General features: G+C 41.7%; 1 protein-coding gene across 3 annotated transcripts; it reads left to right on the top strand.

Moving 5' to 3' along the window:
• The first annotated feature begins 17,276 nt into the window (after nt 1-17,276).
• LOC148032736 (Galactose oxidase/kelch repeat superfamily protein) lies at nt 17,277-63,824 on the top strand. 3 transcript variants are annotated; one of them, XM_087683388.1, is made up of 7 exons: nt 17,277-17,553; nt 18,375-18,518; nt 32,817-33,046; nt 33,292-33,462; nt 33,807-33,912; nt 34,011-34,220; nt 62,811-63,361. In XM_087683388.1, exons 1-7 carry the CDS (start codon nt 17,356-17,358, stop codon nt 62,886-62,888), a joined length of 1,137 nt encoding a protein of 378 aa, XP_087539514.1. In that variant the 5' UTR covers nt 17,277-17,355; the 3' UTR covers nt 62,889-63,361. The 3 variants fall into 3 exon arrangements, with proteins under 3 accessions (XP_087539514.1, XP_087539515.1, XP_087539513.1); XM_087683387.1 differs by lacking the exon at nt 62,811-63,361 and adding an exon at nt 63,398-63,824 and having other exon boundaries at nt 17,279-17,553; XM_087683389.1 differs by lacking the exons at nt 18,375-18,518; nt 62,811-63,361 and adding an exon at nt 63,398-63,824.
• Nucleotides 63,825-72,089: the final 8,265 nt, after the last annotated feature.

Below are 72,089 nucleotides of genomic sequence, written 5' to 3'. Positions count from 1 at the left end.
TGGTATGGCTGAGCACATGAACAGGACGATTTAGGAAAGGGTACGTAGCATGCTTAGCCAGGCTAGCTTACCGCAACACTTTTGGGCTAAGGCAATTACTCTTGCAGTGCATCTAATTAACCGATCGCCTAGCAGTGGCATTGACTTTCAGGTTGCAGAGGAGTGTGGGCAAGCAAGCCCCCCTCTTATGATCATTTGCGTGTCTTTAGATGTGAGGCATTCTGCCATGTACCCAAGGACAAACGCAATAAGCTGGATCCTAAAAGTGTCAAATGCATTTTCATTGGCTATGGAGATGTAGGAGAGATGGGATACCGTCTATGGGATCCACAAGCACGGAAAGTAATCCGCAGCCATGATGTCATCTTTCATGAGGACAAATTGCATATGTAGCCTAAGAAAGTGGTTGAGGTACGCAAAGTTATCTTTCAAGAGAAGTCACCTGCTCTCGTTCAGCCCGCTCCACGGCCAGCTAGATAGCGTGCAGCATCACCTAATGCTCATGGCCCAGATACTAGACATGCTGATGTTAGACATGATGTCGGTCAAGCAGCAAAGCCTAGATTGAGGCGTTCTACTAGAGATACATGACCTCCTAACTATTTTGCGCCCTATATGGATTATGTATTGGTTACAGATGTAGGAGAGCCTCTTACTTATGATGAGGCTATGCGTAGATTGTCACTCTTGGGAGAGGGCTATGTAGTCTGAGCTTGACTCATTGCATAAGAATCTGACTTGGAATTTGGTTTCCTTACCTCACGGTAAGAAGGCTTTGCCATGCAAGTGGGTGTACAAGCTGAAAAGTAGCCCTAGACTCCCCAAGTTGGCATACAAGGCTCGATTGGTTGCTAAGGGTTTTAAGTAGGAGCATGGTGTTGACTTTGATGAAGTCTTTTCTCCTGTGGTCAAGATGACCACCCTATGCTTAGTCTTGGCCTTGGTTGCACAGCTTGACTTGGACTTGTACCAGATAGGTATCAAGATGGCTTTTTTACAGGGGGACTTGCATGATGAGATTTACAAGGAGTAGCCTCAAGGCTTTGTAGACCCTGGCAGGGAACACCTAGTGTGCAAACTAAAGAAGAGTCTATATGCCTTGAAGTAGGCACCTAGGGAATGGTCCCTTAAGTTTGATGCATTCACACCTAGTGTGCAAACTAAAGAAGAGTCTATATGGCTTGAAGCAGGCACCTAAGGAATGGTACCTTAAGTTTGATGCATTCATCCAGTCACAAGGCTACAGCTGCAGTGCTATGGATCCGTGCTTGTACATGAGGAAAGCCCGTGATGGTTCTTTACTGATTTTGGTACTCTAAGTGGATGACATGCTTCTAGCATGTACAACTCATAAGGAGCTAGATGCTCTTAAGGCTCAGCTCAGGAAGAGCTTTGAGATGAAATATTTGGGACAAGCCTCTCATATACTTGGTATGCGCGTTACATGTGATAGATCTCAGGGATTATTCTATCTGTCACACAGAGGGAGTACATTCATAAAGTCCTTGAGCGCTTCTGCATGCAAGATGTTAAGCCCATTGGCTATCCATTACCTTCTCATGTGAAGGTTTCACAGGCCGATTGTCTGAGCCACAGACAGATGAGCAAAGGGCTGAAATGACCAAGATTCCCTATGCATCAGCTGTGGGCAGTCTTATGTATGCCATGATAGCCACCCGTCCAGATATTGCTTTTGCAGTTAGGGTTGTGGCATGTTATATGGCTACACCTGGCAAGAAACATTGGGATGCCGTGAAGGGTATCATGAGGTACCTAAAGGGCACAACAGATATTTGTCTTTGTTATGGCATCTAGGATACAGGAGTCATGGGGTACACTGACTCTGATTATGCAGGACATGCGGATAGTAGAAATTCCACTTCTGGCTATGTGTTCACTTATGCTGGAGGGTCTATCTCTTGGATATCTTGGGCGCAGAAGTGTATGGCTCTTTCTACTACAGAGGCTGAGTATATTATAGCCATAGAGGCTTGTAAGGAGGCTATCTAGTTAGGCTGTTTATTTGCAGACCTTGGTATGACAGATGCTATGCCTACACTACATTCAGATTCTATGACTGCCATTCAGTTGGCCAAGAATCCAGTCTTCTATGCAAAGATGAAACATATTGAGGTGAGGTATCACTTCATTCGTGAGGTCGTTGAGAATAGGTCTGTTGACCTTGTCAAGATTCCAACTAAGCGGAATCTTGCAGACTTGCTCATGAAAAGCCTCACTACGGAGTGCTTTGCCTTCCTTAGGAGATTGATGGGCATTGGATGAGATGATATCTTTTTCCTCATCCCGTTGTACATGTGTACATGTTGTATTGTCTTTTATTTTTTCTCTCTCGCACTAGGGTAGATTCAAAGTGGGAGGTTGTTGGGGGAAAAGGCACCTCTGCCTAACAGCCCGTGTATTAGTACACTGACAGTACCCGCCACACTGCACACTTCAAGTGCCGGGTGCCCGCCACAGTCACTTATTCTTTATTCTTTTAGTGATAGTTTAAATAAAGGAAGGCCCGGCCACACATTGTGGTTGTTGGAGTTCCCACTTTTGAGTCTCTCTCTCTCTCTCTCTCTCTCTCTCTCTCTCTCTCTCTCTCTCTCTCTCTCTACTCTTGCTCTCCATCCGTCATAGCTCTCACTGCTAAGCTTCTTCCTCATGGGTTCTACTTCCCTTTCAGATTTGCCATCATGGTGATGCAATCAAGGAGATAAATCAATAATCTTGAGTGGGATTATAAGATGCTTTTGGAGGGTCATTCAAGGTGTTCTCATTATCTTGAGAAGGTTACTTAAATCTAAAATCTCTATGTCAACTACATGCGTGTCACCTCAAGGGGCATTGAATTAGTCAATGTGATCGATCACCTTGATCAAAGTGATTAGATGTTATCAAGGCAATGGATCTCCTTGAATGTAGATGCCATCAAGGAGATGGATCTCGTTAAGTGTAGGTGTAGTCAAGAGGATGGATCCCCTTGAGTACAGATGTCACCAAGTAGATGGATCTCCTCGGGTGCAAATTATCGTCAAGGAGATGGATCTTCTCAAGTGTACATGTCAACAAGGAGAATAATCTCCTTGAGTGTGGATGCTACTAACCTGCTGCCAACAAGGAGATGGATCTCCTTTAGTATAGAAGCTAGCAAGGAGAAGGATCTCCTTGAGTATGAATGCTATTAAGAAGAAGGATCATCTTGAGTATAGTATGCAATATGCAGCTAGTCTAAGGCATAATATCACTCAAGTTGATGAAAAATCCAAGTGATCTAGAAAAGTAGACAAGGTGATCCATTTCAAGGCTAGACATGTCTATTTTGCCTTGGAATGATCTAGATTATATTTGCAATGGTTAGTGGAAGTTGTTAAGATTAAACTACAATGAGTGTCGATCAAGCACAAAAAATGCAAGATTTTGGCCTCAAAACAGTAATCAAAATGATCATCCACGTAGTCAAGGAGATCAAATCCACCTCTTTTAGATATGGATAATTCACATAAGTGGATGATTTGTGGTGTGTTTGATGACTAGAATATACAATTGAGATGGTTCAATGCAATAGCAATCAAAGCCACAGTCAATACACATGACCATTAGGCCAATTTGCAATTGTGGAGGTGATGCAATTGAGGAGATGTAGACACCACCTTTTGGTTGGCACAAAAACAATGTTGTAGAGTCTTTATGCTAAAGTGTTTTCTAGTGAGTTTCCAAGTAGTGCAATTAGTCATTCTAGTCCATGTTGTGATGTTAACATTAATATTTAATCTCCAAAAAATGTGCAATTTAGGTGTTGCAAGTAGTTATCGAGGACATGAAGTTGGAGACCTCATAGATGATAACCAAAATAATGTTTAGCATACCCATGCCACCTTGTACAATTATGGATGATGTCGACCATGAAAACTAATGTGTCTCAAGTGTTATTGATACAAAAATGAAAATTTTGGCACAAAAAATCAGCAATCAAGATAGTAATGTTGAAGTGATTATGGCTACTACTTGGTTCAAGTGCATACAGCATTCCAATCACATTGATACTCAACTAGTTGTTTATACTAGCTATCCAAGCTGAATATAGGTGATTTACATATATTGTAGACAATGAGAGTGATGTCTAAGCACAAATGTACCAATCAAGGAGATGGAATATTAAATTGAGAAGATCATGGTAAACAAGCTTATACAAGGTGCCATTGAACCCTAATTAGTCCAATGAAATATCCAATGATTGTGTATGATACCTCGAAGAAAGATGAGCAATTTTCAAGTGAAAGATGATTTTAAAAGAAATATTTTAGGGCACAAAACTATTCAAGTGAGGCCACATGCAATCGAGGTGATGGAATTAACACTTTTTTGTGTTACTTAGGTTATCTAATATGCATCCAAAAGCACTCGAGCATTATGAATGGGCATCCTACTACATGTAAGAAGTTGATAGTTTCCAACCACAAACAAATCAACAAGTATAAAAATTTGATTAAGCAATATGCTTATAGTATCAATGTTTTGTATGCTTTTGATTCAAGCTCTATAAGCAAGATATACATGAAGGTATCACAATCTGGTGCAAGTACGCAATAGAATGTAAGTGTTAGAGAATACAAGCACTAGATTGCAAAATGATAATTTTTATAAATTTTTATGGCTTTCTTAAAGAGTGAAAATATGAAAACTTGTAATCTACTCTACTTCCTATTGCATGTGCAATTACTCAACTATATACTAGCTTGGCCTTCCTACCTAGCAATGTACATTTTGGGAGGAGCATATATTTGATTAGCAAGAGGTAAAACATTTTGGCTAGCTTAACTTCTTAATCCACCACTATAGGTTTTCCTAATGTAGCTATAGTTACATTCTTCACTTTGAGAGTGAAGCTCAACCCTTTTGAGCAATTATTGCCTCTTATTCCTACTTACGGTGAGAATATGCATTCTCTCACAAAGAGGATCCCATCCTTGTCCCAATTATAAAACCAAAAATGTTAGGCTCATGAGCTCAAAAATGGGGGACTTTGGATAGATATATATTCTTTCACATGTTTCCTCTATACTTCAGATCAAACTACCTCTCACTTAGTTGACTCATACTCTAGCTCTAAGCCACCAAGCTACTCTTTCTCTCAACGCCATGAAAGCAAATAAACAAGAAAGAGCTCAAGGTTTGTAATAGGCTCACCTATTATAGAAGATAAGTAGAATGTAAGAAAGAGTGTCGCTCTCCAAGTCTCTTACACACACACACACACACACACACTCTCTCTCTCTCTCTCTCTCTCTCTCTCTCCAAGCTATGTTGGAAGCAAGGAGGAGAAAAAACTTAAACTCATAATTTTCACACATAAGAATGAGCTTCTCTATTCATGTTGAACATAATATAGATAGGCTCTCTCAAGTAGTTAGTCTCAAGCTTTGTCCTACTCAAGTCCGATCTCTCATGTTTGGTCTTTTCTCTTTTACATGCCTTTGGCTCTATGATGTAGATGGATGAGCTTGCCCATGAATCCATTCCTTTTGTGGGTCTTACATACATATATAAATGGAATTTAAAAATACACTTGTGACTCTATGAGATATTATAATTTGTAGAGGAGTGAGCTTGATTGTCACATTCATAATAAGTGTTCTTATTATATTGCAAGAATTTCTCAACTGACACTACCTTGCAGTGGGCTAGTTTCATATGTGGTAAATGAATAGAGATGAAATTGGAATAGATGTCGACGCCTTAAATATCTTTAAATATAACTCTCTTATTTTTGTAGGCCTCCCTTAAATATGATGAACGCTAAAATATTCTCATGTGTTTAATGTTTGCACTTTTTTTTCACACTATGAATGTACAATAGATACAATAACTTAGTATTCATGACTTGTATATCAATAAATTCATGTGTTGTTGATCTTTTTACCTATTTGATCTACTAAAACTAGTATTAAAAATGCAACAAACAAATATCCATGTATGGTACATGAACGTTCCACTTTCAATTATTAACTATGGTACCAACAACTTGTCTTAGCACATATTTTCAATGTGCATCTTAGACACTTGTGCTAGGCTATGCAATTACAAATGTCGACTTTCACTTACTACTTTTAGCAATTACTATTTATGTGGTAAAGCTACTAATTATGGCAGCTTGTGAAAACAATACTTTCAATACTCCTAATTATGGTAGCTTTCTTCACATTCGACTCTAGAAACTCGTATTTTAGCAATTTACTATTTTTTGTTAGTGAATGACATATGTGACTCATCACCTAAGCTTTCACTAGGTTTGAAGCTAAGTTGATTTAATAATCATTTGCAAAGATGGTAGGAGAGAAGGCTCAAAAGGAGGATAAAATTATCATGGTACGCCTTAATTTGAAAATACTTGCTCATTCTTGCACATCTATTTATCATTGGCATTAATTTGTGGACTGATTTACCTCAGTCCAGGACTGTTTTCCTCAATCCACAAGTAGCCATAAATAGTGTTACATCAGCACTTAATGTTTATACTTGGATAGCATTTACATTTAATGCCCGATTGGACCTGAATGGTCCTCGAATGTTAGGGCAATGCATGCCTATTGAGTGGCCATCATTTGGAGGTGATTTACTAGCCTGAAATACTCAATTTGAGCCTTGTTTGAGCTCTGTATTGGTTGGCATTTACTTGACATTGGTCTACACTGGCATGCTTTGTGACAGAGGTTATACCTATGGTCTATGTATGACCCGTTGGTACATGCTTGATGCTTATGTTACCTACACATGTTAGTTACATTGTTTGGACTTGAATGCTACTGGAGCTTCATTTGGGCTTGACTTAATCTTGGATACTCCATCACTAGTACTCTTACATGCTTTGTTTGAACTTATTTGCTTGACACTTACGGCTTTTGTGCCAGTGGGAGCATCTTTGTACGCTTATCAGACATGGAGCAGTGCAGGTTATGCATATTGAGCTTTTGGATACTTGAGACCGAGATCTCCTTATGGATGATGTATGGTTGATATGCCTTGGTTCGTGTAGATGTACTTGGGCTAATTTGGCTTTGTATTTACTAAGCAGACACCGACTTGTGTCAAGTCTTGGCACTGGTATGTACATTTTGCCTTGTTGATTGAGGGATGTACCGACTTTACTGATGGACTTTGTGTGACATGCTTGGGTGTTGGCTCATGTTAATTTGACTGTTACATGCTTGTTTATGCCCACTTGATGTTGGTTTTGCATTGACAATCAGTGATTGACTTTGAATATTGGGTTTTGCTTACTGTTAGCTCTCACTGTACACTGCTGCAATTTATTACAGCAAGCATATATCTCCAGACTGTGATGTATTTTTCATGCTGAATCATCCTAATTTGAAGTAATTTTGATGGTACTTGGTGGGTAGCATCATTAAATACTCGTTTCTTGCCATTTTGCCTTGGTTTTGGTGGTTTTTTGGTCATTTTTTGCAATTTACAACTAGTAGTTTTGAACTGTCTTCATTGTTTCAGCTTGCAGTATAGCATCTTCTTCCACTAGTAGTGCTATCTTCAACATCCCTAAGCTTGATGGTACGAATTATGCCTATTGGAAGAGCCAAGTTTGGCAGGTATTGGTGCATAAATCATAGATAAAGCCACTAAGATTGAGTGGAGAGCAGCCTGAAACTATGACTAATGACGAATGGATGGAGCTTGATGAGTTATACAAGTCCACCCTCATCTTGTCTCTCACTGAACAAGTGCATTACAATGTGATTGAGGAAGCACAGAGTGCTTGGCAGCTTTGGGATAAGATCAAGAACCTCTATGACAAGCGATGTCTTGCAAATCAAATGTATTGGTGGCTGAAAGAGCTTATGGATTTCCGCATGAAAGAGAATGTGACCATGTCAAATCATCTAAGCCAGTTTCATGCTATTCTTAAGAACTTGGTTTCTCAGGTCATTGATTTCAAAGAGATATGGGCTTATTCCATAAAGCAAAAGTCCGATGTCATGACAGTTTTTCAAAGATGGCTTGCTTTGGTAGAAAACCAATCTGGGCTTTGGCTAAAATGCCTAATGACAGATAATGGGGGTGAGTATGTCTCACGTGCTTTTGAACAGTTATGTGATGAGAGGGGTATTAAGCGTCAGTTGACCGCCCCCTACATTCCTCCTCAGAATGGTAAGGTTGAGCATATGAATAGGACTATCTAGGAGAGGGTTCGCAGTATGCTCAACCATGCATTCCTACCCCAACATTTTTGGATTGAGGGAGTTATGACTAATGTGCATATCATTAATAGATCACCTTGTAGTGCCAACGATTTCTAGGTTGTAGAGGAGGTATGGACAGGAAAGCCTCCCTTTTATGCGCATTTACATGTCATTGGATGTGAGGCATTCTGCCATGTGCCCAAGGACAAGTATAACAAGTTGTATCCTAAGAGTGTTAAATGCATATTCCTTGGTTATGGAGATGCAAGAGAGATGGGTCATCGTCTATGGGATCCACATGTGTGGAAAGTCGCCCACATCCACCATGATGTAGTCTTCTATAAAGAAAATATGCATAGGCAACCTGAGAGAGTCGTAGAGATACGTAGGGTTATATTTCAGGAGGAGCCACAAGCTCCCATATAGCCAGCTGGATAGCCTACAACATCAGCAAATGCTCATGGTTAGGGTGTTGGACAGAATGTTGGGCAAGTAGTAGAGCCTGCAGTGTGGCATTGTACTAGAGGTAGACGCCCACCTAACAGATTTGAGCCCTCCATGCACTTCGTCTTGGTTACAGATGCAGGAGAGCCTCTTACCTATGATGAGGCTATGCACAGGGGTGATAGTCACTCCTGGGAGAGGGCTATGCAGTTTGAGATAGACTCCTTGCATAAGAATATGACTTGGGATTTGGTTTCCTTGCCTGGCAAGAAGGCTCTGCCATGCAAGTGGATGTACAAGCTAAAAAGTACCCTTGGACACCCCAAGCCAACATACAAGGCTAGATTGGTAGCAAAGGATTTTAAGCAGAGCATGGTGATAACTTTGATGAGGTGGCTAAGATAACCACCCTGCGCTTAGTCTTGGCTTTGGTTACACAGCTTGACTTGGACTTGCACCAAAGGGATGTCAAGATGGCTTTCTTACATGGGGATTTGCATGACGAGATTTACATGGAGCAGCCTAAGGGCTTTGCAAAGCGCTTGGCAGGAAGCACCTAGTGTGCAAGTTGAAGAAAAGTCTTTATGGCTTGAAGCAGGCACCTAGGAAATGGTATCATAAGTTCGATGCCTTTATGTAGTCACAGGGCTACATCCGTAGTGCTATGGATCCATGCTTGTACATGAAGAAAGTTCGTGATGGAACTTTGCTTATTTTGGTACTCTAAGTGGATGACATGCTATTAGCAGGGAAAGCTCATGATGAGCTAGATGCTCTTAAGGCTCAGCTCAAGAAGACCTTTGAGATAAAGGACTAGGACAGGCGTCTCACATACTTGCTATGCACATTAGACGTGACAAGCATCAGGGACTCCTCTACTTGTCACATAGAGAGTACATTCATAAAGTCCTTGAGAGCTTCCACATGTAGGATGCGAAGCCTATTGGCTAGCCATTCCCTTCTTATGTGAAGGTATCACAAGCCGAATTTCCACAAATAGATGAGCAGAGGGCCGAGATGGCCAATATTCTCTATGCATCCACAGTGGGCAGTCTTATGTATGCCATGATAGCCACTCATCCTGATATTGCCTTTGCAGTTGGTGTTGTGGCACACTATATGGCTATACTTGGCAAGAAGCATTGGGATGCCATGAAGGGTATCATGAGGTACCTGAAGGGCACTGCAGTTTGTGCATATGCTATGGTAGCCAGGATATAGAAGTCGTGGGATATACTGACTTTGATTATGCAGGACGTGCAAATAATAGGAAGTCCACTTCTAGCTATGTATTCACTTATGTTGGAGGTGCTATTTCATGGATATCAAGGGTACAGAAATGCAGGACCCTTGCTACTACAGAGGCCAAGTATGTTGCAGCCCCCACTGAGGCTTGCAAGGAGGCCATTTGGTTGGGTCATTTGGTTCATGACCTTAATATTGATGATATCCCTACCTTGCATTGGAATTCTATGAGTGCTATTTAGTTAGCCAAGAATCAAATCTTCCATGCAAAGACGAAACACATTGAGGTGAGGTATCATGTCATACATGGGGTCATTGAGGACAAGTCTGTTGACCTTGTCAAGATCTTGACTGACTAGAATCCTGTAGATCTGATCACCAAAAGCCTCTCTACGGAGTGCTTTGCATCCTTGGGAGATTGATGGATGTGGGATGAGATGACGTCTTTCCTCATCTTATTGTACATGTGTACATGTTGTATCGTCTTTTCTTTTTCTTTTTCACTCCTCACTGGGGTAGATTCACCTTTAAGTGGGAGGTTGTTGAGGGGTAAAGGTGCCTCTGCCTAGCCGCTCATGTATTACTACACTGACAGTACCCACACCTACACACTGTAGGTAGCGGGCGCCTATCACCGTCACTTTATTCTTTATTCTTTTAGTAACAGGTGAATAAACGGAAGGCCAGTCACACATTGTGACCGTTGGAGTTCCCACATTGTGAGTTTCTCTCTCTCTTGCTCTTACTCTCCCACCATAGCTCTCTCGTGCAAGCTTTGATCCTTCTCACCTTTCACTTTGCATTGGGGTTAACACCTGGGTCCATGGTGTCACCAAATTTGTAAATGGGGGTAATTTTGTGTGTATCCCATGTGTGGAGAAATCCCTCTTCTAGGACCCTATTAAATAGATGTGCTAGAATGGAGCCAAATGGTGTAGGTGTTAAGGAAATGCTCCCCTCTAGTCCCTACTTGGTCCATAAATATCCAATATTGTAGCTTTCTAATAGCAATATGTACCATGCCAAGATTAACACTGTCAAAGTGGTGGGTCAAGGATCAAGTGGTTGGGACGATAAGGTTTGATTTTGGGACCTAGTAGGAAGATTGCATAGCTATACCAATGGTGGGATTGACGATAAGGGTAGGTGATCATGGTCCATAGATTGGCCTCCAAGCCTCCTCTAAATTGATGCTTTAAAGTATTATTACAAGCTCTTGTCTCGTGGTGTCATTTTTATGGTGAGTTAGAACTAGGCTCAATCACCTAGCTTTGTGCTCAAATATATACTCTGATTCCCACTATCTTGCGAGACACACATTAGTCTTGTAACACTCACCATCACACCAACTATTTCAAGGACATCATCACTACTTTGGCTTTAGAGGAATATTAGATTGTGCAAAAGAATCCCATATGCATGGCTCCACTCTATTGAGATAGCAAGCTCAATACATGCAAACATTGATCATGAACCACTTGGTTAGATGGGTCTGCACATCTACACTTAGCACATCAATGGTCATCATGATACTCACGTGGCCATTGACTTATCACTTACTATATTTGCTTAGTCATATCTACCTATAATTGTCATAGTTATAGTGCCAGTAGATTAGTATAGTTAACGATATAATGTTTGACTTAATAGGCCACTTTTCTTTATGTCCTATCTTATATCTACTTTATGTATATTGTATAATGCGAGAAAGAAGGAAGAAAAGCTAGCAAGAAAATGTTTTGGTCTCCACCTCTCTTCTATTCTTGAATAAGTTTCTTCTTATGTGTATTGTGTGTGTTTGGTGTAGTAACTTAAGCCAGCCCCCCTCCCCCCATCATGTAATTCATGATACGGTATTCGAGTGTTGCCACTAAGAGAGAATGGTTTTGAATACTCAAGTGAAGGATAAGGAGCAATGATTCAAGCAAGCAATCAACCGGTAAGAAGCTTTCCCATTCTCTTTCTCTTTCCCTTGGATAGTGCCTATGGAGGCACTAGGCTTTTTACTACATTTTTGGCCATATGAGGCCGCTTTGGGCCCCATTTCAGATTCTAAGGTTGTGAATAGTAGTTTCAGAGTATACCTTGATTCCAATTGTGTTGTTATTCTCAAATGCGCATGTTACGAATTTCCAATATGTAAGTTCTGAGGTGTTTGTCAAGAAGCAAACACAATTTTTACCTACAAAAATATTGTAGATTATATATATTATTGAGCAACTGGTGAAAAAGGATGCCTGGTTTATTATTGTGCACATCTTGTAAAAGGTTGTAGAAGACTTACTTGCTATTTGATACTTAATTTCATCATAATGGCTTAGAGCTATGTAAATGAATATGTTCTAAAGGTGAGGAGCATTACAGATGCCATAACAACTATTGATGCAATGCTAAATGATGATGATTTGGTTTCATCTACTTTGGGTGGATTTAATAATAAAAAGGTATGTAAATATTTTGTTACTTGTATATGTACAAAAGCCATTTCCAAAATCTAATAAGTTGGTCTCTATGACAATTCCTAAAGAGATCAATATGCAAGGTGAATTATTTGAAAGAAATAGTAAATAGCTCCAAGCATTTTACTAAAATTCAGGAAGGGGATGTAGCAAATACTCTCTAAGAGATAGTGATTTGGGTCATGCTGTTGGTAAGTAGCAAAATAGGTTAAATTAACAATCTAATGACATATAGATTTTAGGAGGCGATGGTAATTCCAAAGGTAAGGAGAGCTCTAGTAGAAGAGATGGACGACTGAATAGAGATTCTAGCAATGTCATTATTATGGAAGAAAATGTCATATTATAGACCATCATAATGATAAGAAGAATGACATTCATAGTAATAAATTATAATAAGAGAACTATGCATCATCTTCAAGACAGAATGATGATAAAATGAGGTGTTTTTATGTTATGCAACATATGATGAATGATGTTACAACAAAATTGAGGTGCATCTAATCATGTAACTAGCCATGCTGAATGGTTTAGAAAGACACATGATTTGCGTAGTCCATGATATGTAGAGACGGATGATGATTCACGCCATTGATCTCACATATCGAAAAAGTTCCTTTATCCTTACATGATGGTTAGATATAACATTTGTTAGATGTATTACATGTGATGTCCATCACAAATAAATTGCAAAGTATTTGCTAGATGTATTACATGAGATGTCCATCACAAATAATTTGGTATTTGTTGTTTAAATGATAGAGCAAAGGCTACGGGTTAGATCTAATACAAAGGGTTGTCCTGTTGAAGAATCTAACAATAAGTGTAGGTTGATTACAAAAGGAAGTAGAGTTGGCTGCATATTTACTTTGGATGTTGGAATTCCTATGTATGTATACTAAAGGCAAAGGTGTGTTTACAAACATTGAAATATGGTAGAAAAAATAATGATTATAGATTTAACTACATTTAGAGTTATAGAATTGCATAAGGTTTGTGAAGCATGTCCGTTTGGAAAGCAAGTAAGACAACCTTTTTCAGATGATAGAGATGTGTGTAGGAATATACTTGATGTTATACATATTAATGTTTGAGCGCTTATAGCGAATGTATCTCTTGGTGGCAATAAGTATTTTGTTACATTTATTAATAATTGTTCTAAAGAGATGTAGGTATATTTCACTAACTAAAAGAGTGAAGTGTTTGAACACTTCAAAACTTTCAAGGTTATTGTTGAAACAAAAATGGGCTTGAAAGTTGAATGCTTGAGGTTGGATGGAGGGGGAGAATAAATTTCTAATGAGTTTAGTGATTTTTTTAAGTCTTATGGAATAAAGTAACAATTTACATACATGTATACCCCATAACAAAATGGGATTGTAGAAACAAAAAACATGTATATTGTAGAAGTTGCACATGTATCAATTACTAAAAAAAAACCCCAAGTATTTTTTGTTTGAGGCTATTCATATTGTTGTCTATATTATGAATAAAACTTCCATGGTTGCAATTCATGGTATGACCCTTGAAGACTATTTTATAGGCAAGAAACACGATGTATCATGCTTGAAATTTTTTATTGTATTGCGTATGTTCATGTGCCCAATGAGTTAGGACCCAAAGGTTGAAAGATAAATCTCCTTTGGATTCTACGAAGCAAAAAATATATCATTGTTATAACCCTACCAATGTTGAGTTTAGAGTGAGTAGGAATATATTTATGAGATGAGCTATTGATATGCATCTAGTGGAGATGCATTGGATGATGTCGATGACATGATAGTCATGGGCTGCCAAAAAAATAAGAATCATGGATTCTCAATGAACCAAAGACATCGTCTAGTAGCAAATCTACATTTAGTCCTTGTAGACTAAGGAGCAGTCCCATATCTTCAGGTGCATCTACTATTGTTACAAATAATGACAAAAGGGAAGAAGAAAGTGTCAAATGGTAATGATGCATCTATAGTCATTTAGTTATTGATGGAGACTCTAGTGGGTCAAAGAGTTTGGACAATGAGCTTGGTATTTCTTTAGTCAAAACACGAAGTATATAAAGAGCATGTGGTAATATAAAGGCTCCATTGAGTAATCCAGTGGTACATGCGTATATCAAGGTGAGTACCTTGTTAGAAGATTTGGTTTGAAGGATTATGTAGCTCATGATTATGCTTATATGGTAAAGGTGGTAGAGGATGTCAAGCCCACTTGTTTTAAGGAAGCTATTGATCATGCTCGTTGTTTTGGGATGTAAAAAATGGATGAGGAGATGGTTGTATTAGAGACCAATACCACAGGATCTAGTACTGTTGCCCAAGGGCAATAAAGCTATTATTTGTAAGTGAGTCTATAAAATAAAGCATAATGTAGATAGTTCTGTTAGCAGGTGTAAGGGCATGTTGGTTGGAAAATGCTATGTATAGATATATGACATAGACTATGAAGAGATATTCAGTACAATTACTAGAATGGCAACTATCCAAGATGTGATTGCTTTGGTAGTGCCCAAAGGTTATATAATAGATTGATGTGAATAATGCCTTCTTGCATGGTGATTTGCAAGAGGAGGTGTATATGGAGCAACCAATAGGTTAGAGGATTTATAGTATCTCACATCTGCATGCAAGTTAAATAAGCCACTTTATGGGTTGAAGCAAGTATATCTAGAGCATCCCAAGTCTATATGCATGTTAAAGAACGTGCTTTATGGGCTCAAGTAAGCACCTAGAGTATATTTAGATCGAAGAGTATCTTGTCAACATTGGCTTTTGTATTTTTAATGTAGATCATTTTCTTTATGTGAGGAAGGGCAATGCAAGTTTGGTTGTTATAGTCACCTAGAGTATGGTTTGACAAGATTGGAGAGTATATTGTCAACATTAGTTTTCGTGTTTCTAATGCAAATAATTGATTTGATGTAAGGAAGGGCGATGCAAGTTTAGTTGTCATAGTTATTTATGTGGATGGCTTGGTTATTACATGTGATAGTGACAATTGCTTTTATGTTTTTGATATATATCACTCACTTTATGTGAGGAAGGTGACACAAGTTTGATCGTTGTAGTCATCTATGTAGACGACTTGATTATTACAGGTGATAGTAATAGTGGGATTGCTAATGCAGGGCCTTTTACAGCAAATATTTGAGATGAAGGACTTAGGTAAGTTGAGTACTTTCTTGGTATTAAGGTGATAAGATATTTGTGTTAATGGTTTATGGCCATCCCAAAGGTAGTATGGCTTAGATATGTTATCTAAGTATAGTAAGACGACATATAAGCCTATTTCATTGTCATTGGAGAAAAATGTGAAGTTAAATGTTGATGTTGGGGATGAGATAGAAGATCCTACCATGTTTGGGAGGATACTAGGGAGTTTGATCTATATGATTATCATAAGGTCAAAATTGAGCTATGTCATTGGAGCAAAATGTAAAGTTAAATGTTGATGTTGGGGATGAGATAGAAGATCTTGCCATGTTTAGGAGGATACTAGGGAGTTCAATCTATATGACTATCACAAGGCCAAAATTGAGCTATGTTATTGGACTTGTGAGTTAGTTTATGCAAGTATCTAGGAAGCCTCATTAGATGCAACTGGATGCATACTAAGGTATGTAAAGTCCACCTTGCGTTATAGACTTTGCTATGAGGGAAGTAAGGATGTATAGGTATTTGGATATACATATATAGATTGGGTTGGTAGCATATCCAATAGAAGATGTACTAGTAGATTCATGCAATTTCTCTTAGTAGTGCAACAGTAAAAAGCAACCAATGGTTGTTCTTTCGAGTATAGAGGTTAAAGTATAGAGGTGTTGTTATGGCAAGATACGAGGTGGTATGGTTGCAAAAATTATTGGGTGATTTGGATGTGTAGGAAGATGGTTTGGTTGTCATCCACTATGACAACATGATCAGTATACGATTGGCTAGGAACCTTGTGTTCAATGCTTAGACAAAACACATGGAAGTACATTCCCATTTTGTGGAGAAGATACTTGTGCAAGTGAGATCAACTTAGTACATTTTAGCACACATGATCATATAGTTAACATTTTCACAAAGGCATTGGGCGTAGAGAAGATTTAAGCATTTTAAAGCTTGCTTGGAGTTATAGAGATGTAGTTTCAAGCTTGAGGGAAAGTGTTGAGATTGTAAGCTTAATACGTGTGGACACTGATGATGGACTCCTCTATCATATGAAGCTTGAAGGGATCCCTCTCGAAATCAAATGTAGTGCATTGATTGCTTGCTATCCTTACATCGAAGTTTCCTGTCAAGAGAATTTCTCCAAGTTTCATATAGCTGGTGATCTCATCATAGACAGAGCTATATGGTGATGTAATTCATCTTGCTTCCTATCGAGCCCTCTTTACCTCAGCTATAGCTATGGTGTATCTAGAGGTATTTGGTGGGATGTAGCGCATGACAATACATATGACCCTCCTCTCTATCACTTAGAAGCTCAATCACATGAATGGGCATCTAGGTGTTTGCTAAAACTCAACATGACATGGCTAATTGCACTTGCACAACTACTTTGTTAGGATTGCCCATTAGGGCATACGCTATTACAATGGTAGAATGACAAGGTGTTTTTTCTTTGAAAAATTACCCCTAGTTATCTTAAGTTAAATGGCATGTGTTTATACTTGTTGAACTAAGAGTTGATTTAGTTAAGCTTAAGTTCATTTATTTTTTAACAAACTTTATCTTTCTTTTTGGAACAGCAAAATCTTGAGAAAATCTTTGTTTTTTGGAATTAAAAGTAGTGCTAGGAGCTCTTCTTGCGAACGAAAGGGGCACGCTAATGCGCGTGAATGCACTCTTCTTCTACTAGGAGCGGGAAATGTCGGATGCGGGGCCCGTGGTTTCCGGTTGGGCACCCAGCAATAACATTCATTAATTACAAAAGAACAATACACAGAGAAAAGCTTTTCCTTCGGAGTGGTTCAGTAAGAAGCTCAGTTAGTTGGCTTGTGGAAGAAGAAGAAGAAGAAGAAGATGCTGCAGAAGAAACTGGCAAATCGGCCTCCTCCTGGGAAGCTGGCATGGATCAAGTATGCGGTTTTTGCGACTTGTTTGGGTCTCGTGGTAGCTGCCACCTTCAGCAACCTGCTGTGGGCTTCGTCCTATCGATCCCTGCTCTCCAATCGGTCTACTACCTCTGTCCCATCCACAGTCCATCGGATCAACAATCAGGTGCGTCTCCTCACCCTTTGCTCTGCTCGTTCGAAAGTGTTAATTTGTCAATGCCAACAATGAGCCATATACCGAGCTCTTCCTGGTCATAACCATAATCACAGAGAGTGCATTTCCTCTTGTTTTTTTCTTTTCCCTTCACTGTTTCTCAAGCATTTCTGGTTGTCATTTGGCCTTGCCTTTTCTTCTTCGTAAGATTTCTTCTGAGTAATATAATTAGCCACACATTTTTTCCGAAAAAATAAATCATATTGCCTTGATATACTCTAGCTTTTTCAACACCCATTGTGCAAAATCCCTTCAAATCGATGTGCCTCACATCGCATTTGAGTAATCTGGTAATTTTTCAAAATCTTGGCTCGAGAATCCCTTCAAATCTACACGCCCCACATTACATTTTTGAGTAATCCGGTAAGTTTTGAAAATCTCTGCTTGAGTTTGGGAACAAGCAATGCAGGGAAGATCCCCTTCCAACAACAAGGGCATGATTGAGAAATAATTGAATTCCACACGTGCATATCGTTTGTGTCTGCCTCCAGGCAGCAGGTTTCTTTGACAGACTGAATCTAGAAGTCATTTTCTTGATGTTAATACACTTTAACTCTAGAGCTTGATGGACTGATTATTCAGTTATGCGGATGACATGTTAGTTCATGGTAGCCCAACTGGATGATGCTCTCAATATCACACTGTCACACTGCAAGACCAACTTGCCTTGAAATGATTCTCTGTGACAGTTCTATTCATGTAATGTGACTTAAATCTGGAGTTCTCTTGCTGTACAACAAACTTATTAAACCTTGGAGTGTTCATGCTTGCAGACCCTTTTTGTAATTAGGGAGGAGGATGCCCCTGTTTTAGATTGGCAAGAAATGGCAACAGCACCGGTTGATCGTCTTGATGGTGCAGGCATTCAAATTGGCAATTTATTCTATGTTTTTGCTGGGTACCAAACCATTGACCAGGTGAGGCCTCTTTGTTCATTGTTCTAAAAGGGGTTTCTCTTGAAGAATTGTTAATACCCATAATCAGCAATGTGTTTTTTGGATTTGTCAAGTCTGAGAATCGGAGGCTGTCTCAACCTATGTAATACAGGAGGGATCTTTGGTATTGTAGAGGGTCTTATAAAAGGTCTATAGTTGAGGTCAGCTGATAGTCCTTTGCAGCAGCAAAATGCAGCCTGCCAGGTGGAAAGTGCAGGCAGCAGCAGTTTGGGCAGATGGTCTCTAGGGGCCGGTGATGTCCTCCAGTGCAGGGTGGCAGCAACGAGCAGGTTGCCGATGAGTTGGGCAGCAAGGTGACACCATTAGGCAGCAGGGCCACACCTCTGGTGCTAGGTGCAGCTTCTCCAAAGGGTGTGGGCAGCAAGGGAGTGTGGAGGGGGGAGAGAATACCCAAAAGAGGAGCTGGCAGAAACCTAGCTCCATCAGTCGGTAGACGAGGGAGAAATGACATCAGCCAATGGTTCTTTGCAGCAGCTAAATGCAGCCAGCTAGGTTGAAAATGCAAGCAGCTATAGTTTGGGCAGATGGTCCCCAAGGGATGGGCCTGTCCTCTAGGGTCAGGAAGAAGCAACCAGCAAGCTGGCAACAGGCTAGTGTAGTAGGTGACACCAACGGACAACAGTGTGACACCTCCAATGTTTTGGGTGGTAGGTCCTCCGAGGGGTGTAGGTAGTAGGAGAGATTGATAGGGGAGAGAGATTACTCAAAGAGGAGTAGAATGGATAATAATGACAAGAAATAGAGAAGATGGGTGTCCACCCGCAACGTGCCCTTATATAGGGGATTTTAAGGCATTTGTCTTACCAAATAAAATGACTGCCTTTTTCATGTTATAGTGACTCAACTGAAACACCCCATCCTTATTGGGGTACATGTAGGTCACATGAGGATATGGGCTCTATGTCTTGTAGACACAATAGGTGCTCATCAGCTGAGGTTGAGGTCTTCTTAGAGGACTTTACACCTTCAATATCTTCTTTATTAGATGATGCTTTACTCTTAGGTGTCACTTCTAAGGATACACAATCATTTTCTTTTAGGTACTACTTTTCTTACTCTAATTGCTTCGCTTGCTTCCTACCCTATCAAAAACCATCATCCACCAACCACCCTCATCTTTTAAGCACCTTTACAACATGTAACAACAATAGGTATACAAGAGCCAAAGCGGAATTGGTGTGGCCAAAAGATAGAGAGCGGAGTATCATGATGCAAGTTATTTGCCTAGCGGCCCCTAGCCAAGCCAATTGCCTTGTGATATTGGATATCCAATACTTATGCAAGACTAAGAATTTCACCCTCTTATTTAGCCTAGACTGAATGGCTTGAGGTCTCATTGAACATCATTAGGGACAATGTGTTGGCACACGTAGTGTAAGCAATGCCCTTAGACATAAGATTATTGGAGGACAATGAGGCTACTCCATGGGACCTTGCATAAATAACCATAGGCTTGTTGCAAGAGATTTGTAGAAAGTTTGAGTTGGTCTATGAAAATATATTTTTTGCTGATTTGGTGGATACCGACCATTAGTATGGTCATTGCCTTGGTTGCTTATCACTAGTGGTCCATTTACCAAGTTGATGTGAAGTCAGCCAGCCTTCCACAATGGGTTCTTTAGGATGAGATGTATTTGGAGCAGCCAGGAAGATTACTGAAGCAGGCACCCCCAAGCTTGATATCAACAATATACGATTAATTGTACAAAGTGTCACATGGCTCACAAAAAGGAGTTACTGAGTGAGGATTTCGAGATTATAGATTTGGGTTGTGTTCTCAAAAATTTCCTTGCCTACATACCTTTTAAGTATACATGACATTTTATCTCACATCATATTCACACTTAAAAGCTACCATTAGCTCTAGCACGATTGAGCACACCACCATTTCATGCCTTCATGCTAGTTCATGGACCTAATGCTCAAGTTGTCCTAGTAGGTACGTAGTGAGTTGGCAGCTGCTTGTTGGTATTAGCAATCATGTTTGTCATGCCTTGTCATCTCTTGCCTATGAGCCTCATCAATCAGAGTCAGACGAAGACTTTAGGAGCTCTAACATGTTTGTCACTTGTTTTGACGGAGGAGGTAGCTCATTCTAGAGCACTCAGTGTATTGCCTTTTAATGCATTTTCTCCTCCAGTTAGGATTTTGTGTGCATTTCTCGGGTTGTTTTTGCATAAATGCTGGTCGGCCATATTTTGGTCTTAGATTGTAGTCGGCCAGATTTGGGGTCAATTGGTCATATATAGCCTACCCCTCCCACATTCATTCATCATCTTCCTCCTTCCGTGGCTGGTGCACACTTCGATTCCGTCATCTTCCTCCGTCTTCAATGTTGTCGTTATCATTAGCTTGATCTGGTGCCTGCACTAACACTATGGTTGTGTGTAGTGAACTGATGAGTCTCCTTCCACTTTCTTGTTTGTATCAGCATTCTTTCTTGTTCGGTGCAGATTTTATTCTTCTTTTCTTGTAGTCTCTCTGTTCCTTTGTCTCTATGTTCTCGTTCCTTTCCATTGTGTACTCTCATATGGTATTAGAGCATGGTATCATCACCTAAGAGAGATACAAAGCTAATTTCTCGCAGAGGAGACCACCCTAGATTGCGAGATGGTCTTGCCACATCAGTGTTTTGCTGAAAACACAGCTCTCTTCTTGAAGGTGACAGTATTTCTCCCCTAAGTGGACCCTCTACATCGACTTGTAATCTTGTAGCCCTTTCCTCCTGTTTTGGGGCTATTTACCGCCAAAACACAAATTTCTTGTGTGTGTCTTGCAGGATTTTGGTCTTACCCATAGTTACTGGAACGGGGAAGGAGAACGGGAACCGGACCCCTTGGAATGGGGGGAATGTCTAAGGTTGGGGAACGGGAATGAGAGGAATGGCACATGTCTTAAGTGCCTCAAATATGCTGTGCATGCCTCAAAGAATGTCCCTCTAATTGCCCCCTCAATGCTCCAAATTGACCCAAATGTCCCTAAATTAACTCAATTACCCCCATAGCTCCAAACTGCCCTGAATTGCCCCAATTATCCCAATTTTCCTCGAAATTAGACAATATAAATGGATGAAAACCTTGAAATTGAGGATAGATTGAAATTTGATTGTGATTTGCAAGAGTTGATAATGCATCAAATTTGAACTTTGCATGGACTCGTGATTGGCTTGTGGGTTGTCTTGACACTTTGAATCTTCAACCCGAGAGAGAGAGAGAGAGAGAGAGAGAGAGAGAGAGAGAGAGAGAGAGAGAGAGAGAGAGAGATTAGTGTGTGCACGTTAGGCAATGGAGATGGGTGAACATGTGGTAGGAGTGTGACACAAGCAAAAAGAAAAAACTAGGAAAAACGTCAATTTTTGGTCAACAGGCCTGCAACGGCCATTCCAAACAAGGAACAGTAGGGGGAACGACAAGAAACGGAAGGGAACGGTAGGGAATGGCCTTGGGAACGTTCCCTAGCCGTCTCACTTCCTCGAAGGGTTTGGAACGCTTTAGGCCGTTCCTACAGGCCGGAACGGCCGTTTCCTATTTCTATGGTCTTACCACTAGTTTTGCGGCTTTGATGATACAGATGGGGAACTTTCTCAGCACTCCTACGAATGGCGGCGAGATTATTGCACGGATCGTGAAGAATGGAGGTTACCTAGCCTGTTCTTTTGGGATCCCTCTCCTTTCGGTTCTCTCGATGTCTCACAGAAGGCCCGTTGTGCTAGCCTTCATATGCCATTCACGTACCCTCTATATAGGTGTTGGTAATCCTTTCTTTATCCAAAGAGGACCGGCTTGATGGTTCAAACTACTCGCTCTAGTCGTGTAAGGTGGAGCGTATCCTTGATACCTTCAATCTTTGGGAGTTTGTTACTCATCCTATTCTCCGTCTAGTGGAGGATCCCACCATTGGATCATTGATGGATCGTGCGGCCTTATGGGATCGGCTCATCCCTAGAGCCCGAGCTTTTCTCTTTATGAGCTTACAATATTATGTCCTAGTGCATGTGCGTAGGTTGTGGAAAGCAACGAGAGTGTGGACAAAGCTTGTTTCTTTGTACTATCAAAAGACATTTCCCCACCAGATTACTCTTGAGAAGAAATTACGGATGCTCGCTATTGATGATTCTCCTTCCATGAAGGATCATATTAACAGTGTGGAGGATATATGAGATGAGCTTGCGTCCCTTGGTAGGATGATCTCTTTGGAGGATGTGGATATGATTCTTTTGACTTAGTTGCCATCTCCTCGGTTTGATGTATTCTACACTAGCTTTCTTACATCGAGGATTTGTGAGAAGCTTCTATGGGAGGAGCTTGCTCTTTTTGTTTTGGAGCATGACGAATGCTCCAAAGAGGTTGCTAGTATATCCACCTTCACCAAAGCTTTTGTTGCAAGTTCGGGAGGGGGGGGGGGGGAGAAGAAGAAAGGGATGTCAAAGGCTAAAAGATGAGAGTTCTTCAAGCTCTAACTTTGACTCGGAGAACCTTAAATGCCCATACTGTGGAAAGGGTACACATCCAGAGGAGAAATGTTGGAAGAAGTATCCTCACCTTGGTTCAGAGCGAAGCATGAAGCTAAAACATTGGAGCCTTCTACCTCTACTCTAGTGGTTACCCATGAGTTAGTGTTTCTTTTGGAGGAGCCTTCTCTAGCGGTTGCGTTGTCTTTTGAGAGGCCTTGGCTGGTTGATAGTGGAGCTTCTAGTTATATGACTCCATGAGGTGATTTGTTGCAGGATCTATACCCTCAGTCATTGTTGGTGACATTGTATCGATGCCTATTTGTGGTGTTGGCACTTTGCATTTGTTCCCTGATCGTGCATCGAGCTCCCTTTCACAGGCCCTTTATGTTTTGGACTTGGGCTTTCCACTCCTCTCAGTTGATGGCCTTACTAGACTTGGTACCTAGGTTATCTTCACCGAGCAGGACATTTGTATTGAGGATTCTTCTAAAGGGGTTGTTATCGCAACTGGTTGGCAGGAGAGCAGGCTTCACATGCTCCATTCCCCTTCTTTTTTGTGGGGTCCTCCGAGGTAGCTGTCTATTGCTCCACCTGCTTTTGCTTGTGCATCACCTATTATGTACGTTCCTTCCCATCCCCCATCCCCTTTGTTGGTTTCCTCATACCCCCCCATGCCTTTTAGAGGGGGTTGCAAGCCCCTAGTGTTTCAGAGGGGGTTTCCTAGGATTGTAAGGAGCTTCTTCATCGGCAGTCTACATTGATGGACTTCATTGACATTGACATTTCTCTTGCCACCCCATGATTCGTTTCTTCCTTGGCTTTCCACCACATCTAGGATTTGAGAGGGGTGTTAGCAGTCATGTTTGTCATGCCTTGTCATCTCTTGCTTGTGAGCCTCAATTTGAGTCAGATGACGACTTTAGGAGCTATAACATGTCTATCACTTGTTTTGACGGAAGAGGTAGCTCATTCTAGAGTACTCAGTTTATTGCCTTTTAATGCATTTTCTCCTCTAGTCAGGATTTTGTGTCCATTTCTTGGGCAATTTTTGCATAGAGTAGTTTGTCTCACCTGTTGGACATTGTCCACTATTTTTGGAAATTTTTTGAGCATTTTTGGTATTTTTACTGGCATTAAATGTTGGTCGGCCGTATTTTGGCCCTAGATTGCAGTTGGCCAGATTTGGGGTCAATTGTTCATATAGCCTACCCCTCCCACATTCATTCATCATCTTTCTCCTTTCTTGGCTGGTGCACACTCTGATTCTGTCATCTTCCTTTGTCTCCAGTGCTATTGTCATCATTAACCTGATTTGGTGCCCTCACTGAAGCTGTGGGCTGCTTGTAGGGATTGATTGGTCTCTTGCTTTCCCATTTGTATCAGCATTCTTTCTTGTTCAGTGCAAATTTCATTCTTCTTTTTTTGCAATCTCTCTCGGTTCCTTTGTCTTTGTATTTCCATTTCTTTCTGTTGCACACTCTCACAGTAGGGTCATTAATTTGATTCTTTATACCTAACTAGACTTTCCACATTAGTTGCTATTTTCAGATCCTTCATTGCATAAACCACTTATTGTGATTGATTAGTAGCATCATACACATAGTGGAACACCCTAGGCTCCCTACACTCTCAAATAGCATCAAAGACAATGTTGAGAATGAAATTGAAAAAAGGAACCAATAGGATGAATAGATGCACAAGAACAAGATACAGGGCAGTAGGTGTAAGGACTCATGATTAATCTAGATGATACAAGGCCCTCAAGGGCTCGATATAATTGTCAAATGGCATATGAAATTATGTATGCAAATAACACAAGTTACACAAAATGGAATTAATTATTGAAACATAAGTAGAATATTTTTTTCCCAAAGGGCAAAATACAATATTCATCCCATAGTGAAGAGGGAGCAACAACTCATCCACTCCAAGGTGAACAGGTCTCATGCTCAAGCCCTCCCAAATGAGATGCTAAAGCACAAGTGTAAAAGTGTGGTGCAGCACAAGAAACTGCCATAGCACCCAACCAAAGCTGCACGAATAAGGTCAGATGCAAAAAGAATATGATGGATCCATTGGTAAAGTAGCATAATAATGAATAGGACTACGCTCACAACAAAAGCCTTGATTAAGTCCTCAAGCATTTCATCTCTGCAGTTGACTTTTTATGGCTATTGGATGCGGGCCTAAGTTGGTTTTGTGTAGGTGTTAGGATATTGTGCTATCGGGCACATGTTAGTGATGTACATACCATGGGTTTGCTTGACCTTGCCGGCTAGTGGTGGCTGGTCGTTGGTCCTTGGCAGACCTGATTTATAGGGTCTAAAGTCCTCGTCTCACTCAGACTGAGGCTCACAGGCAGGAGATGACAAGGCATGACAAACACAATCAGTTTTGGCCGACTTGCCCAAGCAATTGCAGTCAGATTGTTTCTTCTCTCATTGGCATTCTATATCTATCTCCTCTTTGTGTTCACTTTCCTTTCCATTGGGCACTTTCACATGGTATTAGAGCCTCATGTGGGAGCTGGAGTCTATGAAAACGAGCAACCTATCTAAAGTCATCAGCCCGCTGGGCGTCGTCTTAGGAGTGCTGTAGACTTCCTTCTACTTAGGTGGCACCTTTCAGCAGGCTGGGTGGCCTGTTTTCAGGATTCTCTGTTCTTGCTGTGTTTACTGGAGAGGCCTCTATTTTGCTGTGTTCCAAGCTGGGCAGGCTTCTAAAAACATGGAGAACATAAAATCTAGGCTAGGCAGCCTGTTTTTCAGGATGATAGCAGGGCAGATCTGCGTTTACAGCAGTCATCTCTGGATAGGAAAGGTGGTGTCCACACATCAGAGGTGCTCTATGTGTTGGGTCTAGGGTATCATCTCCTTTTAGTGCACAAGATCGGTGCTCTTGGTTTGACAATCAAGTTTGATAAGGACTCCTTCTGAGTTCTTGATGGTGTTTCGTGACAGGTTCTTTGTTTAGGACATGAGGAGAATGGAGTCTACAAGATGGAGTTATTTTCTGCCTTTTCTTCTCTTCTTGTTTCTTCGTAGTCTTGAAGTGAGTTTTTGCATGCTCAGTTTGGCCACCTCAACTTCGAGTACCTTCGGAAGGCAGTTTGTGGCCAGCTGGTACGTGGATTGCTAGAGATTGAGGTGAGCCACCTGCCATGTGTATCTTATATTCGTGGCAAGTAACTTAGGGATGCTATTCCTAATAATGCTTCACGATGGGCTAAGGAGCCCTTGGAGCTTGTTTCAATGGACTTATGTGGATCCATGAGGACGGAGTCCCTTAGGGGGAGTTTGTATTTCATGCTAATTGTTGATGATTTTAGCAAGATGACATGGGCGTACTTCTTGGCTTTAAAGTCTAAAGCATTCTCACATTTTAAGAATTGGTTGATCTTTGAAGAGAATAGGTATGATAGGAAACTCAAGACCCTGTGTTTTGACAAGGGCGGGGAGTTTGTCTCCCATGAGCTAACTCGTTTTTGTGTAGATTGTGGCATTTACCAGGAGTTTGCTAACACGAATACCCCTAAGGAGAATGGCATATTGGAGTGAAAGAATTGCAGTGTGATCAAGATGGGATGGACTATGATGAAGCATCGGCAAACACCTCAGATTCTTTGGGCCAAAGCAGTGGCCACTGCTCTTTACATTCTTAATTGATCCCCTACTTTGACCATGGTTGGTATGAACCCTTTTGAGGCTTATTTTGGATAGAAGTAGGATGTCTCTTATTTCAGGGTGTTCAGGTGTGATGCCTATGTTCACATCACAAAGAAGAAGAGAGATAAGTTTGGGCCGGCTTCCAAGAGATAGGTGTTTGTGGGATATAGCTTGCAATCCTAAGGATACATGCTTTATGATTCCGTTTTTTGGGAGGTGTATACAAGTCGAAATGTTCGGTTTGTGGAGTTTCTAGTTGTAGAGTTTGGTGTTGAGCATTCCGTTCTTGGAGATCCAAGTGACAGTCGGGCACTTGCTCCAGTGCCCTTGGAGCCTTTGCCTATTGAGGCTCCATGCTTAGTGGAGGAGGAGATTGTTTCACCACTAGATTCATCTGTTGACTCGGACCCAATGGACATTCTAAAGACTTTGACAAATGGTGAGCAGGGGGAGGGAGTATTGGCCTCCACCTCGTTGGGCTCGAGACACATTTTGATTCAGGGATTGAGGGAGTCCTCGAAGAGTGGCAAGTCCATGATGCTCTGGGAGGAACCAAGCATATACCATCGAGCTTGTTTGTACTAACTATTGTTTGATGACCTGTGCCATATAGGATAGGGAGTCCATCTTTGTGAAGGAGGCTCTGCAACCATAGCATTGGAAGAAGGCTATGGAACAGGAGTTGGATGATATTGAGCAGAATGACACTTGGAATCTTATGTCTTGGCCTGTTTATAGGAAGGTGATTGGTGTAAAATGGGTCTTGAAGACCAAATATCACAGTGATGGTACTTTGGATAAGCACAAGGCGCGGCTCATTGTAAAGGGCTTTGCACAATGGGTACGGGTGGATTTCCATGAATCCTTTGTACCTACGGCTCCGATGGCTACCATTAGGGTCGTTCTTGTCTTAGCTAGCCATAGGAGATGGCTAGTTTATTAGCTTGATGTGAAGTTTGCCTTCCTTAATGGTGATTTGAAAAGGAGATCTATGTTTAGTAGCCTCTTGGCTTTTCTTCATTAGATGGACAAGTGTATAGGTTGAAGAAGGCTCTTCACGGCCTCAAACAAGTTGCACATGCTTGGAATGAGAAGATAGATTCATTCCTTCAGGGAAAGTTGGGGTATCACCATTTCTCTTCTGATCCCTAGTTGTATGGCCACACCTTAGCTGGAGGGCATGCATTGTTTGTGCTTTATGTGGATGATCTCATTTTGACAGGTGACCATGCCCAAAAGGTCAAAGAGACTAAGGCTGCACTAGGCAAGGTGTTCGAGATGACGGATATGGGCCTTCTCGATTTCTTTTTAGGCCATGAGATTTACTAGACTCCAAGGGGGATTTTCCTCTCCTAGCAACAATATGTGCAGGAGCTTCTTGCCACATTTGAGATGGAGGGATATAAGCTAATTTCTACTCCTATGGATCAGAATTGGAAGGCTACGACCCATGTAGATTCTCCGGTGGCAGATGCTACTTGCTATAGGCAATTGATTGGATCCTTGATTTGGCTTCTTAACACTCGGGTTGATTTGTGCTTTCTTGTAGGTTTGTTGGCTGGGTTCATGAGTGAACCCAAGTTGGTACATTGGAAGGCTATTGTGAGGATTTTGCGGCTCTTGAGGCCCCCCCCCCCCCCGATCTTGGTATTCATTATATAGGAGGTATTGAAGATTCGCCTTTGTTTCTAACTTCTTATTACAAGCTAGACGGATTTAGATTAGGCCGGAGATGTTGATCATCGGAGGTTAACTATAGGATATTGCTTTACTTTGGGTGTAGGTGTCATCTTGTGGAGTAGCAAGCAGCCCACTATTGCCCTTTATTCCACAGAGGCGAAGTATAGAGTGGTGTCTTCTGTGAGAGTGTGCAACAGAAGAAGGAACACAAACACAGAGACAAAGGAATAGAGAGAGATTGCAAGAAAAAAGATAAAGAAATCTACACTGAATAAGGAAAGAATGTTGAATATAGGAGGATTGATCAGTTCTTGCATGTAGCCCACAGCATTAGTGGGAGCACAAGATTCGGTTGATGACGATGGCAACATTGCAGACAGAGGAAGATGACGGATTTTGAGTGTGCACTTGCCAAGGAAGAAGGAAGATATGGGAGAATGTGTCTGCTAAGTGGGAGGAGTACCAAATATATAGGCACACCCATAAAAAATTGGCCGATTGCAATCTAGGGCCAAAAATATGGCCAATCAGCATTTAATGTTGGTAAAAATGCTAGAAGTGCTCAGAAAAATCCCAATAAGAGTGGACAATGTTTGACAAGTGAGGCAGACTGATGTATGCAGAAACTGCTTGGGAAATGCATACAAAATCCCAACTGGAGGAGAAAATGCAATGAAAGGTAATAAATTGAGTGCTCTAGAATGAGCTACCTTCTCTGTCAAAATAAGTGATAGACAAGTCAAAGCTCCTAAAGTCCTTGTTTGACTCAGATTGAGGCTCACAGGTAGGAGATGACAAGGCATGACAAACATGATTGCAAACACTCCCTCTCAGATCTTAGATGGGATGGAAGGCCAAAGAAGAAACAGATATTGGGTTTGCAAGAGGAATGCAACGTCGATGAAGTTCATTGAAGAAGACTACCCATGAAGAAGCTCCTCATGACCCTAGGAAACCCCCTCTGAAACGATAGGGGTAAGAAATCCACAGTCACATCACGGAGATTGTTCCCCTTTGATAGGGATGGGGGGGAAGCGTAACCACCAGAGGAGAAGGTGGGGGATGGGAAGGAACTTGTGGAATAGATGGTGCACAAGTGGGAATGGGTGTAGCAATAGACAATTGCCTTGGACGACCTTGCATAAGAGAAGGGAAATGGAGTCTCCAAAGTCGGCTCTCTTATCAACTTGTTGTGATAACAGTTCGTGTAGAAGAATCCTCAATACAAATGGCCTAACAAGGAAAGAATGCTGAATACAAGAGGATTGATTAGTTCTTGCACGCAGCCCACAGTGTTAGTGAGGGCACTAGATCAGGCTGATGATGAGACAGAAACACCAGAGATGGAGGAAGATGATGGAGTTGGAGTGTGCACTTGCCAAGGAAGAAGGAAGATATGGGAGAATGTGTTTGCGAAGTGGGAGGAGTGCCAAATACATAGGCACACCCACAATAAACTGGCCAACTGCAATTTGGGGCAAAAAATATGGCCAACCAGCATTTAATTCTGGTTCGATCAGCATTTAATGCTGGTAAAAATGCTAAAAGTGCTAAAAAAAATCTTGGAAAGGTTGGACAATGTCCAATAGGTGAGGCAGACTAATGTATGCAAAAACTGCCTGGAAAATATACACAAAATCTTGACTGGAGGAGAAAATGCACTGAAAGGTAATAAAGTGAGTGCTCTAGAATGAGTTGCCTCCTGTGTCAAAACAAGTGATAGATAGGTCAGCTTGTAAAGTCCTCGTTTGACATAGACTAAGGCTCACAGGTAGGAGATGACAAGGCATGACAAACATGATTGCTAACATCTTCTACCACATATGAGTCAGTATGGCTTCAGAGGTTTCTAGGAGAGCTTGGTTGTCCTCGAACAGGTCCTTTGACACTTCATTGCGACAATGAGAGTTGCATTGCTTTGTTACGGAACCCAGTGTTTCATGCTAGGTTGAAGCACATTGAGATTCAATACTATTTCATTCACGATAAGATCTTGGATGAGACTATTGATGTGGTTTACTGCAAGACAGAGGATAATCTCGCAAATTTATTTACGAAGGTGCTTCCTCGGCTTTTTCTTTGACAGCACACCAGATCCTTGAGCCTTGTGCTGTGTCCAAGATTTGAGAGGGGGTGCTAGAGATTAGTCATCCCCTAGACTAGCATTTCTTAGGCTACTATTGGTGTAGCGAGTTCTCTTGGAGGTACTCTTGGAGGGCATTAGGCATTTTTCTTGTCAATTTGGGCATTATTTCTAGTAGTCACCAGTATTCGGGCAGGTTTCCTGGGCAGGTCAGTGCCATGCAGGCAGGCTGTATTTTTCGCATTTATTGCAGCTGCTTAGTCGGCCACTTATATTGGCATTTGGCCAGATTTGGTAGGTTGGCCAAATCTCTCAGCACTCGGCCAGATTGGCTATATTTCTCCCCTCTTTTGCTGGCTATTTATAGCCCATTCCAGCCTGTTCTTCCTTGGTCATTGCAAGTTGGTGGGAGAAATCCTGCTCGAGGAGATACACTGACAGCTGTGGTACATCTGCCCTCTTCATTTCAGCATTCATTGACTGCAGATTTCTGCGTTCTTCTGTCTCTTTTCTCTCTCTCTCTCTCTCTCATACTCATTGTCTTTTAGTCTTGTACATATGCTTCTGCATTCGCTGCACTCTGACATCTTGTACTGTCATCTCTTGCTTGTGAGTGTTAGTTTGATTTAGACAAGGACATTAGGAGCTTTGATAAGTATTTGTCTACCGTTTTTTGTGCTTTAGGCATTGCCGCACTCTAGATGGAGGGCACATTAGTGCATTTCTTTTTGGCCATTGTAGGCTGTCCTGGGTGCCCATATCATGGGCATGACCACTTTATTACTAGTTGTGTCCCTAGTTTGCCTATTTATAGTGGTCTACCCTCTTACTCTCATTATCCATCATTGATCCTTTGTGACTAGCCAGCCCCCTCATTCTCTTATCCCCTTGCTACTGTTTGGCACCCACATGCATATAGTTGTGCGTTGGGGACGACCGTTGCAGCCTTGTATCCTTCAGCCATTGCAGTCAGATTTTTCCTTCTCTCACTTGGGCTCTCTTGTTGTCTCCTCTCCGTGTTCTCTTTCCTTTCCACTACGTACTCTCACAGTATTGTACTTTGTTCTCATGCTTATGTGATGGATTCTATTGCCTCTTCTTGATCATCTCTGAATTCTGTTTTGACTGTTCAGCGTATACAGTGTTCATGTGTCTATGTTTTATGCCACCTCTTCCATTGCAGTCTTGCACGGTATTAAATGTCTAGTCTCTGCTAGGTCTTGGTGTTGGTTGGATTTTGCACTCATCCCGTCCTGTATGGCCCTGCCTTGTACTTGTTGGCTGCCAGGTTCTTGTCCCCCTGCTATATGTATTTTTGCGCCACCGCCTTTTTCTCCTTTAGAGAGGATTGTTCCACGTTGCTTTCGTGTTCCGACACTAAAATCCATTCATGGTTGCACCTGTTCTCATTGATGCATGTGTATGGTGGTGACTCTTGAATTGTGAACTGTGTTAATTCTTAAACTGTGTGCTGGTTCTTAGGCTGTTGACTCAACATCTTTGGAGTATGTCAGCTGCTCTTCCCGCAGCTCATTTGGCAGGGACTTTTCTCTACACGCTCCCTCCCAACTGCAAATGCATTGAGGGATCAGACCTCATCTCGGATGATAAACCCAGCACAAGTAGTGGTGGGTCTTTGCAGTTGGCTATCTGATGGCCAGCAAATTCTATTGTTAGTGGACAGGTGCCCATGTCTTGATGACTTTAACATGCAACATAGACAACAGTGTGCCAGCAGTTTGTCATACAAACTGTGAATGCAAACTGATGTTCTTTGAATTAGGAAAGAAACAACATCTCCAACCTTTGTCTCACGATCTGCTTTGATTGGCCGATCCCACCAGCCATCAAATACTGGGTGGCTGTGTCCAGCATGGTGGAGGGATGCAGCACTAGTTTGTATCAGAGCAGTCTAGCAAGGAAGATAGTAAGCCTCTTCTTCATTCACATTTTTTCTGTGTAGTCTTTCTTCCAAATGTGTAACATAGTGTATGTGGGGATGGAAATGAATGCACCCCAAGTTCATAAATACCAATTGTCTAATCGTAAGTGCCGGTTGTAGAATCATATAACTTCAAATATCTGCATTTACTTTCATTCATGTGCAACTATTGTATGTACCAGTACAATGATGTACACAAAACAAATAGAGGTAATGGAACTATAAATTACCGTTCCTGTATTCTAGCTTCTAGATCACCTGGTTAATCATTATCTTTAAAGCTTATGGATGTGTGCATGACCTAATATAGTCTTTAATAACCTAGTCAAGCCTTGTTTGCTACATTATTGTAAAGCTGTTTGTCTGCGCAGATGCAGCTGAATTGTGGTAAAAAGCATGAGGATTTGTACTGGGGGGATTTCCCCAATTGTTGCAGGTTCATTCACATGTTGATATCTACAATCTTTCTGACAATACATGGGGTGGTCGATTTAATATGCCTAAAGATATGGCCCATTCTCACCTGGGAATGGTGACAGATGGACAGTATATATATGTTGTCACGGGACAATATGGGCCTCAGTGTAGAGGACCTACAGCCAAGAACTTTGTACTCGATACACATACAAGGGCATGGTCTGATCTACCCCCACTTCCTGTTCCAAGGTGAGGTAATTGCGTTGTGGATTTTCAGGAACGTTGGTTGTTACAATGTAGAACCTGTTTTAAGCTGATTGACCTGTGTTTAGAACATTCTGTTCTCATTCTGAAGCTGCATGTGGTACCCATATAAAGTTGAGGATTAATGTCAATTATCCTGTCAATGCTGTTAAATTTGATCATTTTTTAGCAGTTAATCTGTGTTGAGTGCACTAAATTCCCAATGGTCATATACCTGAGTTTCCTTGCAGATATGCCCCAGCAACACAGCTATGGAGAGGGAGACTGCATGTCATGGGTGGTAGTAAAGAAGATCGTTGGGAACCTGGACTTGAGCATTGGAGTATTGCAGTCAGTGAAGGAAAAGCTTTAGAAACCCATTGGCGAGTTGAAATTCCCATCCCCCGTGGAGGTCCTCACAGGTATGTATTGAACTTTGAAATGCAGATTGCATCAAGCATTTTGGTTTGTTTAAATCAACTTATAATTATAATGATCTCACAGAGTTATGATGATCCAATAGACTGTTCAGCTTTTTAGATCTCTTTAGGTGGCACCTGTACCGTAGTCATGAGAAACCATAAATGCACCAACAGATTACATTCTGAAATTTTCCAGAGCATGTGTCGTTGTTAATGATCGTCTTAACATATTTATAACTATCCAATAGACTGTTCAGCTTGTTAAACCTCTTTAGGTAGTACCTATATGGTAGTCATAAGAAACTATACATGTGACCAACAGATTACATTCTGAAAATTTCCAGAGCATGTGTGGTCTTTGACGATCGTCTTTATGTAATTGGAGGACAAGAGGGTGATTTCAAAGCAAAACCTGGCTCTCCTATCTTCAAATGCAGTCGCCAACGAGAGGTTCGAGTCTTCAATGCAAATCTGAGTTTGTAGCTCAGTGTTCCTCCCTCAATATGTGCATGATGTTTTACTTATATTTGGTGGCCACTTAATTGCAGGTCGTGTATGGGGATGTATATATGTTGGAAGGTGAGGCTAAAGAATGGAAGGTTTTGCCCTCAATGCCAAAGCCTGACTCCCACATCGAGTTTGCATGGGCAATTGTAAATGATTCTTTAATAATTGCTGGTGGCACAACTGAAAAGAATCCTGTTACCAAGAGGATGGTCTTGGTGGGTGAGGTATTTGAGTTCAACTTCAAGACTATGGTAATCTCTCTCTCTCTCTGTGTGTGTAAAGGGTAATTGTATTAATTATTGGAAAAGCACAAAAGTCACAAATAAACTAAATGGGCAGCAGAAGAACTGAAAAAACTGTCGTTTGTTGGATTGTTAGAAATCAGCCATGGGTTTAGCCATCATCTAAGCCCCGTATGCATAATGCTAGTGAACCTCGGAGTACCATTTGGGATGCGTGATCACATGCATCCAAGGCACCACTTTGTCTTTGTCAATCACACCAGCTGCGCCACCACCTAGTAGTCCTTTGGTCCTTGCCACACGTGAGGAAATGCCGAGTGTGAAATCAAAGATAAAGCCATTCCTTGTCAACCAAATGTGCCAAAAGCCCAACTGATGGAAGAAACGAAAGAGGGTCGGATATCCTCTTGCAATAAATCTCTAGGAGACTAGGAAGTAGCCAATGATTAGTCTTTGGTGTTGAGTGATTGCCTGCTAATCTGCAGAAATATATGACCAAGTCTTGAATGCTAATGGGCAACTTAAACAAAATGCAAATGGGTCTGCAAGTTGTAAAAGTCACACAATACCTGTTCCCTAGCAGAATCTCCCCTTTGTGTGTTCCTTTGGATCCTATATTGCCTACACATGCATGAATACACACACATGCATGAATACGCATTGTTTGCATGCACTTAGCAGCACAATTTCCTTGCACATTAGAAGTTTCTTGTTATCTTGTTCTTCTTGTTTAGTCATTTTTGTTTGTGTAAAGTCTCGATATTAAAATTGCATGCTTTTGTCCAATGTGTGTCATTTGAGCTAAAGGATCTTAGCACGTGCTTTTGTTGGAAATGGGATGGTAGTGCAATAGCTCTCATCACTATGTCACTTTGTCCATGCCACTTTGTAGTTAACTAGAAGGTTCCCACAATTGGCTTGACCATTCAGATCCCAAGACTTTTGTTGAAATTTGATGTTGGCAAAGACCTCTGCTTCCTAGGAGGTCACCCATCTCACTGTCTATGCCACTTGCACTTATTGAATGGCTCCCATAATTGGCTTGACCCTTCAGAACAACCCAAAACCTTCAAGGTGTTGGAGGACCTTCGTTGTTGTGACGCTGCGCGTCCACCATTGCAAATCTGAGGGTAGAGTTTTCCGCCAAGAAATTGATCACATTGGTCAGTGTCATTAGGAAATTATTTTCTGTTGTGTGTGTCTCTTATTTGCATTTGCATGACGCATGAGCACATGTAGTTAGACTAGGCACAATTTCTTCAATACATTCATAATTTTTGTAGGCATCGCTTGATTGATTGCATAGCATGGATTCTTGGGGAACGAAATCAAGAATGCTGTAAAGCTGAGCACAAATCTCATGAGTTCAAGCTTTCATGAAAGGACTTCAGGAATCCAATATCGGAATAATGTATGGATTGAATTGGAAAGTGAAATTGTCCCATGCATCACCGATGTATATTGCCAGTGTAATGAGAAGATTGTCATTCTTCGAGAAAGGAAAAGAGACCGTGGAGGCATCTCCAACATATAATGAAGATAGTTCAAATATTGAAGGATTTTCTTGGGACTACTATTTAGAAGCTAGTTGTGATATGTTGCAGTAGAAGGAATGTGACATTCAAACCGAAAGGCCCATGGATAGCAAGCCTGCCAAAATTCAATTTACAAAACAAAAACAGATGCTTTAGCTGCCCAAGTCATTCCGAGTGATGTCAGAAAAGGAGCATCATCTTCTAGAGCATGTCAAGAACTACATAGGAGACCTTGTATGTTCATGGCATACAATGAATGCAATGTACAAAAATGCATTTGCATAACAATCCGTCCTTTACACTCGGATTGAAGTTTTTTTTTACATGGGAATCGTGTGCCTCATATTTGGCAAACTTTCTTGCTTATGAACCATTGGAAAATCCTGTGATGTTTCCTCTTTATTTGCCATCGCCCTCTTCTATTCTCGAAGTGTCCAAGTGGAGTCAAAAGAACACATTATAATCAGTGCACACATGAAGTATACTATTTCTATGGCGATTTTGTAAGAAGGGATGGCTTGGTAGAAAGGACAATACTTTATGAAGATGATGAAAGATGCAATATTCTAGAAATACATGATTACTTTTGCGTTGCAAGGATGGATTTCACAAGCGTACTTTTAACCCTGCGCTGAACAAGGTCGAATTTGGAATAGTATAAGTTGTAAAGATGTAATCTTTGACGTCAATAGAGGATGCTTTCCTTCGATCCCTCAAACAAAGGAAGCAATAAATGTCGCTATATATGATGATTCAAATAATGCTTTAAAGCTTTCTAAAGCTTTTTCGAGGTGATGAATAGTTATAAAAGGTGACGAGACGATAGAAGCTGACGACGAACGCGGGGTGACGAAGGGGAGGCGAATGAAGCAAAGCAATGGTGGTGACGGTTGAAGGCGGTAGAAGAAAGACAAGCCGACGACGATTGACAGGCTTGTAGAAGATGTGCGAAGGGGAAAAGCAGAGATGACGGACTAGAAGGACGACTGCTTTTGGGAGGACGTTTTGGTGATTGATCACCTTCTTCGACAGTGCCTAGAGCGACGGCAAAAGGTGACGAAGAGGACCATCAACGAACACGAGAGTCAAGCAGACCGAAAGGAAGCGGCAGAAGGTGACAAAGGTGGCACTGATCGATCGACAGTCAAGCAGAAGAAGGTGACGACGAAGTTGCAGAAGACGAAGCTGTAGGAGAAGAAACGACCGCCTCTATGCTAATGCTACCCTTGAAGGGGTCTCGTCTCCTAGTATCATCTCCTGACCCGACAGGGAAGCGCTGATTGCTCTGGCAGTTCAGCGGTCCATCATCCCTCACATTCGTTCAGCATCTTTTTCACGAGATACATGGTTGACTTTGGAGCATATGTTTGCAGGAAAGAATGAGACTCGGATCTCTTTCTTGAAGAAAGAGTTAGAGACTTTGAATATGAATGTGGGTGATTCTATGCAGGATCACTTGAATAAGATTCAGGACTTGAGGGAGCAGCTCATGAATGTAGATGAGTACTTTTCGGATGCACAGTTGATATCCACCACCTTGAATTCCTTACCTCCTTTGTACTTGTCTTTTCATATTGCATTGAACCTCACCATGAGGATTGCCGAGCACCCACTCACTTTTATTCAGCTGGTTAGTTTGCTTCTAGAGGAGGAGCAAACAAGGAAAAATAGTGGTGTGGATGCTATAGTCTCTGAGCAGGCTTTTGTGGCAAGACAGAAAGGCAAAAACAACAAGGTGAAAAATGCTCCACAGAGTTCTGGCACTTCGGGCACATCGCAGAATCAGACACAAGGGGGACGCAAGCTAAAAAGGGAAAATGTCATTATTGTAAGAAGCCAGGCTACTATATCACTGAGTGCAGGAAGCGCATTGCCAAAGAGAAGGAGTCAGGAATGTCTGTTTCTACTACTCCTTCTACTGCTAGTGAGTCCGCGTCCTTTGTTGTGGACAGGGACTATTGTTTTTATACTTGCAGTTATGACATCTCTTGGGCCGATAGAGCACTTAGCTCTACAGAGGATGCTGACACTTGGTTCTTTGACAGTGGTGCTTCTAGACATATTACATCTCGCAGAGATCTGTTTGCTTTAGTTAGTGCACCTCCCGTTGGGAAATCTGTACAGTGTGCCAATAATGCATTATACCCTGTTCGTGGTATTGGGGAGATTCAGCTCACAGCCATTGATGGCTCTATTCTCTACCTGCAGGATGCTTTGTTTATGCCTGGAATCAAGAAGAATTTGCTTTCTATTTCTTCTTTGGCACGTTGTGGTTTGCAAGTCACATTTGATGATGACCGTTGCATGGTTAGAGATAAAGAACGCATGACTTTGGTCTTGACAGGATCTTTGTGTCATGGTTTATATGAGTTGGATGCTCTCAGTAGATTAGACGGCATACTTGACATCCACTCTTACTCCTGCTATGATACAGGCGGAGTTATGGCATGCTCGTTTGGGGCGTATAAACTTTGGCAGCTTGATGCTTTTGCAGCATACTCAGATGCTCGATGGCGTACCTCTCTTAGAGAGACCTCTTGAGCACTTATGAGAGGGATGCATTTTAGGGAAAATGCATCGTTTCTCATTTCCCCGTGATGTTGCTTTCAGAGCAACAACTAGATTGTAGTTGGTGCATTCAGGTGTTTGTGGGCCTATGCAAACCATGTCATTGGGCGGTTGTTATTATTTTGTGACATTCATTGACGACTTTACACGTTTTTGCTGGGTCTACTGTTTGAAAAAGAAGTCAGAAGTGTATGACGCATTTTTGGCTTTTAGTGCACTTGTTGAAAATCAATCTGGATGCAAAATTAAGACTCTCCGTTCGGACCGAGGGGGGGAATACATGTCCTCTATGCTGAGTTCTTTTTTGAAGCAGAAAGGCATAGTCCATCAGTACACTACTGCCTATACTCCACAGCAGAATGGGGTAGCAGAGAGGAAGAATCGGTCACTCATGGAGATGGCCAGATGCATGTTGAAGGCAAAGAGCTTGCCTCATAGTTTTTGGATGGAAGCAGTCATGTGTGCTTGCCATATTTTGAACAGATGTCCTACCAAAGCCTTGAAAACCATCACACCTTTTGAGGCTTGGAACAGTCGTAAACCTTCTGTTGGTCACTTCCGTACCTTTGGGTGTTTTGCCTATGTCCATATTCCACAGGTACTTAGAAAAAAGTTCGACAACAAGGCTGTTAAGTGCATTTTTATGGGATATAGCAATGAGAGCAAAGGCTACAGACTCTATGATCCCGTTACAAAGAAGGTTTTTGTCAGCAGGGATGTTGTTTTTGATGAAAAATCGGAATTATCCTTGGCTGGTTTGGACACATATCAGGCTGCCCGTGATGTTTTTGAAGGGCTGCTACCCATTACTTTTGGTGATTCAGTTGGAGCTTCAGAAAATGAACCTAATGTTCAGCCAGCTGCTCCTATGGGAAGTGCAGAAATTCAGCCATTGGCTGATCGGAATATTCAGCATAATGCTGAAACTGAAATTCAGCAAGAGCTTGCACACAGTCAGGAAGCTAGACAGTTACCTAGATGGTATTTGCAGACTATGCAAGATAGTCCTTTGGATGCACCCATGGCTGGTCGTACTAGAAGGCAAACTTGTTTGCATGATTCAGCACATACCATGGAGTTTGTTATGGTAGCAAGTACTTTTGATAATGAAGAGACTGAATGTTTTGAGGATGCACAACACAGTGGGCATTGGATGGCAGCAATGCAAGCTGAATTAGATTCTATTACTAAGAATCAAACTTGGGATTTGGTGTCCTTGCCATTTCGGAAGAAAGCTATTGGAACTAAATGGGTCTACAAACTGAAAAGGAAAGCAGATGGATCCATTGATAAATACAAGGCACGGCTTGTAGCTAAAGGCTACGCACAGAAAAAGGGCATTGACTATGAGGACTTCCCGTATGACGACCATTAGGTCTATGATTGCTTTGGTTGCACATTATGGTTGGACAGTGCATCAGCTGGATATCAAGACTGCATTTTTACATGGGGAACTTCAAGAGGAAGTTTACATTGGGCACCTTCTTGAGAAGTTTGGCTTACAGAATTGCAAGCAAGTTTGTACCCCCATGGAACTTGGACTGAAACTGTCATTACATGATGACAGTGATTTGTTTGATATACATACATATGCTCCTGCAGTTGGATGTCTTATCTACCTATGCAACACTAGGCTGGACATACAGTTTGCAGTTTCAGCTTTGAGCAGGTATATGCATCAGCCAGGTATGTCACATTGGCAAGGTGTCAAGTGTGTTTTTCGTTACTTGCAAGGTACTCGATCTCTTGGGTTGCTTTATGCCAAGGGGGGACCACTGCAGTTACATGCTTACAGTGATTCTGATTGGGCTGGTGATTATGATACACGTCACTCCACTAGTGGCAATTGTTTCTTTCTTGGCTCTTCTTGCATTTCTTGGCTTAGCAAGAAACAATCCACTGTTGCCACATCGTCATGTGAAGCTAAATATAAGGCAGTTTTCACTACCACAGTTGAATGTGTATGGCTTAGACGCTTGCTAGCTGATTTGGATGTATCTGTTACGGAGCCTACTCCTTTGTTTACTGACAGTCAGAGTGCCATTGCAGTGGCACGGAACCCAGTGTTTCATACCCGAACGAAACACATTGAGATCCATTATTACTTTGTCAGAGAGAGGCTACATGCAGGTCATATCAGCCTTGTCTATTGTCCTACCACCAGTAATGTGGCAGACATCTTCACCAAAGTTCTTCCTCGTGACAAATTTGAAGCATTTCGCGATGCTTTAAATTTGATATCCTTTGGTGGCGGATGATCCTTGTACTCTTGATCACTCTTCACTCCAGGGGGGTTTGTTGGGTATTTGACTCACGCCTCACTTACGCCTATGCTCATATGGGAGTGTCGGTGATCAGTAGGACACTGGGGTACTTTTTACTCTCGGTAGGAGAGGTTTTTTCCCCCAAACTTAGTCTTATTGTCGTATGTGCTTATGTGCTTATGTTACACACTTATGGGCACTTAGTGTGTGTCGGGTGTGAACATCCCCTACAACCCTAAGGTTTAAGGGTTGTACTTTGTACTTTCTGGTTACACTCTTTCAGTCTATTCTATTGGGTGTCGTTCTTCACTCTATCTCTCTCTCTCACATTGTCTACTGAACTCTCAGCTGTACCTCGATCCTTCCATCTCACAATGCAAACATGTGTGTCTCCATTGAACTTATTGATTTCTCTTGTGAAAAAAATTTGATGTTTTTTTGATTCTATGTGTTTATCTTGAGTTGAGCACTCTTCTTCATCCTTGCTCCCATCTCAAAGCGTCCCTGCGGTAAGCAACTTCCACGAACCCTCGTGTGTATTCTTCTACAGGACATTTGGTGAATCCGATGTGAAATCGTCGCTTCTGATTGTCGAGATGGGAGACTCTCCGAATACTCCACCCACTTTATCATCGAGTGCTTCTTCCTTTTCAATCGATGAGATGAAGAATTTATTGTAAACTCTTTCTTCAACCATAATGATGCAGAATCAACAGATGCAGTTATCAATGCAGTAGCAGCAGTAGTTACATGAGAAACAATTGGATCAACAACGAATGCTGCATTAAGAACAAGAGCATACACATGGTGCAACCAAAGCAATCGAGGCTATGGTAAGTGAGGGCAAATTATTTGATGGCTAGAATGTTTTAGCCTATCTTAAAGTCTTTGAAAGCTAGATGCGCTTCTTCAGAGTTTCTACCAATTGGAGCAACTATTTCCTATAGCTTGTCACACTTGCTTTGCGGGTTAGAGTGACTAATTTATTTGTGCAAGACTCAAATTGGAATGTTTTTAAGAAAGCACTCAAAGACGAATATTTTTTGGAAGATTATGGTATTGCTACGCGGAAGACATTCAAAGAGTGGGTCTATCAACCCAATAAAGGACTTGTTGCTTTTGAGTTGTTGCGGGAGTTTGAAGAGTGATACAACCAGTTGGATGCACTTGAGCAAAGAGCCCTAAACTCGGAGAAAGTGGAGTTATTCTTGTAGGCCGCTAATCCTGCACTTCAGGACGAGTTGGGAGGTCTTCTTGAAGACCGTATGTAGCCTATGGGATTGAAGACGGATTGGCAAGATGCTGTTGATGCGGTTTCCACATTGACAAAGAGGCAGAGATGGAAAGCTCGCTTGGAGAACGGCATGTAAACACCTCTAGTGATGTCTTCTCCTTTCCCGACTTCTTCTACTTCTCCTATTGCTCCTTCCACTTCTTCTCCTATTTCTCATTCTGTGTCTTTGCCTACTTGTATGCCTATTTTTACTGTGGTAATCAGACCATCTGCCAAACTGATTGTCGAAGACATGGTGGAGGAAATTTCAAAGAACTTGAAAGATCTTCAAATTAAGATAACCAAAAGAGAACAACAACCACTTAATCCAGCTTCAATTTCTGCCCCAATCTCTTCTACTCCTATGAATTCTTCCAGAAATGATCGTGTTCGCTGTTGGATGTGGTATGATAGTCGAGACCATGAGCGGAAGGACTGTCAAGACTTTGAAGAGGCGAAAAGGCTGAAGTTGGTGGTCTGGAAGGATCAGATGATATATTTCGGAGATACTGAGCAACCGATTAAACCGAATTTTGGTAAAGGAGGAATGAAGAATTTATTGGAGGAGTCTCTTTTGCGCTCTTCTTATGTGATGCGAGAGGTGGCAAGAGAAGCTGTTGCCTATGTCCTTAATTGGAGCACTTGCCGAAGGACAAATCTCCTTTATGGTCCTATGCAGTGCATGTAGAAAAGAAAGGTAAAGCTTCATCATCCGAACTTTCAACCATAGGAGATGCAATCAGAAAAGGGACTGGATGGAATGAACGCGTAGATATCTTTTCTATCTATGCTCACATTGCGAAATCTCAAGGATTTGAAGCGTTCGTTGAATAAAAGCGGAAAAGAGATAATGATCAGCCTGAAGGATCAAAGAGGGCGACTAGGAGGAGTGATCAAGTTCTTTAGCCTTTTTCTTTAGGACCGGAGCAGAGTATGGCTGATGTACAAAAGCCAAAAGTACAAGAAGATCAGAAGGCCCAAAAGATAAAGGATTCGAAGCCAAAAAAGCAACCTGGATTCAAGCTGCTATCCGACATTGAGACGACCACAGACTTGAAAAAGGTACTTGAGGAACAGATTCTTAATTGCAAAATTGAATTTACTCTTGGTGAAGTCTTGGGGATTGCCAAAAGAGAATTTCATGATGTTATCATCGACATCATAAAAAGAAAACGACAAGTTATTGAAGAGCCAACGCAGGATATGATCCATCGAGAGGCTTTAGCTGTTACTGAGGCTATTCTCTATGGGTTGCAGATTGAGGAGATTGATTCTGATGAGAAGACTATTGAGGAGTCTACAAATGGAGCTCTATGCATGCAGTTTAAGAAGTCTCTTCATCCTTTACTTCAGCCCGTACAGTATGATGAGAGAGAAGATGCGCCTAGATTGGTGCCTCGTAGTCATTTTTCTAGAAGTCATTGGGCTCGTGCGACTACAGTTTCGTGCGACTACAGAAACTGTAGTCAAGCTTGGAGAGACTGAGACTCCTTGTGTTGCTCTTTTGGATTATGGCTCCGAGATTAATGTCATAGTGCGAGATTTATATGATATTGGTAGATGGCCAGTTGGTGTGGATCATGGTTGGTGCATGCGGCCAACAACACTGCAGGAGATTTGTATGCTGCTTGTCTGAATTTGAAGATTTCTATTGGAGATGTGGGTGAGTCTTATCATTTCTTTGTATAGATTATAATTTCTTTGTACAGAACTCTTGTTCTTATCCTATTATTTTTGGGAAGCCATTTATTGCTGAGTCTTGGATGGAGACTAAAGTTTTGGATGATGGGTTTGCCTATGCACGGATCCAAAGCAAGGATGGGAAGAGAGCTGTCCAATTCATGACTGTTTGCATTAATCATCAGTGGAATAAAGATTCTTTGAGGGATTTCCCTCTTCCAGCAAGAGAGCTGAATTTTTGTTAGGTATCATTGTCTTGCGAGATGATAGTGGTACGAGTTAGGGAAAGCTCTCGCCTCCTGGCAGCCACAGTTTTTCCTCATGTGTTTATGGTGTATCCACTGAAAGTACTTTGTGTTTTCAGCATATTTCTAATATACCTAGAGCTACTAGGCAATATGTAAAAAGAAAAGAAAAAAAATTGATGCTTGCAGGTGTTTTGCAGGAAGAAGACCGGATAGATGGTCTCTATGATGACCTTTCATGCTCAGATACCATGGAAGAACTTTCGGTATTGCTAAATGCTAACAATCAAGAGTTATCATATGGCTTACAGGTCCATTCTTTGGCGATGTATTGCGAAATTGTTGATTTCATGCTTCAAAAGAATCTGGGTGTTGAGGATTCTTAGCAAAAAACATTCTTTGCTGATATAATTCAACAAAAAGAGTTGGATGTTGCTGTTTATACACAACAAAATTTGTGTTTATAGGGTATTTTCATCAAGGGTTGAAATTTGCAGGTTGTAGCAATGAAGCTAGAGTTCAAACAAAATATAAGACAGTTGACAAGAAGGTTAGACGAGTTGCAGGATCGCTACCTTTGGACAGTGATGAGATGGTTAGGAGAGCTGCTTTGCAACCTCCCTTACGTAGTCCTGTAGGTATTGGACATAAGTTTTCAGTTGAGACATTGAAAGAGATGAAGATTGGGATCAAAGATTTTCTGCTTCTTGAAGAGATAAGATGTTTTGAAGAGATGTTATGCAGACATGAAAAAGCTTTTGCTTTCTTTCCACATGAGATTGGATGCATTGATCCTAGGGTTGTGACGTCTATGGTTATTTTTACCATTTCGCATATCCCTTGGAATCTACGGTTTAATCCTGTACCAAGGGCTCACTTGCCCAAATTGGTAGAGCTTTTGAATGAGCGGATCAGGATGGGGATTTTAGAGCCATCTTCAGCTCCATATTCCAACAGACGGTTCACAGTTCCTAAGAAGAATGGGACACTCGGATTCATACAAGAACTATAGCCAGTAAACAAGGTCACTATTCGAAATGTTGGTGCATGACCTATTGTGGATGAGTTTGCCGAAGCTTTTGCTGGACATGCTATCTATTCACTTGGTGATCTTTATTCTGAATATGATCAATTCTAGCATGCCCTTCGGAGTAGAGATTTAACTATGATGAAGACACCTTTAGGCCTTGTTCGAATGTGTACACTTCCGCAAGGAGCTACTAATTTGGTTGCCCATATGATGAATGGGATGAACAAGGTTCTACGAGATTTTATTCCTGAGCTTACTATACACTTCATTGATGACTTACCTATCAAGGGTTGCTTAGAGAAAGAGAGGGATGATTCTTTAGACGACCATGGATGTAGGTTCTTTGTGGCTTCACATATTAGAGATGTTGAGATGATTCTTTGCAGGTTGGAGGAAGTGAAATTAACATTGTCAGGGTTAAGGTCTATTTTTGGAGCCAGAGAAGTTTTGATTGTTGGACATATGTGTGGATATTATGGCAGGAAGCCTTCTCTTGCGAAGGTTGATGCCATGGAGAAGATTGCGGAGACTTGCTCTTCTACTTCAGAGGTTCATAGGTTTCTTGGAGCTTGTGTGTTTTATCTTATTTGGATTCCTCATTTTGCTCATATTGCAAATGATCTCTACCAGCTCTTGAGAAAAGGGCAACGTTTTTCTTGGGATATAAAACATACCAAAGCCATGTAGAAACTTATTAAGAGCTGCTCCGACTCTTCAAAAGGTAGATTATGAGTGTGGGAGACCTATTGTTCTTACTGTTGATACTAGTTCTATTGGCATTGGATGGACTATTGGCTAAGATGTGTTAGCGATCAGAGCCAGTCAGACTGCAGCCAGTCGGACTGCCACGTGGCAGTCTGACCTGCTTCAGTATAGTCGGCTGCATTTAATGCAGCCAACCTGCAGTTATTTTGCGCCCAGTTTTTGGCTATTTTTGGCAGGATTTCCAGCAGTCTCCCATACACTTTTGTACGCAGATTACAGGTTGGAGGCTCGTGCAGATTCTGTCTCTGTTCGCAGATTTCAGACAGGAGATCGTGCAGACTGCAGTGGACTTCGAGATGAACAGCAGGTTGCATCGTCGAGGTGGAGACATGCAGTCCAGCGCACGCGCCCGTGTATATATTTGCATATCTTTGTATACAGCACACTTTATACAGCAAATCTTCGTCTTCCGCTGTCTCTCTCTCTCCTCTCTCTGCGTTCTCTCTCTTTCAGTCTTACGCTTCCGCATGGCTGCACTCTGACATGGTATCAGAGCAGTGTAGAAGGGCTGACTGAGTGAAGAACCAAACTGAAGAGGAGTTTTCATCGCGACACAAGGCTGCGTTTTCAGCATTCAAGGGCGAGTAGGAGGGTTGCGCCTCGGAACAAGACTGAAGCGAGCGTGGGCGCACGGGAAAGGAGTCCAGGTGGTGGATTTGCTGCTGTTTACTGCTGTTTGACGAGGAGGAAGTTTGAGTTTTCAGCTTTCAAGTGCAAGTTTTGCTTTTTCATCGCCTCCGGCAGGTGAAGAAGTTTCGGGACGCGGAAGAGCCCTAGCAGGCTGCATTTTCACAGTCAGAGGGGGCTGCTTTTGCGTTTGTAAAGGCATTATAGGTGAAGATGTCTACAGAGATTGACTTGGAGTTCCAGACGATCATGGACCGGAAGTCTTACCGGCTCTTTCCGCAGATCAGAAGCTCGATGGCGACAATTACCGCATCTGGTGCGTGATGATGTTGGCCATCCTTGAGTCCTACGATTTGGCGGAGCTTGTACAGGAGGAGATCCACCGGCCCTCGCTGAGAGATGAGTCCAAACTCTCTTCCGATGCTCGTGCGGAGTTGGCCAAGGCACAGTCTCACTAGGACAAACTGAATGCCAGGATTCGTTACTTTCTTTTTCTGTCTTGTACTACAGCCGTGATAGCTCACATCGAGCACTTGATGGTGGCTCGGGAGATATGGTTGGAGCTTGATCAGATGTATAACCGGATGACCCTTATGAAGCAGGTTTCTTTGGAGGTACAGATGTGGACCTTGTCCGTGAACAAGTCTTCTTCGTTGCGGAAGCACATCAACAAGCCTAGACAGCTTTAGATACAGGTTCAGAATGCGGGGAAGCCGATTTTCTCCGAAGACATGGCGATCACACTCTTGTTCCAGTTACCACCACGATTCGGTGCTTTCTACTCCGCCCTTATTGCTTCGAGGCGAGAGTCCACTCTTTGGTGGGAAGAGTTGGTTCCTATGGTCTTGGACCAAGATGAACAATTGAAGGGACAGAATGCTTCCAAGTCGGAGGCACTGACAGGTCAAGCCTCTCAGAAGAAGGGGAAGGACCAAAAGAAGAAGAAGGGGGATAACAAGTCAAAGAAGGACAAGGACAAGGACAAAGAATCCACATGCCATATTTGTGGAAAGACTGGCCATTGGAAAAAGGATTGCCCTGACAAAGACAAGAAGGATACCAACAAGGACATGAAGGATTCTTGAGCGGTAGCTGTACCATCATTAGTTGCGTTTCTTCATCTAACTGTCATTGAGGACTCTACACTGAATGCTTCTGATGCTGCGATGACAGCTCCCCAGGCTCGAGAGTGGATCGTTGATAGTGGTGCCTCCCGGCACATGACTCCTTCATCAGATGGTGTTGCCCAGTTGCGACCTTCACGTGGGCAAATTCTCATTGGAGATAGCTCTTCGGTGTCTATTGTAGGACGGGGTGAGATGCAGCTTATTCCCGATGGACGTGGTGGTACCCATACCTCAGAGGTCTTGCATGTACCAGGTTTAGGGTATCATCTACTGTCAGTTCATAAGATTTGTTCCCTTGGACTTATGGTGGAGTTTGACAGTGATTCGGTGTGAGTCTTTGATCGTGGGTCACGGAAGGTTCTCTCATCAGGATATGAGGAGAACGGCATCTACAAATTGAAGTCTTCTACTGCCCTCTCTACTCTTCTTCTTACCCCTCCAACACAGTCAGAGCTATGGCATGCTCGATTTGGCCACCTCAACTATGATTATCTTTGGAGGGCGTCACGTGGACAGCTTGTTCGAGGGTTGCTGGACATAGTGGTGAGCTAGCAGCCATGCGTCTCTTGTATTCGTAGGAAACAACATAGGGATGCGATTCCCAACAAAGCTTCACGGCGGTCTACTTCACCGATGGAGCTTGTATCTATGGATCTGTGTGGCCCTATGAGGACCGAGTCCTTGAGAGGGAGCTCATACTTCATGTTGATCATAGATGACTACAGCAGGATGATATGGGCCTATTTCTTGGCATTGAAGTCAGAAGCTTTCTCGCACTTCAAGGCTTGGCTTCTCTTTGAGGAGAACCGATTAGGCCGGAGATTGAAGACCTTGCGATCCGACAAGGGTGGTGAATTTGTTTCTAATGAGTTTGCTCGTTTTTGTGCAGATAAAGGTATTCACCAGGAGTTTGCTAATACCAACACTCCTCAAGAAAATTGCATTCTTGAACGGAAGAACCGAAGTGTGATCGAGATGGCGTGCACCATGATGGAGCGTCGACAGACACCTCAGTTTCTGTGGGCCGAGACTGTGGCTACTGCAGTCCGCATCTTTAATCGATCCCCCACTTCGGCCGTTGATGGGATGACACCTTTTGAGGCTTACTTTGGGACTAAGCCCGATGTTTCTTATTTTAGGGTTTTTGGGTGTGATGCCTGTGTTCACATTCCCAAGGCCCATCATGATAAATTTGAAGCAGCTTCTCAAAGACAGGTGTTTGTTGGCTATAGCTCTCAGTCCCAAGGCTATCGTTTGTATAATCCCGTCAAGCGGGATGTGTATACCAGTCGAGATGTGTGGTTCGTGGAGATTCCAGCCATAGCAGCGGGTGAGGAGCATCCGGTTCTTGGAGATCTAGGGGAGAATTGGGCTCCTGCGACAGTTCCTTTGGAGCCCGCGCCTTTTGATTCTGATTTTGTTTCTGATATAGAGTCTACTGTTCCACCGGTCACCCCCAAGGAGTTACCACCGGTGGATATCCCAGAATCTTCCGCTGATGGAGAGAGACGAGGAGAGGTTCGGCCTCCTCCTCGTTGGGCCTGTGACACACTGTGATTCAGGGATCGAGGGGGTCCCTGAGGAGTGGGGACCGCAGGATGGTCCGCGGCGGTCACGGAGGCACCAAGCACATTCTACGGAGCTTGTTTGCTCTAACTATTGTTTGATGATCCGTGTTATGCAGGATCGAGAGCCCACCTCCGTGAAGGAGGCTTTACAGTCCGCACCATGGAAGAAAGCTATGGAAGCCGAGTTGGAGGCTATTGAGAGGAATGGCACTTGGTCACTCATGCCTCGCCCCTCGAATAAGAAGGTGATTGGCATCAAATGGGTCTTCAAGACCAAGTACCTTAGTGATGGTTCTTTGGATAAGCACAAGGCTCGCCTTGTTGCTAAAGGTTTTGCACAGCGCCTAGGGATTGATTGTCATGATACTTTTGCCCCCACTGCTCGTACGGCGACTATTCGAGCTGTTCTTGCCTTGGCTGGCCATAGGAGATGGCCTGTCTACCAGTTGGATGTGAAGTCGGCCATCCTCAATGGTGATTTGAAGGAGGAGATCTATGTAGAACGGCCTTCTGGCTTTGGATCTTCAGATGGACAAGTCTACAGGTTGAAGAAGGCCTTGTATGGCCTCAAGCAGGCTCCGCGTGCATGGAACGAGAAGATTGATTCGTTCCTTCAGTCATAGTTGGGATATCGGCGTTCCAAGGCCGATCCGCAGCTTTATGTACACACTTCCGAGGCTGGTTGTGTGCTTTTTGTGTTGTATGTTGATGATTTGATTGTCACAGGTGATCATGCACAGAAGGTCAAAGAGACGAAGGTAGCTTTACATCGGACGTTCGAGGTGACGGACTTTGGTCTACTCCATTTCTTCTTGGGCCATGAGATTTATCAGTCTCAGAGGGGGATCTTCATCTCTCAGCAGAGATATGTACAGGAGCTCTTGGTTTCTTTTGCGATGGAGGATTGTCGGACCATTTCTACTTCAGTGGATCCAAACTAGAAGACCACTTCCGATTCAGCTTCTCCCATTGTGGATGCTTCCCGCTATCGTCAATTGATTGGATCATTGATTTGGCTCCTCAATACTCGTGTTGATCTTTGTTTTGCTGTTGGGTTCTTGGCGGGGTTCATGAGTGAACCTCAGATGGTGCATTGGCAGGCTGCCCAGAGGATACTTCGGTATTTGAAGGGGACATCTAATCCTAAGATTCATTATCCATCAGGTACAGGTGGTTCAGATCTTGTACTTGGAGGTTGGAGCGACTTGGATTGGGCTGGTGATGTGGATCACAGGTGGTCTACAACAGGTTACTGTTTTACCTTGGGTGCAGGTGTTATCTCATGGAGTAGCAAGAAGCAGCCCACGATAGCTCTTTCGTCTACTGAGGCGGAGTATCGGGCCGCATCTTCCACCACATATGAGGCTGTGTGGCTTTGAAGATTGTTGGAGGAGCTTGGCTGCCCCCAGACTCGTCCTACTTTGCTGCAATGTGACAATGAGAGTTGCATTGCCTTGGCATGGAATCCTATTTTCCATGCTTGGACGAAGCACATAGAGATCCAATACCATTTTATCAAAGAGAAGCTTCTGGATGAGACCATCACTGTGGAGTACTGCAAGATGGAGGACTCTGTATATCTTTGTATACAACACACTTTATACAGCAGATCTTCGTCTTCCACTGTCTCTTTCTCTCTCCTCTCTCTGCGTTCTCTCTCTTTCAGTCTTATGCTTCCGCACCGCTGCACTCTGACAAGATGATGCAGATGGGAATATGTATACTATTCGGTTTGGGGCGAAAGTCCTAAACGAGCCGCAACGTAGGTATTCATAGGTTAAGAGCGAGCTCTTGGGAGTTGTCACGGCTCTCAGGAACGACAGAGAGTACTTTATGAATCTTGAGTTCAGGACACATAGCAAGTAAAGACAACCCAGTAGCCTATATTCTTTCACGAGCTAGGTATGATGATATGGGTTTTTCTTGCATTGATGATGTTGATGATGTGGTTGATCTTTCACCCATGTATGCCGATCATATTTGTCATGTGTCAGTTGTGGAAAGCTTTGATGAGTCTTTGTATACAAGAGAGTATTTGCAGATTGGTCATTATTTGAGTACCATGTCTAGACAGGATGGATGGATTGATGCAGACTTTAAGAAGATTAGGAGAAAAGCTTATGTTTTCTTCTTGCGAAGTGGGCTACTTTGAAAGCATCCATGAAAGCGATAGGGAGGCAGCTCGAGCAGGAGTAAACGAGTGTGTGACAACTTGAGAGAGTGTAAGCCGAGTGAAAGTACGAGATGATAAGAGTGTACCCACAATCTGTTGGTACATAAAGAATAAAAATGTATTTATACTTAGGGCACGTAAAGGGTGTGTTCACATGTATAATGTACGTGTACTATACACGGAGGTTACCGAGTCTTTATGTCCCAACAACCTGTCAGAAGTGGAGCAGCGGTGGAAGCATAAACATGTGCTGAAATAAACTGCTGAAACACAAGACAAAAAGAGAAAAGAAAACAACACAATACAGATGAGAACTCAGATGTATGCACGGGAAATGGAATCCATATATCTGAACACGAGACAGTCGCATACAACAGTGAGTCACTGGCTGCGTGGGCACTGGCACTGGCTCCTCTCTCCACAGAGTCTGCAGATGGTGAAATGAAGTGACTGATTGAGGAGGAGCCACTGAGTATAAATAGGCTGAAAAAGTGGGGAGCAATAATGCTGGTCGGACAGCATTAATGCTGGCCGACTGGTGCATAAAATGCTCCATTGGCATAAAATGCCACACCAGAAAAATACCTAAAATACCTAATAAAAATGCCCAGCCCAGATCAAGCTCAGACTCACACATGAGCTGACAAATACTCTGCTAACACCCTCTCTCAGATCATGGGTGATCTGATACAATACAATAGTACAATGAAAAGGGATCAGAAACTATACAACATAGAACCACCAAGTAGAACCATGGATACCCAAGTAGTGGATGATCAAGCCACCACTAAGGTGCCTCGGAGAGAACCTGATGTCGATCGTACCAAACACCTGAAAATAGAGAAGATCATAGCATGTCTCTGTGTCCATCACCAATATCTCGCAGTAGCATACAAGACCATCCGGTCAAAAATGCCTCTGAACATAGGTGACCATGGATTCCCCGCCTGTGGCCAAACCACCAAAGTGTCCCCTCATGTGAGCTCCAGACGAAAGCCTCCCGCTCTCTGTCAGATAACCAGCTCAGCATGAACTTGGATGTCAATCCCAGCTCCAGGATTTGATTCCGCCAGACTGAAGTCGATGCGTCAGGGACGTCCCTCTCTGGAACCTGTGCACCTGTATAAAAGTTTAGATGAGGCGCGGCTGCCCCATCTGAACACCCGCTCACACTCCCTCTCTGGAACAAGAGAGTCGTGAGGGATGACCTCATCACCACAACTAGAAAGCAGCCGAGGAAGGGGCCACCAAGCCCTTCCCGCAATCCAAAGAAGAGGATCCCTTCCGCGCCTTGGACTTCACCTTGGTCGGAGGATCGGAGTCGAAGTCTGATGAAGGAGAGGACTCATCGGTAGAGTCAGCATCCCGCTTCGTCTTCTGCTCCTTCTTCCTGGAAGCCGCTAACTTCTTGCAGTCCTTCCGCAAATGTCCCTTCTTGCCACAGTGGTAACACTGGGCCTTCGACTTCGTCTTCCCGTTACCCCTCTCTGAAGCTACATAAGCCTCACCTCCATAATGTGCTGGAAGCCGCTCCTGTAATCTCAAGGATGCCTCATGCTCAAGAAGCATCGAGGTCATATGTGTAAAACTGATAGGAGTCGATGATGTCTGCGCCCGCAAAGCATTGGCCACTCCATCAAACTCCGGGGGGAGCTTGTAGAGGACCGTTCCGACAAGATGCACCTCGGGAAGAGCAGATTGCATGTGCCGAAGCTGGTCCTGTACTTGCGTAACACGAAGAAGAAAAGACTGAATAGTATCTTTCGGCTCAAACTTCATCTGCTGGAGCTGGCCATAAAGTGTGACGGCCCGCACGGTGGAAGGTGCCTCGTACATCTGTTGCAACTTCTGCCATACTTCAGGAGATGTCCTACAGGAGGTAACCGCCGGTAAGACCGCTTTAGAAATACACCGAAGCAACGCTGAGTAAGCACGGGCATCATCCGAGTCCCATGTGAGCACCGCTTCCTCATGGTTGTCCTCATCAAAATCTTCAGGAAGAGGAGAAGGACGGAGAGGTCGAGCAATAGCTCCACAGACGATGTACCATAGCCGCTTCTGCACAAACCAAGCTTTCATGATAGCACTCCATGTGAGATAATCAGGTCCATGTATCTTATCATCAGTGGAAGTGCACGGAGGAGCCATATGGAGAGGATAAGAAGAGAAGTAGAGAAGAGATGGAATTGAGAGAGGAAACACAGCCAAAACACAAGCACAGACTGCAGAAAATGAGAGTTCACATGCAATATAACCCAAAATCTGATCAATAGAAGACAAAATCTGCTGCAGAAAGTCAAAAAATCAGTCAAAAACTGCCAAAAACAGAGAAAACAGCCTGAAGTAACAGTCGCCCAGCCACGAGAGACGCTGAATCAGCAAAACACAGGCTGTAAACTGGAGAAAAGCAGGTAGAAAACTGTCGCCAGCAGCTGCAGATGAAAAAAACGCAGGCAGCAGAGGGTGCGGAGGCAGCAGGCGATGGCAAAACTGCAAAAAACGCAGGCTGAAAACAGCCCCAAAACAGGTCGCCTGGCTGCGACAGCAGTCGTCTGATCAGCAGGGGTACAAAACAGTCCTGAAATCAGCAAGAAAACACAACAGAAACACAAATCCTGAAAACTGATACCATGTCAGAAGTGGAGCAACGGTGGAAGCATAAACATGTGCTGAAATAAACTGTTGAAACACAAGACAAAAAGAGAAAAGAAAACAACACAATACAGATGAGAACTCAGATGTATGCACGGGAAATGGAATCCATATATCTGAACATGAGACAGTCGCATACAACAGTGAGTCACTGGCTGCGTGGGCACTGGCACTGGCTCCTCTCTCCACAGAGTCTGCAGATGGTGAAATGAAGTGACTGACTGAGGAGGAGCCACTGAGTATAAATAGGCTGAAAAAGTGGGGAGCAATAATGCTGGTCGGACAGCATTAATGCTGGCCGACTGGTGCATAAAATGCTCCATTGGCATAAAATGCCACACCAGAAAAATACCTAAAATACCTAATAAAAATGCCCAGCCCAGATTAAGCTCAGACTCACACATGAGCTGACAAATACTCTGCTAACACAACCTCCCATTTAAAGGTCCGATATGAACCTCTAGCTAACCAACTCCCACTAGTTGAATGCAATGCTTGTGCTGAGCTTTGCTTAGACTTTTAGTGAGAACATTTGCAGGGTAATCTTTTATTTTAATCTTGGTCAATGTGATTTGACCATCTTCTAGAATTTGTTGGATGAAGTGATATCTCACATCTATATGCTTTGTGCGTGAATGATACATGGCATTCTTAGCCAGATACATAGCACTCTGGCTACCACATTCCAAAACAACAGTACCCATAGACATGTTGAGATCATCTGCAAGTCTACTCAACCATATAGCTTCCTTAGAAGCTTTAGTATAGCTGATATGTATTCAGCTACAGTGGTACTCAATGCAACAATGTTCTGCAACCTGGAACACCAAGAAATAGCCCCACCAGCAACTGTAAAGACATATCCACTGGTGGATCTATGAGTGTCCAAGTCACCTGCCATGTCAGCATCACAATAACCCTGCAAACTAAGTGTACCCTGCCCATAGCAAATACTTTTTCTTTGTGTACCCTTAAGGTATCAAAGGATACACTTGATAGCCTCCCAATGTGCTTTGCCAGGATTTGACATAAACTTGCTAACAACTCCCATTCCTGCAATGTCTGGACAAGTAGCAACCATAGCATACATAAGAGAGCCACAAGCTGATGCATAAGGAACTCCTTTCATAGCATTTGCTTCCATGTCATCTCTTAGGCTGTTGGCTTTGCTAAGCTTGAGATAAGGAGGTAAGGGTATCCCAAAAGGCTTAGCTTCAGCCATGTTAAATATTCCTCAGCCATGTTTATTTCTCTGCTCATTCCTAACATGCACGAAAGCATCATATCCAAATATGTATAAATGGTCATATGAGGCTAATTTGCTAGACCAAACCTCCTCAGGGATGCCATTATTTAAGGACCTGTTGGGAGAGCAGTTGTAAATGTGAACCACGGTTTTGAGTGCCTCTCCCCAAAATGCACAAGGGAGATTAGTAGTGGATAGCATGCACGACACTCTTTCACATAGTGTCCTGTTATATTTTTCAGCCACCCCATTTGAAGAAGGGCTGTAAGGGGTTGTAAGCTCCCTCTTGATACCATGTAGGTCACAAAATGACTTGAATTCAGTCGATGTGAACTCACCCCCATTATCAATTCTCAAGCATTTCAGCTTTCTACTTGTCTGAGTGGTCACAAATGCATGAAAAGTTTTAAAAACAGCAAACACTTCACTTTTCTTTTTCAGCAAATACACCCAAATCTTCTTGGAACAATCATCAATAAAGGAGACAAAATATGCAGCACCACCCAATGATTTCACGGGCATACTACATACGACAGAATGCACTAAGTCCAAAACATTGGACTTACGAGAGACACCAGAGTAAAATGAATTTTTTATTTTCTTTCCAAATTGACAGTCATTACAAAAATCAAGTTTAGAGCCTTTTCCATTAACCCTCTTCAGAGAGGTAAGGACATCAAGTCCTTTTTGGCTCATATGGCCTAATCTCTTATGCCATAACTCCAAGTGGTTGCAAATTTCAGCAATTGCCAGAAACTTGCCATTCAAGGCTTTACAGTGCAAACAATACAATGTGCCCTTCTTGGTTCCTTTTGCAATCAGCATGGAACCCTTTTTTACTTTCCACAAACCACCACCAAACAGTGTGCTGTAGCCATGCAAGTCAAGCTGACCAACAGATAGTAAACTCTTTTTAATGCCAATCACATATTTGACATCTTTCAACACAAGCTCTTGACCATTGTCTAAAGGCAACTATACGGTGCCAATCCCATCAATGTTGCAAGCATGGTTATTTCCAAGGTACACATTTCCATAATTGCCTGCATTGAACATAGCAAAACACTCCAAGCAAGGAGTTACATGGAAAGAGGCACCAGAGTCTACAATCCAAGTCTGAGTAACACCATCATCAACTGACAAGAGTGCATCAATCACATCATCCTTGGTAATCTACATATCTTGCATGTGACATACAAGGGCATCATAATCAACTACACATAATACATCAAGCTCTGTATCTGAAAGCTCTTCTATGACCACGCTAGAGGCCACATTGGCCTTCTCTTTGCCTTTGGTTGTCTCTGATGTATCTGTCTTTTCTTCCTTGTTTTTATCTCTTGTATTCTTCGTTCTCTCTTGTTCCTTCTTATAATACCTGCAATCAGGTTTCTTGTGGCCCTTTTGACCACAGTGATAGCAAGTAATGTCACTCTTATCCTTTCCTTTGCTCTTGCTCTTGTTTCTCTGCCCTGCATTTGCATTTTTCTTTTCAGCCCTGTCTCTTACATTATAAGTTGAGTTGTTGCCTTCTCCACTAGACATACGTCTAATTTCTTCATTCAAGATAGAACCCCTCACCCCATCATATGAGAGATTGGGGTTATTGTTGAGTGAAACCACCAAGGTTTCCCGGATTCCTACGAGTCCGGCAGTGTCATGATAAAAAAGATCGCCCTCAACTTATCATCGAAGTCCAAGTTTGCATCTTTGAGTTGATTTAAAATCCCTGTAAATACACTCAAGTGCTCAACTACAGGCTTTGATTCATCCAGTCGCATATTCACCAACTGGCGCATTAAATGCACCTGATTAGCAGGTGTGGTGATCTCATAAGTAGTTTTTAGCTTCTCCCATATTGCATAACCTATGTCTAAACCCTTAATGTCTGCTAGAATGTCATCAGTGACACCCATCTTTATGTAAGCCACAATCGTTTTATTCACTCTGGCCCAATCTGCATTAGACATAAGTGTGGGTTTATCTTCCTGCAAAGTATCTTCACAAGCCTTTAGGAACAAAATGCCTTGCATACGGTCTTTCCAAAGGTCAAAGCCATGACCATCAAATTGTTTGATCTCCATCAAACTCTTGATGTCTGAACTGGAAGAAGTTGGAGCCATTTTATCATGAACACAATAGTAAATGCACTAATATGCAAAATCACAAGATGAACCAGCAAAATGCACTGTTGTTCTTTCTTAACCAGAAGTAAATCTCTGATGTTTGTACATTAACCAGCCAACAAACCTGCAAAAATGCAGAATTTACCAAATTTTGCGCAAATCCCCAAAATATCAAGTCCAAAATTGCATAAGTGTCAGTCAATTCTGACCTAGCTGAGCAAAACTTTGCCAATACATGAAAAGCCCCAAATTTTTGGGATCCAATGTCAGGAAATTTTCCCCAGAAGAGTGAAAATCTGACAAATTTGGCAAAATCCCCAAATTCATGTGGGTCACCTTGCACAATGTCTGTAATTTCTGACTCAGAATATATTGTCAGGTCTAGTTGGGATCAAATTTGGGAAATGCCCCAAATTCTCTGACTAGATTTGCACATAAATTGAAATTGTGCTTCCACATGTGAACTCCGCCAAGGAAGAGGATAAAGGGATTTAAGGAAAAACAAATTTCTGCTTTAAAAAAATGGGAAAAGGGGTCTGTTGACCCGTCAGGCGGGTTGCGTGGTGGCGCTTGCCTGTTGCGAGCGTCGTCCGCTTGTCGCCCACGTGCTCGCCAGTCGCCCGTCGTTGCCTAGCATGCTTCAGCCCGCGCTATCCTTGCCGTCGTGCCCGCGTGCACCTTGCGTGTCGTCGCGACTCCTGCGAGGTCCCTACGCCTCATGTCTCCCGCTACCCACTACGCTCGCCTGTCGCCTGCTTACTGAAGGTCGCCTGTCTATCACCCGCTTGCAGAAAGTCGCTTGTTGGTCTAGGACACGAATGTTAAGTTGCCTGCCTACTGGTCGTGTTCGACTAGTAAGACTTTGGAAAGCGTGCATAGAATCTACAGCTTTGATACTAGTTGTTGGAACCGATAGGGACGCAGCTCGAGCAAGAGTGAATGAGTGAGTGTGATAGCTTGAGAGAGTGTAAGCCGAGTGAAAGCACAAGACGATAAGAGTGTACCAACAATCTGTTGGCACACAAAGAATAAAAATGTATTTATACTTGGGGCACGTAAAGGGTGCGTTCACATGTACAATGTGCATGTACTATACACGGAGGTTACCGGGCCTTTATATCCCAACAAGCGAGGAGGATAGCCATTGTGAGTTGTTTGTAATAGAGCTTCACAAGTGCAAATCATGAAAGAATTCCATGAAAGTCTTTGGGTTGGGTATGGAGCTGTTTGGGCGACCTATGAGAAGATCAAAGAGTGATATTGGTGGAGAGACATATACAGAGATATCTCATAGTTTGTTGAGACATGCTGTGATTGTCAGTTGTTCTCTTTAGTGAGGCATGGAGATGAGCTTCATTCTACCTACCTGCTATGTATTCATTACAAGTGGGTTCTTGATTTGATTACTATGCATGTTGGTTTATGGCAGATACACTATATTGTTTTGGCACTAGAAGATCTCACAAATCAAGTGGAAGGAAGAGCATTACAGACGAAGTCGACTTCAGTGGTTTGTAAGTTTTTGTTGGAGGATGTTATTTGCAAGTATGGATGTATTGGAAAAGTTACTACAGATAGAGGTGAGTTGGATGCTAATGAGGCTAGGGAGTTTTTCTCTCGCCTTGGCATTAAATTTGCTTTGACTTCGGCATATAATCCAGAAGGCAACAGGAAGAGCGAAAGAGGCCATCCACTGATTGTGAAAGCCTTGGCCAAAGCATGCGGTGGACGGGTCAAGGAGTGGCCTGGGTTGTTGCCTTATGTCTTATGGGTTGATCGCACTACTCATAGTGTGACTACATGTTATATTCCAGGTGAGTTGATGTATGGGTAGAAGCCAGTCATGCCTACTGAAACTTGCACACTTGGAGTGCTTTACCGTGGCAGTAAGAAGAGATGACTAGAGAAGATCTTTTGGCTCTTTGTAGTCGTCAATTGGAAAGAAGACTTTAAGATATTGAGAGAGCAATTCAAAAGCTCAAACAGGCTAGGATTTGCAACAAAGACCACTTTGATAGTAGACACAGATTGAGGCCTAAAGAGATTAAGGAAGGAGATTGGGTATTGGTCTATGACAACACTCTAGACAATCGATATAGTGCTATTTGCAAGGTTTCCAAATGATGGTTTGGGCCCTATTTAGTGCAACATGTCTTATTCCTTAGAAAAGCTTGATGGTATGATGTTGTGGATTTTGGTTGCAGGGAAGAGAATCAAAGTATTCAAGAGAAGAGATGATGTAGCCTATGCAATTCAGGAGTTGGATGATGCGATTTATGATGGACTTAAGCCAGGAGATGATGAAGATGAAGACATGGACATTGGAGGTGCTTTTACAGAAGAGAAGAGTTTGCATTGACCGTTGAGCTTGGCGATGATGAGGATGGATAGCTGTGGCCCATCCGGAGGATGTGCAGGTTTGGGGGGGGTGAATGTCGTAACGTTGCATGTCCACCACTGCAAATTTGAGGGCGAAGTTTTTCGCCAAGAAATTGATCACATTAGTCACTGTCATTAGGAAATTATTTTTTGTTGTGTGTGTCTCTTATTTGCATTTGCATGATGTATGAGCACATGTAGTTAGACTAGGCACAATTTCTTCAATACATTCATAATTTTTGTAAGCATCGCTTGATTGATTGGATAGCATGGATTCTTGGGTAACGAAATCAAGAATGATGTAAAGCTGAGCACAAATCTCATGAGTTCAGGCTTTCATGAAAGGACTTCAGGAATCCAATATCGGAATAATGTATGGATTGAATTGGAAAGTGAAATTGTCCCATGCATCACCAATGATTATTGCCAATGTAATGAGAAGATTGTCATTCTTCGAGAAGGAAAAGAGACTGTGGAGGCATCTCCAACATATAATGAAGATAGTTCAAATATTGAAGGATTTTCTTGGGACTACTATTTAGAAACTAGTTGTGAGATGTTGTAGTAGAAGGAATGTGACATTCAAACTGAAAGGCCCATGGATAGCAAGTCTGCCAAAATTCAATTTACAAAACAAAAACAGATGCTTTAGCTGCCTAAGTCATTCCGAGTGATGTCATAAAAGGAGCATCATCTTCTAGAGCATGTCAAGAACTACATAGGAGACGTTGTATGTTCATGGCATACAATGAATGCAATGTACAAAAATGCATTTGCACAACAATCCGTCCTTTACACTCGGATAATATTGAGGTTTTTTAAAACATGGGAATCGTGTGCCTCATATTTGGCAAACTTTCTTGCTTATGAACCACTGGATAATGCTGTGATGTTTCCTCTTTATTTGCCATCGCCTTCTTCTATTCTCGAAGTGTCCAGGTGGAGTCAAAAGAACGAATTATAATTGATGCACACATGAAGTATACTCTTTCTATGGCGATTTTGTAGGAAGGGATGCCTTGGTAGAAAGGATGATACTTGATGAAGATGATGAAAGATTCAATATTCTAGAAATATGTGATTACTTTTGCGTTGCAAGGATGGAATTCACAAGCGTATTTTTAACATTGCGTTGAACAAGGTCAAATCTGGAATAGTACAAGTTGTAAAGATGTAATCTCTGACATCAATAGAGGATGCTTTCCTTCGATGCCTCGAACAAAGGAAGCAATTAACATCACCATATATGATGATTCAAATAATGCTTTAAAGCTTTCTAAAGCTTTTTCAAGGTGATGAACAATTATAAAAGGTGACGCGGAGATCATCTTAGATGAGGGGAGGCAGAAAGAAAAAGAACGAGGAGGTACATGTAAGTTGACGATGAATGTGGGGTGACGAAGGGGAGGCGAACGAAGCAAAGCAATAGTGGCGACGATTGAAGGGGTAGAAGAAAGACAAGCCGACGATGATCAACAAGCCTACAGAAGACGTGCGAAGGGGAAAAGCGGAGATGATAGACCAGAAGGATGACTGTTGTTTGGAGGATGTTTCGGTGATTGATCACCTTCTCCGACAGTGCCTAGAGGGACGACAGAAGGCGACGAAGAGGACCATCAACGAACACGAGAGTGAGGCAGACAGAAAGGAAGCATCAGAAGGTGACGAAGGTGGCACTGATCGATCTATAGTCAAGCAGAAGAAGGTGATGACAAAGTTGCAGAAGACGAAGCCGTAGGAGAAGAAACGATCGCCCTTGTGCTAACGCCACCCTCGAAGCATCCTCGTCTCCCAGCATCATCTCCTGACTTGACGGGGAAGCAAAGCCTCGCCCTTACTCATTCTCTTCACCTTCTGGACGACCCTTCCCATGGCGACAAGCTCCTCTACTATGCGTTATCTGACCCTGATGGAATGCAGTGCACCTACCGGTGTCGCCAAACGGTTAAGTTTGAGCTTCTGCGGAAGTTTGATATTCAAGAGAGAAGAATTTTGGAACTCTCATCTCAAATTAAACATTTATAAGTTTCACTTCACATGGAGAAGTAAGATTTAATGGAGTTTGTCAAGAGGGTAAAGCAAGTGGAAGTAGCATCAAGCTCACGAGAAAAGGCTGATCAAGAGAAGAATATTTTAGAAGCGAAACATGCTGAAGATAGAGTTCGTGTGTCAACTTGAAATGCAACATGGTGCAGAAGTAGAACGTAAGGAAATTATGGAGCAAAGATCTTCATATTACCATAAAGGTATATAAGTCATCACCATATGCTGAAGGGACTGTATTTCAATCAATCTAAATGTACCTCTTACCTATTGCGAGAAAATTCATCTCATGGGTTTTATCTTGTTCAACGACACAATAAGCTTTCATTGAAACTATATGTGTTTGATGTTCATGTACTCCTTTTATTCAAGCCAAAGCATGAGAAGCCTTAGAAGAATCCAAAGTACATAATGCAAACATGTGTGTCTCCATTGAACTTATTGATTCCTCTTGTGAAAATTTTTTGATATTTTTCGGATTCTATGTGTTTATCTTGAGTTGAGCACTCTTCTTCATCCTTGCTCCCATCTCAAAGCGTCCCTGCAACGAGTGACTTCCACGAACCCTTATGCGTATTCTTCCACACGACATCGTTCTAGTCCTTGTATTGCAAGCTTCATCACAAGGCTAAGATTCAGACCTAATTTAAAAGCTAGCAAATGGTTTTTTCTCTAGAAGTGTTGGATTGTTTTTCCAAGTCCTCCCTTAAATGACACTTTGCTTGAGCTCCTGGCACCTAGGTTCACAATTTGGGCTCTAGTACTATAGCTAGTGTGATGTGGACACAATTTCTCTTCCATTTTGAGAGGTCACTCATGTCACTTCATCCATGCTATTGGGTGGTTAATTAGAAGGTTTCCATACTTGTCTTGACCACCTAGACCCCAAAATTTTAAGGTAATTGAGGACCAAAAGATGCAAGCTCAACCTTTATCAGAAATCGTTTTTCGTAGAAGTGTGGACCACATTCCGACATGTTTACTCTTCATAGTCAGTCACTTGTAATGCTACGATGGCAATTCTAAAGCTACTTGTGCTTGAAAGCTTTAGTCTTCTCATTGTAGATGACCACAATTCACTTCACTTAATAAGAGTCAATCCCTGCAAAGTAGCACATTCCATAAGTTACATATGTCGGGAGTCAATAGTAATAATTGAAGTTTGGAGTTGGTTTGAGCTATAAGCTCATTCACACACACAAACATGCACTCATTTGGTTTTGGATGCACATGAAAAAAATTAAATGCACTTGAGTTAATAGTTTTTATTGTTAATTCTCACCTTCCTTCTTGCTTAGGCCCTCCCATTGTCATTGGTAGATCCTCATTCCTTGGAAAAGAGCCATGTTGGAATAGTAAGGACCTTAAGAACCTAACTGCAACTTGCAAAGGATAGATTGGAAAGTTTCTTTGAAGAGAATGCTCTCAAAAATGCAGGAGCAATAACTACCATTGTAAGAACTTTGCTCTCCTACTCTTGACAAATGTTTGACTTTGATTGTGACCTTGCCAAACAAAAGAGCCACTATAATGGGAGTTGTAATGAAAAGAGCTTAAGTTGTATATGCGATGAGCAATATGTCCCCTCATCATGGTCTTTTGAGGTCTTGATACTGCAACCTCATGGCTATTGTCCAAGTTGTATTTACCACTTCTTTCTCCTCTTATCCTTACCCACTTGCTCCCCTTGTGTCCTCTTTCTTCTTACATAATATAATCAACCACTTATATGTATAGGCTGGATATATGCAAGTACTATCATTTAGTGCAACTAATCTTGTTAGCATGTTTGGATGGGTGTAAGCTTGATTGAAGTTGTAAATTCATAACATGTGCTAATACTCACTCGCTTTGTTTTCTTTGTTTTGGGCTTTTTGTGTGATAGAAATGGAGAATACTCGGTAGAATGCCCTACCGTGTTAAAACAACTCTCGTGGCCTTTTGGGATGGTTGGTTATATTTCACATCAGGTCAAAGGGATAAAGGTCCTCAAGATCCTAGTCCAAAGAAAGTTGTTGGTAAAACATGGAGAACGAAACTTCTAATTCCTTGAATGTTGTAAGATTGATGTTGATGATACTTGACCTTCACAAGTTTTGAACATCTCAGATATTGAAAGAAATCCCAATATACTAGCCTCATCAAACCTTTTTGTAGGGTGCATTGTATCGATATCATCTTCCATGGTCTCTACAAGAGCATGCCCTTATGTGTTGGGCACATACAAAGTTTGCAAACTTTAACAGCTTGCTGCATGTGTATAATCGAACTTGGCATTTTTTTAATTCAACCAAATTTTCCAAGTAATGTGGAATGCCAAATGTTGTGGATTGATCAATTGCTTGAGGGTTGTGTCATGTCTTCTTGGCTTGTGATCCTTGCTCTTCAAAGAATAGTCATTAATGTGGTGCAAAAATTGGGCAGTCCCAAAGCCCATCAAACCACCTAAACATTAATTCTAATGTGGGTGTAATGTTAGGAGAAGTAAAGCTAATTGATTCCAATCGTTAGGCACATTATGATAAAGACCCATAAATGAATAGTACACATGATTGAGACTTACAATCTAACTTTTATAAAACATATAATGTTATTGCTATTATACTTGAGCAAATACTTCCCCTAAAAACTAACGTAACATAACCATAAAGCTCAGTAGAAAGTGACATTAATTCACATTTGATAATTCATTAAGTGTAATTAAGAAGGATAGTTTAAACAACATAATAAAATGAAAGCAAAAAGAAAAATCAGTGATGATCGAATGTTTTAGTTTGGATTTAGACATTTCCCATAAGAAGAGAGAGTCTATGCACAACATTCTTCCTCTAGACCCCTTAATTGGATCTGAAATGGAATGGATCAAAGAACCCATTTGAGATTATTCTATCATCATCAATTAGTTTGATTAAATTTGTCATCAACTACTTTAACATGTGTTCATCTAATTGGATAGCCTACTTTCAAGATTCATGAAATTTGATGTTTGACATGTTAGCAGTAGGACATATTATCACTTCATTTTGCACAAGAATTTCCTTCATAACAACAATGTGCTAAAATCAAGATGGCTTGCAATAGAAAATGATGGTTCTTGAATTCGGCTAGGACTCAATTTCGTAATGTACTTTTATACAATCAAGCACAAATGAAATTTCTTCTCTTCTTTAGATGAAAACATGCAAGAAACAATTACGTATTCAATCTTCGGTAAGAAAGAATTGTGGAGTTCTCTTCTATATCTCATTGGGAAGAGAAATGTAGATCATCCATTGACAACCAAATCAATATGGATTCCTAGCCCACTCAATACGCAAAAAGACTTGAAACGGGCTTGGCACATTGGGTTGTAATATGTGTGTGGGTGAGTGGAATGTCAAGATTAGTTCACTTTCCTTTCCTTATAATAACCGCATCAACAAAGATGAGAAACCAATGCACATTGTATCTTGTGTTTGACTATTTCCTTGTGTTGGTCTTTCTTTCTTTTTCTAAAGGCTAATAAGGAAAGAATCATTGTGTTAATGAATTATCTTATGTGGGAATATTTCTTTTGTGTTGGTTTCTTTATTTTCTTTCTTGTGTTAATTTTGATGGTTGATAAGAGAAATAATCAAGTCCTTGAAAAAAGTGAAAAAAGAAAAAGAAACTAGTAAGACACATGGAGTGAGGTTTAATTCAGTGTATTCTTGAAGAGCCAAGCAAGGCGCATTTTAATATTGTTTTTCTCTAAGCTACATATTTTCTTCTTGCAAAAGATCTTTAGCAAGGCCTTTTAAATTGATTGTTATATAGAGCTTTTTTTTTTGTCTAGCCATATTATCTTTTAAGAAGAAACATGTGGATGCAATTACCAAACAGAAAATTGAGCTTATATGGCAACTAGAGATTATATCAATAATAAAAAAGAGAAAATTTACATCTAAAATTTCACTCTTTCCATTTCTCCTTCTTGTAACAAAATTGTACTTTTAAGTTTATTTTTAGGAGCCACTCTCACCTCCCCTATCTCCATCAAGATGCACCTTACATGCTCTCTCTCTCTCTCTCTCTCTCTCTCTCTCTCTCTCTCTCTCTCTCTCTCTCTCATGGTCCACTAAGTGTTATGTGGATCATTAAATATTATATTTATGTGTGTATGTGCATGTGCACATGCTACTAATACACCATAGACCTTTATTTTTTTAGAGCACAATCATATTCTATGTGCATGTGTGCGCGCGTGTGTGTGTGAAATCTTATTATTAGATGAAAATTACAAGGTTCTAATTGAAACCTTGTAAATGAGTGTGTACACATGTTTTTGGCTAATCTTAACTCTCACCTCTCTCTCTCCATTATATTGATCTTCTCCATTGAGGACAAGAAAAGATGATGTACCAACTCTACCTCTCTACCTTATTATTATTATTATTATTATTAGTATTACTATTATTCTCTCTCTCTCTCTCTCTCTCTCTCTCATATTGTTGCTCATGAATACCACTACCTAGATATTAGAGTGATCTACATTTTTGATGGGATGCCCTCCCTAAAGGCAATATGGATCATGAATAACACATCCATCTCCTTCTCAAAGAGACACTCTAGTAACACGTTTAAAACTGTTGTTGAACTTGAAGTCTAGGCAGAGGCCAAGCTATGGAAGACCAAAACCACCTTTGTTAATAGCTTTAATACCACATATTTGGCAAGTATGTGATAATATTACCATAATGGTGAATAATTTCCTTCCTATGGCACACATGGTAGTCTTCAATGGACAATAAAGTGTGGTACACGTGGACGTAATTGTATATGAATTGTTTAAATTGTACAAGGTGAAGAGCACTCACAATTTTAGAAAGCTAATAAGATTTGATTAAGAATATAACTTGTAGCTATTGATCTTATCTCTATGAAGAGTACGTTGCAAAAGGTATAACAAAAAAGAAGCAAGTTACATAGCCAAAGTCTACAATGCAACGGATTTAACATTTTACTATTTTATCGCACTAACAATAACAAGTATAAGCACATGGACATGCTTTGCAAGTAGCATGATGAAGAGTTGGCATAAGTCTCTTCATTGTTTTATAATTATGGAGGAATGTGCTATTGCCCCATCAACATTTGAGAAGGACTATACTTTTCTTTACATCCTATACTTTTCGATATTGCAAAGATAAGTTGCAATTTTTTTTTGGGAAAAATGAACTTGGGAAGATTGAAATTTCCAAGATTACACTCGTATTTGCTAGATTCAAGGCTACAATCCTGATAATGAGCCAACTCGTCATGATAACGTTAACTGTTCTACTAACTAGGATGTACTAATAAATACCTATAACTAAACTAATATTAAGCACTCTAATTATTGGGACTCACTAAAACTCATATAACTAACTAAGCTAGAGCCAAGTTATATTAATTTGAACTTACTATGCCTAATTGAGTAACCATTATGTTTAACTAATGTATTAACATCAACCTGAGCATTTGAGCTGAAGTTGAGAGCTAGCATAGGCTATCTAAAACTTGCGGGGAAGAACTTGTACATTGCATAATGAACTTGGAGTTGCAATACTTCAATCCTCAGCTACGAAAGTTCTCTGAATATCTGTAACATGATAGCATAGCTAGCCGCCATTGCTTTTACTGAGTCTCTTCATGCCCCTTGGTCGACACGACAGTGCTGATGCAATGGCAATACACCGCTTGCCAACTCTATCAAGCTATGATCGAAGGCATCGGCCAAAGGCAACCGCCTTGGGCCATGGGAGCTCAATTCCATTGAACTTGCTTTCTCAGAATATCTACTTGTACAAAGGACCAGTGTGTAAGAAGCAAGTTTTAATCCAAGGGGAGGTTAAAGACTTTTTAATCCACGGCGGGGTCCTTTAGCTTGCTTAGGAATTTTTTTGTTGAAAGGAAAGCCTCATTAGGGGGTGAATGCTTTCTTCATGGATCATCATTGATTTTGTTTGTGTTTCTTTTATAATCAATCCAAAGAGAACTTTTTGGCCTGAACAACATAGTTGTATTAGCAAGGTGATGCAATTTGAAAGGCAACAAATGAGAGGGAACCTGGCTTCTTTCTCATCACAAACCAATCTTCTTGAGCTCCATCTCTTTTTTGATACCAAAATGCAACTTAGGTAGAGACACAAAGAGAATGCCAAAAGTACAAGAGTAGAATACGATTGAAATGTGAAAACTATGCATAGAATGAGCCTAAAAGAGAGAGAACCTTCATCCGCTCTAAGATCTTCATAACCCAAGCCAAGTTGATGTGTGCCAAGGATATTTCCAAGGTATTGCATGCCATGGAAATGCCCAAGCTAAGAGAGAGAGAGTAGAGTAGAGTAGTTTATTATCGTCCATGGAAGGCCAATTTATGACCCATGGGACCTTTCCAGATATACAATGATTCTCCTCCCCCATGGTAGGAAAGGGTAGCTACAATGAAAAAACGATCTATGCAGCGTGGTTCTCCCAAAAGTGTAACATGCGGGTGATGAAAGCCCCTAACTTTGATATAGGAGTAGTGGTTAAAAACTGGTGAAGTGGCCCCTGTAAAGGGATATCAAAGTTAGCCTATATGTGTGCATATGCTGGGCATGTCATAATCATGTGCTCCTCTGATTCTACACTCTGTAGTCCACACAACTTGCATAACCTCGTCTCTCTTGCATGTCCACTCCATGCACTTGTCTTGATCAATAAAGTGTGTGATCGAGTTTGAAGTCGTGCAATACTCCATCTAAATACCATTGAGAGCGGGTTGGCTATGTATGGCTACGTGTGTGCCTTTGCTTGCATGTAGGATTCCCAACATGAAGGATAGATATGCATAACCGGTAATAAGCAAGTTTGCCATTTGCTCCCTTGCTTTGATGTTTTTCTTGATACACTCGTAAGAGGTCTGATTGAAATGTGTCCATGCATATATCTTTGGATGCCATATCTAGATATCTATCCACTCCCCACCCTTTAAACCATTTTCGCATATCCAGCATCCATCCTGTTGAAAGCACTTTACTTTTTCATGTTTTCTATAGGCATGTGCTAGCATCCCATGCCTGTTTGGGGAGCATACTGTCATCCATTTGACGTACTTGGGTGGCATATCTCAGTACCCGAATCATAACATATACCTCAATTGGCCGACGGCCAGTTTCCAAAAGCATAAGTACATAATGTCTGTGAATAAAAGCTTTTTGCAACTTTTCAACGTCGTTCCATATGCAGATGAGGAGATGCCCCCCCCCCTCCCCCCACTTCCACTCCATATAATACTGTCTGTAGAACATATGCATAAAAAATCATAGTGTATTTTTCAACATTTAGTATTTGTACGGCTATAGTCATTTTCAAAGTGATAATACTTGCTTTTCCGTGCTGCTAATCGCCGCTCCACACATGTATGCCATCTGTGGTCTGCAGGTATCTCAATCTCCAAGTATTTGAAAGTAGATACTACCTCTATAGACAATCCTGCATATTGTACTTTTGGTGGGGTCTTTGATTGCTTGGTGCACATAGCCATTAGCGTGCATATAGCCATTAGCTTTGTTTTTGATACATTCACAGTCAAACCACTATCTTGACAAAACTGTTCAAGAATCCCCATGAACTGTTGCATATGTTCCCTAGTATATGTAAAGAAGACCACAACATTTGCATAAAGTAGGAGCAAGATGGCAAACTTACCAATATGGGAGATTTTGGCTTCCTCTTCATTCATAGCCATGAGAAGTATTTTCTCTAGCTTATCAATGCATAAACCAAATAATGTAGGGGAGAGTAGGCAACCTTGTTTGACTCCCATATTACTCTCAAATACTTGTGACAGCCCGTTGCGACCTCTGAGGCGGCACACCACTCATTGATATATATTGTAAATTCCCATGCATAGATCATTTGGGACCCCTAATTCTTGCATTCGTTGCTATAAGCCAACCCTTGGTATGGTGTTAAAAGCCTTATTAAAATCCACAAAACAGCAATACAAGGTTGCTCCCTCAAGCCGACTCTCATCCATAAGCACACGTAAAGTAACCAAATGGTGTATGGTGTTATGGCCAGGGTGAAAACCTACTTGTTCATAAGCTCGTTTTTTATTACTTTCTGCCCATTTACTCAATTGCATTTCTAGGATAGTGCTAAATAGTTTTGCCATGGTTGAACTGACCATAATCGTGCGGTAGTTTATGAGCAAATTTCAATCTTCTCCCTTATACAGCGGTTGTATCCAATTCTCCTGCCATTCTAAAACCATATGCAAAAGCATGATGTATCACATGCAACATAAACAATCTCGTCTCCTTTGTTGTCCATTTCAACATCTCTGCATTCAACTGCAAAGTATCACATGCTTTTCTATTAGCCATCTTATTGAGGGCTGCCTCCAATGTTTCTAAAGTGAACAAAGCACTAAATGATTGTGTATGTACATCACATTTGATGGGCTGTACCCCTTTATGCACGTAAAGTTTTGTAACATACGATAGCATGTCAATATCTGTAAAATCCCCCATAACACTTGATCATTTGGTTTGCAATTTTCTCCATGCTTGCCTTGGACATTTCTCAAACTCCCTAGCCTCTTCACTTTCTTTGGCCACTACATATCATCATCACTTTTTACGCGTGAGAACATTATATCATTTTTTCGCCTCACTTCATTCTTTTCCCTAAGGGAGGATTTTCAGCATTCTACGTGTAGCCTTACATTCATCATCAAACCATTCTTTGCATGGCAATCCTTTGACATTTTTGTGACTGCTCTTTTGGTTTTCCAAAAACCTCTATAGCCTTATTTAACATTGCATCTCTTAGATCAGCCCATGTGCTCCAAGTAAGATTTCTCATAAGACTATCCAGGTAACCGGCATATCCTTATTTCTTGTCTACATCAATACGGAATGCACCAATACCTACTGTGTCCCTTGCATGTCCTACATGGTGGAAAATATCAAGTGTCAAGCCCAAAGCTATATGATCCAATTCTGGATGTTTTTTACCTAACCAGAACTCTTTGATCATGCATAAATCATTCATGTGTACCATTACATAGTCTACCACATTGGAACCTCCACTAGCTGAGTAGCACGTGTACTCTTCAGTATCGGGGAACCAATTCATGCCATTCAATATCGGCATGTGCAAACCATTAACCATATCCATCAAAGCATGTCCATGAGCGTTAATGTTTGTATCCTCAGATTGTCTACACCAACGTGCATCTACATCCACAACCTCTTCCTTGTCTAGCTCATCACGCGCTATGGACTGAAAATACATACGTCCAATACGTGCATTTAAGTCACCTAAGACCATCACATGGCGTTGTTGCATATATGTGCATGCATCCATACTCAAATCTTCAAAAGGTTCTTGCGAACCCACTTCATGTTGTGCATAGAAGGGGGACTCCTTATGTGGAATGTAACATCCCGAAATGTACATCGGGGTAGTGTGCTTGAGCATAATCCATATGTATCGTTTATGTCGGTCTACTTTACATACATCAATCATTCCTTCCAAATAGCATTTGTATATGCATGCAACTCCTCCTTGCCCTCTTTTTCCTACATGGGGATGATATGCGCTATGAATTTTGTACCCTCGGATATCCGGAATTCTACATGTCTCCCGCTCCCATATCTCGGTGAGGAACACAATGTTAGCATCACCAACCATAGCATTAATGCTTTCACCTTTATGCCATGGAAATCCTATGCAATTCCAAAACAACACCTTCACAAGCACACAACTCCCATGGGTCGCACATCCCTATGCATCCTTTGAAGTGGTCACTAGATTTCTTTCGCTTATTGTATTGCTTCCGACGTTCCTTCTATTGCATGGGGGTGGGATCCTCATTTACATAAAAATTTGTTCCCTTGAGGTATAGTTGACTACTATCTAAAAGCATAGTTCTATTGCGTGCATCCAATAGAGTGCATACAATGGCTCTTGCCTTCCCATCATCTTTCTTCTCGCCCATACATCGAGCACCAAAGACATGTACATCTGCCATGGAAAAATGCTTACCAAAAAACTCCGTGACTTCCGTAGTAAGAGACAATGTAGTATCATCATCTGTTTTGGGCAATCCCCAAATAACTAGGTTTTGGACCCGCTTTTCTCTTTCTTTACATTCACGTGTATCCACATCATCTACCAATGCATCACCACCCTTTGCATGAAGTACATGCATGTCTCCATTTTGGGGAGTATGTGCTACTACTCCGGTCTATGTTTTTGGTGTTTCCATGCATATGCATGTCACCATACTCGTTTCCAAGTCTGTGATTCTCTTGGCATGTTCCTCCACAGTCTGTTCCAAATGTGTATTCTTGCTTTCCAATGCTTGACACTTGAGAGAGCCAAGCATGTGATTTCTTGATTCTGTGCATTGATTGATACTTGAAATGTCACCAAAAAATTCCATATCCCATCCTATGAGATTTCTCCAACACATGGCTGCTCCAACATACCAGTAGAGAGTTTTGAACTTGTGGTTGTCGAGTTGGCTTTGTTGTGTGCGACAGATCGTCCACTCCGAGAAAGGCGCTCATTAGTATATCCAA

This window comes from Lygodium microphyllum, chromosome 8 (genome assembly GCF_053477565.2).
Source record: "Lygodium microphyllum isolate KBCC chromosome 8, Lygodium_microphyllum_v1.1.10, whole genome shotgun sequence".
Lineage (NCBI taxonomy): Eukaryota > Viridiplantae > Streptophyta > Polypodiopsida > Schizaeales > Lygodiaceae > Lygodium > Lygodium microphyllum.
This window is presented reverse-complemented; position numbering and strand designations above follow the sequence as displayed.

Coding starts and splice junctions, on each gene's coding strand:
- LOC148032736 (XM_087683387.1), top strand. CDS start 17,356: ATGCTGCAGAAGAAACTGGCAAATCGGCCTCCTCCTGGGAAGCTGGCA. Junction 33,047..33,291: donor CCCCCACTTCCTGTTCCAAG/GTGAGGTAATTG, acceptor GTTTCCTTGCAG/ATATGCCCCAGCAACACAGC. Junction 33,913..34,010: donor AATGCAGTCGCCAACGAGAG/GTTCGAGTCTTC, acceptor ACTTAATTGCAG/GTCGTGTATGGGGATGTATA.